This window comes from Capsicum annuum, chromosome 10 (assembly GCF_002878395.1).
Source record: "Capsicum annuum cultivar UCD-10X-F1 chromosome 10, UCD10Xv1.1, whole genome shotgun sequence".
Lineage (NCBI taxonomy): Eukaryota > Viridiplantae > Streptophyta > Magnoliopsida > Solanales > Solanaceae > Capsicum > Capsicum annuum.
Window position 1 is genome coordinate 7,788,687 of NC_061120.1, and position 72,089 is coordinate 7,860,775.

Below are 72,089 nucleotides of genomic sequence, written 5' to 3' on the forward strand. Positions count from 1 at the left end.
ATCACTTTAATTGGAAAAAACCCTTCGACTCGATCCCTTCGAGCGAAAAAGGGGTATGACATCTCTGGCGACTCTGCTGGGGACTAATAAGAATTCGAGCTTTTTATATTGACTTATACTTGCTTTAATTATTGGTGATATTGTGTTTGTTGGCCTTATATACTAGTTGTCGCTTATTTACCTCTTTGATATTGATTGAACTGTATTATATATTGTCTTCTCTAGCGCACCCCCTCTGAGCCTCTGAAATAGGATAGAAGGAATGCAGCGCATGTATCCTACTTTTTTTTTGAAATATCCGGAGTGTCAAGACACCTGGTGAAGGATTATAGTCACACATGTTAGGCGGGTTGTGGATCGGCAATGAAGGCGGTGTTGCCCTGCTACCGACCAAGTTGTCCCCCCCCGGCTCGAGTATCTGCTCAGGTAAACCAGTCTAGACACTTATCCCTATTAGGCTTAAACTTAGAAGAACTGAAAATTCAAAATCTGGTTATCCCTATTAGGTGCCGCTTTATTTGCATCATTTGCATTTGACTTAGCGGGACTTGGCACAGGGGCCGGGTCTATCTAGGACAGGTGACCTACTTTATAAAGACCAACGTGTGCATCCTACGTGCTCTTTGATATTTGGTTGGAATGCTATTTGTTTGTTGGCCGGCTTTAGGAAACTTTAAAATGTAAGAGATTATATTATCCTCAAATTTAGTGAATCATTTTTCAAAAGAAATTTTTTTTTCTTTTTAAAAAGAAAGGAAAAATTTTAGTAACATAATTTTATGATCTTCATGAACTATGAGGGTCTGATTCTCACATCTTACTGGGATACGTAGGATGTCCTTCTCAAAATACGACCCTATCTTTTGAAAATTATTCATAGACTTATTGGGGAATATTTTGAAAATATGATTACTTTCATAATTATTTTTCTAATTCTCAAGTCTAATTTATATATATATATCTTAATAGCCCTGAATCTTTAGGAATCATGAGGCTAAGTTTTACAAAATAAATAATATATATAAATCTTAATAGCCCTGTACCTTTAGGGGCCTTGAGACTGAATTTTGTACGACATATATTTCAAGAACTACGCACACCTGATTCTCGTCTTAATGAGATACGTAGGCAGTCCTTCATGGATTCGATGGTCTTAAAAGGAAAAATTTTAAACTCTGACACATCAATTTTCGCCAAAATCAAAATAGTGTTAAGGTGGTTAGTTTGTGGCTAAGTCGGCACCTCACCAATACAACACCATGTTCAAAGAACAAGTAAGATGACCCACAAAAAATGATATAGGGTCTGAGATGAGTTGGTATAGATTGTTAGAAATAAGGAATAATAAGAAATGATCTAAAAAGTGAGAAATTTGAAGCAAAATATGAGAAACATACAAATACTGAGAGAGAAAAAGAGAGTTCTCACAGGATTTTTACATGTTTCAATGTTCACTTGCCTCTAAACTCCATAACACCAAAGTTGGACATGTACGAGGATCATGGTGATCCTGATCATGGTGATCCTTTGACTTATATGAAAAAGTTTTGTAATCAATGAAGAGGAGTAGGGGAAAAGAGAAATTGTTGATAGCTTACTTTGGAGAGAGTTTGAGGTGATAAATTCAAAATGATTGAGTTCAAAAGGAAAAAAAAAAAGTTGACGTAGCAATGATTGTGGAGACTTCATTAAGGCCGATGTGCAATTCAACGGCTAAAATATTAAGTTCGGCAATTTAGAAGCCAATCGGCTCCCCACGAGGAAGGATTTTTGATAGTCTTTTTTGTTTTCTTTCTACTACCCGGATTATTTCAGGGTTGGAATTTGAGATATATCTTATCTTTTTTTATTATAATTTCCATTCAAATCCTTCTATCTTTTGGTCAACAAATGTGTGTCCTTTTTATTTTTATTTTATTTTTTATTATATATTATTTTGTTGTCTTTTTTTTTTCTTTAGAGAGCTCTTTCTATGGTGATTCTATAGATGTGATATGCATGTTGAATTCACAGACTGATCTTTAAATCCAATCTAATCCTGAAACATTTGACAAGAAGATAGAGTTGAAAAAAAAACATATAAGAAAATAAGTAAAGTGTTCAGGTATTTGGGGAGATAGTTACAACCTCTTTTGAATGTATTGAGGCAATCACTTTGTGAATCAGGAAATAACTTGATCATCGATTAGAAAATTCAATTCGAGAATTTTGAATGGGGTCAATCGGAGGATATATAGTATCCACTATAAGGAAAAGCAAAAGGAAGTTAGCTCCAAAAGGGCATGAGTCACTCATCGAGAAAAAAGTACAATATAAGTGGACATGTATATTTCACAAACTTAAAAGAAGTGACACAAGTGCATGAGCTTAGTCATGATCAATGTTGAAAAAGATGCGTATGATCTTCATGTTCTACTCTCATATTACATGTTATGTACTTGTGTTTTTAAGGATTGATATGACGAAAACATTTTATTCTAGTACCCAAATATTGTGTCATCCTTTGTCCTTTTGAGCTTTAGTGTTATTTCCTTTCGTACCCCTCTTTTGGAATAAAAATAGAGTTTGAAAAAATCAAAAAAAAAAGTATCAAAAAAATGGAGTAAAAAAAAAGAGTTGAAAAAAAAGAGAAAAAAGCAATCAAAAATCCAAATTCAAGCAAAAATAATGTCCTGAACTATGTTTGACCTGATTCTTGTTATGACAAGATACGTAGGCAGCCCTACTCTGGGGTTCGGTCCAACCAAAAGAAAATTCAAGTTACCCAGAATGAAATAAAACTGGGGCAAAAGTTTTTTTCCTTAAAAGAGTCGGTTTCAAAAGTTGTATATTTTACCCAATGTTGAGTAAATTTTGAGCCCCATGCCGACCTTTATTTTTATCTCATTCCAAAAGCCAAGTTACAACCAAAGAATGACCTTCAGGTCAATCTTTGAGAATGTCAAGGCTAAACATGTTATGGGTGCATGATATTTCATATTTTGAGTGTTATTTTCTAAAAAAAAAAAAAATAAGAGTCTTATTGGTGAAAACCTTTTTGGAAATCATAAGGAGACCGTGAGTTGTGAGATCAATAAAAATGAGAGTCTTATTGGTAAAAGTCTTCATGGGCACCATAAGACGACAATAAGTTGAAAAAGAAAAGAAAATGGGAGCGGCTTGTTGGAGACCATCAAGGTGTCACTAGCCTAAGGAGGATTATAATCCAGAGGGAACAAGTTCAAGAATGGCTACCTTTAAAATTCAATGAGTGGGCAAAAAGTGATAATGATTAGTTTGGATAGATCAGGTTGTTTAATTCAAAATGCATATCATAATCACTAGAATCAGCTGCCACACCCAGATAAAATTTTCTTTTTGACATTTTTTTTAAAAGAAGAGATATCTATTGTCCTTTTCTATTCTTTTTGTTATTTTTAGTTTTTATTTTTTTAATCTATTTTTATTTTTATTTTTATTTTTAATTTTTCTGTCTTTGTGGTCAAAAGAAAATCATTATCGTCATCTTTCAAGTATTTTTGAGTCAAAATTTTGTCAAGATAAGTGAGGAAGGACTTCAAAACTTGCTACCAACTCCTTTAGTTGTGCAAATCAAGACAAAAGACCAACACACAAAGATAACATGTTTAAAAAATAAAGTAAAGTACTCAAGAATTCTTGTCATCCGATAGTTTTTGGACTCATAAAAGTACAAAAGGTGTATTTGAAGCTGAATCCCGAGGTATCATGCAAGAGAAATATGATTTTGAGTCAAAATATTTTAGTAGTCAGAATTTGGGGTCAATACTACAATAAGTCAATAATACCTATCAATGATTTGCAATGGAGCTGGGCATGACAAGTGCAAGAGATCGTCTCAATAGCCAAATGCCACAAATCAACCACCGTATTTTTAAATTAGAAAGTTTTCTTTATATGAAACAAAAACATGTGTTACCTTCATATCAAAGGTTTCAAAGCTTAACTATTAAAAGTTGCAATTTCTCACTTCTACAAATGCAAGAGGCAGTACTGTTACGCAGTATTGGTAATCAATAATGGTAAAAACTCATCATTTTAACCCCTGGGAGACGCACTTCCTAGTCCGGATAATTCAAGATTTATTTGTTAGGTGATGCACTTCCTAACTTGAACCATCACTCCTAGAATAAGCATATTCTAGTTGAGTCATTTCACTCAACCCCTAGGAGATGCGCTTCCTAACTTGAACCATCACTCCTAGAAGACGCACTTTCTAGTCGAGTCATTTCATTCAACTCTTAGGAGATGCACTTCCTAGTCTGAATAAATCAGTTTTCATTTGTTAGGTGAAGCACTTCCTAACTTGAACCTTCACTCCTAGAAGATGCACTCTCTAGTCGAGTCATTTCATTTAACCTTTAGGAGATGCACTTCTTAGTCCGGATAATTCAAGATTCATTTGTTAGGTGATGCACTTTCTAACTTGAACCATCACTCATAGAAGACTCACGTTTTAGCTGAGTCATTTCATTCAACCCCTAGGAGACGCACTTCCTAGTCTAAATAAGTCAGTTTTCATTTGTTAGGTGAAGCACTTCCTAACTTTAACCATCACTCCTAGAAGACACACTTTCTAGTCGAGTCATTTCATTTAACCCCAAGAAGACGCACTTCCTAGTTTGAATAAGTCAGTTTTCATTTATTAGGTGAAGCACTTCCTAACTTGAACATTCTTTTAGAAAACGTACTTTCTAGTCGAGTCCTTCAATTTAACTCTTAGGAGACACACTTCCTAATTTTGGTCATCAGTTTTACTCTGATGAGACGCATTTCTTTAGCAGGGCTTTGATTCACACTCTGTACTATACTTTTCAAACGATGTGATCTGATGACACTCGCAAAATTTACTAGTGCAAATTGGGGAAAAATTTCGTTCGTGTTTACTGAAATTTATTTTATACTCAGGACCCTCCTGAAAAATGGAAATTTATTTTGTGCACAGGACCCTCCTGAAGAATAGGACAGGACCCTCCTGAAGAATGGGAATTTATTTTATGCTCAGGACCCTCCTGAAAAATAGGAATTTATTTTATGCTCAGGACCCTCCTAAAAAATGGAAATTTATTTTATGCTCAGGACCCTCCTGAAGAATGAAAATTTATTTTGTGCTCAGGACCCTCCTGAAGAATGAAAATTTATTTTATGCTCACAACCCTCCTGAGGAATGGGACAGGACCCTCCTGAAGAATGGGAATTTATTTTGTGCTCAGGACCCTCCTGAAGAATGGGACAGGACCCTCCTGAAGAATGGAAATTTATTTATGCTCAGAACCCTCTTGAAGAATTTAACAGGACCCTCCTGAAGAATGGGACAGGACCCTCCTGAAGAATGGAAATTTATTTATGCTCAGAACCCTCTTGAAGAATTTAACAGGACCCTCCTGAAGAATGGAAATTTATTTTATGCTCAGGACCCTCCTGAAGAATGGGACAGGACCCTCCTGAAGAATGGGAATCTATTTTATACTCAGGACCCTCCTGAAGAATGAGAATTTATTTTATGCCCAGTACCCTCCTGAAGAATGGGATAGGACCCTCCTGAAGAATGGGAATTTATTTTATACTCAAGACCTTCCTGAAAAATGAGACATGACCCTCCTGAAGATTGGGAGAGGACCCTCCTGAAGAATGGAAATTTATTTTATGCTCAGGACCCTCCTGCAGAATGGGACAGGTCCCTCTTGAAGAATGAAAATTTATTTTATGTCCAGGACCCTCCTGAAGAATGAGATGTTATTTTTCTGTTTCACCTTTTATGTTGAGTTCAGGAACATATTTGAAAAATCAGAAATAGAAAGTCCAGAAGCCCGCCTAAAGAACAGGGTGAAGAAATTGTAAGTCCAAAAGCCCGCCTGAAGAACAGAGTAAAGAAAAGAGAAAGTCCAGGAGCCCGCTTGAAGAACAGGGTAAAGAAATTGTAAGTCTAGGAGCCCGCCTGAAGAACAGGGCAAATAAATAGTAAGTCCAGGAACCCGCCTGAACAACAGGGTGAAGAAAAAGGAAGTCCAGGAGCCCGCCTGAAAAATAGGATGAAGAAATTGTAAGTCCAGGAGACAGCCTGAAGAACAGGGTGAAGAAAAAGGAAGTCTAGGAATCAGCCTGAAGAACAGGGTGAAGAAATTGTAAGTCCAGGAGCCCGCCTGAAGAACAGGATGAAGAGGAAAAAAGCATATCATGATCCCGCCTAAAGAATACGGTGAATATTCAAATTCAAGTCACGAAGGTTAGAATCAAGATTCTAGAGATTACAATTTTCATTTGTATTTTTCATTTTTGTTAGCCATTGGAATGTAAAAGGCAGAAGTTGTTAACCGAAAACTCGATCGAATCTCCCTCAACTTTAACTTTTTCTCTCACCATGTTACCTTTAAACTACACATGACCTGATTCCCTTAAAACCCGGGATATGTAGACGATCTAAAATCAGGACCCGGTCACATCTTTTATTTTATTATATTTCATTTTATCTTCACTTTTTGAATAATCGGAGGATCAAAAATCATCTGTTTGTCTACTTCTTTTTATAAAAACTCTTCGAGATTTCAAATAAAGAGGGGCAAAATGTAGACACATGATTTTGACCCTCCTCGAGGTTAATATATATATATATATATACATACATACATACATACATACATACATAGATATATATACATACATACATAGATATATATATATATATATATATATATATATATATATATATTTGTATTAAAAATTTACATTTGGTTCGATATTACTTTAACTTTTATTTTATTTTTACTAAATTTTTAGTTAAAAAATTTATAACCAAAATGAAGTTAATTTTAGGATATTGTTTCTATTTTTATTTCAATTAAAAAAATAAAAAAATTAAAAATATTTTCTTTTCAAATAAATTAGTAGTTTTAATACTATTTTATTACATTAATTTTGATTATTTATAATTTTTATTGTATTTTCTTAAAATACAAAAATTAATCAATTATATTTATATTTATTATTACTATTATTATTCTATTATCTTATTTATTCATTCATTTTTTTTTCTATTTATTATTTATCTTTATTTATTATTATTAATAGATTAAAAAAAGAGAATTTTATTTTTAAAAAAATAAATTCAAATTCCTTCTTATCCTATCAGTAATTGTTCCCCCATCAACTCCACCCCCCTCCCCCAAGAATCCTTGTATATAAGGCCTCCTTAACTCCAGGAACTGTACAGAGATCATTCTGTACGTATACTATCATTATTCAGACACTGAGACAGAATAAAAAACCAGAGACTGTAATTGAGAGAAAGCAGAGAAAAACATCAGATATTGAAAAACAAACCAGAGAAAAAAAATCAAAAGTTGAAGTCAGGTTTATGTTTGAGTTTCTGGTAATGATTGTTTCTTGCTTCTTACTCCATTTGAATCATCACAGGTTTTTCTTTGAATCTAAATCATTTTTATGTTATAAATTTTATTGTTAAAAGGCATGAATGAAAACTATTTGAATAATCTCAATACACTATTTAGTATGTATATTTGATTACATGAATCTTTTATTGCTATATGTTATACTATTACTTTGTCGAATGTTTGTTCAGTAGATATGTTGAATATTAGAATACTGTGTGTTAATTTTATCAAGTTTTTTTAAAAAAAAAAATGGAACAGAAACGAAAAACGAAAAAAAAATGATATGCACGCCTATACATATTATACATAGTGACGAGGCACAACAATAAACTGCAAACTCCTAATTTGGATGAATTCCTAATTCAAAGGTAGCTCTGCCCCTAGCAGAAGAAAAACAAAAAGATCAAAAAATACATATAAATAATAAGGAAAGCATTAAATTTATCCTAACATCTAGAGAAAAGAAACCGTACATACTAACAAATAAAAAATAGATAGTCAAAACACAAGAAACAACAAATAATAACATCAGTCAAGTCTATATAATATCACATAACTAAAATGAAAAAAAATAATAATTAAATTTGTCCAACTTTGTGCAGAACTTTCGTAGGGAATTTCTCATGTGATGTTTCCACGATGACTCTCTGGTTGATTTAATTCATTAATATCATCTGATTTAGCTCTTTGCTGGAAGATAATTTGTAAACGGCAATTCCGTACATTAATACTTTTGTTACGTAAGGTATTCGGAGAAGGATCGAATCACAAGGTTTTATTATGCACATTTATATCTTAAATTTTTTGTAAGAAGTTGTTTTCACAATTTAAACCTGTAACTTTATGATCACATGACACTAATTCTTAAATTTTTTGCAAGAGGTTCTTATTCTCATCTTATATGGCCTAACATTGTTGACTTCTTGAGAAAAAGAAGGAAGATGACTTTAATCTCTGTTTCGAAAAAAAATATAAGTGGCTCAAAAGGATGGGGTTTCATAAGAATCTTCTATTTTATCTTAATTTTATTTATAATCGAAATGTTTTTTGATAGAAAAAAATTCTTCCATATTGATTCTTTTTTTGAATGAAAAACTTTTGAACTTTTATAAATAAATGAAAAATTATTCTTTCTCATAGATCAACATAATACAATATTCATAATATAGTCGTTAAAAATCTTACAAAGAGATATATTTTCCTCAACCGCCTATATACTTTTTTTAATATTAGTTCTTTTATATGTAAATTATTTGACTAAACTATATTTATAATTATCAGCTTTCACATAAGGCGGTGTTATTTTGATCACATTTAGAGTAACATTAATTAGGACATATGAAGCATCCTACCAAGTGCACAAATGCAAGCAATTTATTGGTGTATTGAATTTGACTAGTAAATTGGCCATATATCTTTTTCTTTTCATACGTTGTTGTTGACCCAAAAAAAGTAGGAGTCCTTTTTGAAATCTATAAAATGAGTTTTATTAGTCATAAATTATTGTCCATTAAGATATACAGTAAGATCCAATATCAATGAAAGAGGAAAAGAATGGAAAGGGAAGATGTGGAGAAAAATAGAAGTAAATATATGAAGAATCTCCATAATCAATTTTATTCTTTGCTTCCTCCGACTCATGTCTCTCAGGTCTGCTCTTTCTTCTTTTTCTCCTCCGGGGCTTTCGACTTGAGCTACATATACATGGGCGGGTAGAGGTAATTGCGTGCAGTAACGGATTCAGAATTTAGGGATTGTGACTGTCCGGGAGGTCTGAACACATATATTGATGCTTAAAGTTTTAAAGTTTTGTTTGAAAATTAAAGCATCCATCCATCTTCTTGATTTATCAGGTGTTTTTCTATATCTTGTATCAATTTCAATATATTTTTTATATAATTATATATAATTTGTGTTTAATTTAAGGGGTGCCTTGGCACCCTGAAATTGAGCTTAGGTCCTCCCTTGATTGAGTGTGGATTCCCGGAAACTTAGTGACCTTTTGCACAAAATTCTACATTTATATTGGGAAATCTATTAAATATATAAGAGCTATCTAGAATTCGGAACCAAAATAAGTCAAAATTTTGAATTAGTCTCTCTCGCTTTTTCCTCGTAACTTCACCACATCTAACTCTTTCTTTGACCATATACCGTAAGACCTCTCTTTAATTTGACCTCGTTATAACATTATTTCACTATAATGGACTGTTTTTTTTCTAAATTGACTTTTCATGTTATATTTTACTTCTTTATAATAACATTCTACCTATAATAATAATAACGTTTATTACAGCGGTACACTCTCTGTTAAATTATTCTCTATAACAGCATACTTAAATATTATATAATCATATTTTGTAAAAAATATATTATTTATAAAATAAAATATCAAAATATTTATGTTGTCATGTACACAATAAATTTCAAGTACAAATATAAAATTTTAAGGGAAAATGCATTTAAATGGTGCACATCAGTATTTATTTCATAACTTCACAAGAAAAAGGTTACTAACATTACTTTTTTTTATATTCAACCTCGCATACTTTTGTTTATAACATTTAAATAAGATTTGAATATCAAATGTCAATATATATATATAACAACACCTTTGTATAACAATCATGAAATTTTCTAACAAATGTTACCACTATAAAGAGGTTTGACTGTATAATTCTTTTCAAATACTTTTTAAATATTTTGAATTATTAAATATTATGACTCATGGCATTTTTATTTATTTTCTAAACATCGAACATTCTATATTCGCATTTACACTTGACATCAGTTATAGTTTGACCTCACCCTCTGAATCAACTCAAACAACCAGAAACAGAGTGTGTATCATAATAAGTTGCAAACCCAAAAGCATAAAATGGGTCAAGGCTTTTCGATGGTAAGCGGGGATTAGGACCCTAAAATTTAATTTGTGGATCTGCCTCTGATTTGAGCTGAACCTTAGAAGCATTATTTCTGTGTGTGAGAGAGAGTCACTAAAACAAGTTAAGATTGCAAAATCGTAAAGATTGAATTCATTGAAATTCTAAATCCGACTCTATTTTTTCATAGAAATAATAACTCGCTTTCTGTTAATATAATTTGTATTCGGGAAAATAACTATTTTGGTCCTTATGTTATTATTTAATTTCTTTATAGTATTTGCAATATTTGATGTAGCACATTGAACCTCTAATTAAATAAAATTGGTCATTTTTTATCAAATTACTAATTAAAGCTTAAAATGTAGACGGTGTATTAGTTTAAGAGGGGTAATCTAGATATTACACTTGCTAATTGCCCTTTATGAGGGCACCACTTTCTTTTAACTTTTGTTTGTAATTAATCTGAATCAAAATCACTCAATTTTATTTAATTGAAGATTAAATGTGTTATCCCAATATTACAAGGACTAAAAAAATGCAATAATTCAAGGATCAAAATTATTAGAGCAAACAACATAAATCCCGACAGTTTGGAGTTTAATTACAGAAAATTTTGATATTTTGTATAATTATTGAAAATCTCCATTGTGGGTCTGTCAAGATACATAATTAACTCATAATATATCCAATGAAGATATGTTTTTCCTTTATAAAGATACATAAATAGCTCCTGATATATTTTTTTTGATTTTGTGTCTGTCGAGGTAACGAAGATACTTTTTTCCTTTGTAAAAATACATAATTAGCTTCCGATATATTTTCTTCAATTTTGGATCTGTCGACATACATATTACAATAAAGATATATATTCTTTTCTTTGTAAAAATACATAATTAGCTCCGGATATATTCTTTTCGGTTTTGGGTTGGTCGAGATAAATAATTAGCTCCCAACACATTCAACAAAGATACATAATTAGTTTAGATTTTTATAATTACTTTGTATTTGGTGTTGCAGGAAACAATGGAATTGACAGAACAGATTGATGCAACAGTGAAGTACATAAAAGGTTTAGAAATGAAACTGGAGAAGAGCAAGATGTACTTGGAACAATTAAGGCCCAAATCACTCAATTCAACTAATGGGCCTAGCCCAAGTACCGAGTCACCCCCTCAAATCCAAGTCCATGAAATGGGCCCAAACATGGTCGTGGTTTTAATAACTAGCCTAGATAATATAGCCACTTTTAATAACATCATTCGATTGTTCCATGAGGAAGGTGTTGAAGTTGTGTTCACCCAATTTCAACTCAATGGAAACTCTATGTTTCAGCTTTTTCATGAAACTAAGGTCAGTATACATGAGTTAATAGGGTACGTTTGATACAAATATCAAAAATATTTCAGTCATTTTAAGGTATTTTATTGATAGAAATTTTTTCTATCAGTTACGTGTGTCACCAAATGTAACTATTCAAATGGCTAATATTTCAATCAATCGTAGAAAATGTTATTTTCGAATAAAAAAACATGTTCTGCAATTCAACTGAACACCAAAAAAGTACTTTTGGAGAAAATACTTCTAAAAGTTTTCGAAAAATATCTTTACAAAATTGACTCTTGTCATTCCAAATACACTCCGAATGACATTTTTTTTTGTGTGTGTAGAATAAGAGGATTTCAACAATGGAATTTAGCGCTACAACTCTGAAGAATAAGCTTACGGAGTTGATTTATGGATTATCTTATGGCAATGATGTGGAATCCAATTTATAATTATAAGACTAAATAGTTGAATTTGAGCTATCGTGATTTTATGATGTAGAATTGCTATATAGTTTACATGTTTTAAGGTTTAAGAAATTCCTAGCACTTTGACTTTCTTAAAACCTATGTTGTTTTATCATTCAAGATGGAAATAAATGAGAAGGGTTTCAGTAGTCCAGTTCGATCAGTTATTTTATATATTAAATTTTTTTGGTTAAACTATATTTTTTATAATTGGAATTAGATCAACTGTTTGATATTGTTCCAATTGTTTTGATTTTTAGTAAAAGTAAAAGTTTAAACATGATAACATGCGTACTTTTACATACGACTTTGGCAAATTTTTTTTTAGACATTTTCACTATTTAAAATGGTGATGAATAAAAAAAAATTATGAAAGATGACTAGAATAGAGATTCATTCCACTATTTTACATCAAAAATCAATTAAGTAAAGATAAGAATACAAATTACATAAGTGGAGATATATTAATCAAATGAGACCTAAGAATAGAGTATATTAGAGGATTAAGGAAGTAATCTAAATAATTAGAGAGATGCAAATGATAAGGTAGAAATATATATGAATGAAAAATTATTTCATATAAATTTCATTCTTGCTGGAGCAATGGCAGGAAAAATTTACTTTATCATTTTATACTTAAAAAGGGATAATTTTATCTGATATGGGGTCGTTTAGTACAAGAGATAAGAAATAGCTAATCTCGGAATAAAATGTATGGTATAATTCATTTTGAAATTAGTTATTTTGAGATTATAGTATTACTTAGTTCACCTTGAATGTGAGATAACTAACCTTGAAATAACTACACCTAAAATAATCAAATCCAGAATAACTTGTTTCTAACCAAACAATCCCATAATGTGTGTGTGTGTAAGGGGGGGGTTGGGGGGAAAGGAGTTGCGGTTTGCATTGACCTATAGCCAAATATTTGGTGTTCCGACACCCATTAAATCCCGTACAAATCAGGTATGATTATGTAAAAAAAAATATAGAAATTAATATAAGATTTAGAAAAGCGGTAAACAAAAAATATAACTAGGTGCTTTAGTTTTCAAACAGAACCTTAATGTCAATATATTTTTCGAACCTGCCAAGTGCCCATAATCCTTAAATTCAGGATCCGTCACTGCCTGGACCTGCGTTTTGGATTAATTGAAGAAGAGATACATCGAGGAGAACAAAGTTGTTATACCTAGGTGGGGGTGGGAGAGTGTTGGGGCTGTCAGTGACTGCCGAGAGGCAGTCGCGAATCTAAAGTATGGATTCACGAAAACCAAAAGCTTTTGTTTAATTTTGTATAGATATTAAAATATAATATGTAAAATATCTAATTATGAACTAATTAAGCTAAGTTATTAATATTGATGAATCTTAATAGCTAAGTTGATTGAATACCTGAACTTCATTTTATTGATATAGATTCAATTCTCCACTCTGTAATTCTCTCATTATTTCCTCCTTCCCTACCCCTATTTAAAAAAAAAGAAAAATTATTATTATTTAATATTAATTTGAAGTAATTATAGTATCCAAAAACTTTAAAATGTGGACAATCAAGTCATTGGAATACTTTATTTTTCTTATCCATTGACAAAATATTACTCCTTCCGTTTCGGAATAAGTGAATTGTTGAGGTATTTATTGGTGTTCAAAATAAGTAAATCATTAAATTTTTTTTCAAAGTTACCCTTATGATTTGATAATCAATTAATTTTTGAAAAAGTATTAAAGGTCAATTTTTGCTTTTTGGAGGGTAAAAGTGAAAAGTTATGTTAAATTTATGTCTTTATTGATTTTTCCTTGATCTGTATATCAAAATCTAATAATTCATTTATTATGAAATGGAGGGAGTATATAATGGTAGGCAATTATTGAACTAGAGAAAAGGATAAATGTGTCTGATATGACACAAAGCGTGTACTTGGTATGATATGCAAAAAAGGCTACTGCTTCATGAAATGTGGACATAATTAGTGAAAATACTTGGAAGTTCTTTACCTTTTCGTTTTTATTCGATATTGATATTGAGATTCAATTAAATTTAATTTCTCATAAAAAAAAGATTTACATTAATGTATATGTCCATCATTTTGGAATTAAAATGCAAGATATCTACTAAAAAAAAAAAAAGTAATACTTATCATATTTCTGATTGGTTTAAAAGTTTAAGTTTTGTGCACTTTCAGTTATCAGTATACAAAATATTCTACATTATCAGTCAGGTTACTCATTATTTTTATATAAAAATTGAACGAAAAAAATTAGGCAACCTACAGATCAAGTTAACCTAATAATGTTGTAAATTAACAGTACACCAAATTTAAATTCTTGATATAACAGGTCGTTCAATCTCTCTACTTCACAAAGGACATTATTACGTGCTTGTAAAAAGACATTTTTATCTACGCAATTCTTATTAATTAATCTATAGGTCCTTCATTATGTTCTTTCTATACTTTACAAGGACATTAATAATATGTGAAAGCAAAATGATTCTTTATTCCTATACTTTAAATTAGAAAGGATAATTTTATCTACCACAATTATTATTGCGAATATATTGGTCCTTCATTCTTTCTACTTTACAAGAATATTGATATGTGAAAGCAAAATAATTCTTTATTCATATACTTGAAATTAGAAAGGATAATTTTGTCTGATATGATAAAAAAGAAAACAAAAAAGCTGTTGCTTCATGAAGTGTAAACATAATTAATTTTTAAGAATAATTTGGAAGCTGCATACCTTGTTCCATTGGTCATGAAAGTTTAATTAAAAGACACGTACCTAAAGTTTCTCTTTGATTGCTTGTCAAAATTATGAAGAATTTCAACAAATGTCACATGTCCAAAACATGGGCGTTTCAATGATATTTATGGTCTAAAGTAAAGGTGTTAAAGTGAGTTGGGTCGGATTAATTCGAAATCAATCCGTTAAAATTAGCTAGTTTGTGGGCTGGGTTTGGGTTGGAGTTAAGTGGGTCGGGTCGGGTCGATTTTGGGTTCAACAGTAAAATTTTTAACAACAACCCTGACTCAGCCCACTTAACCCAACCCGATTTAACCCACCTAAACCCAGTTAAAAAACTGGTCAAACTCGATAAAAAAAAAGTTTTTTCCAATATACACTATATATATCCACTTATATACATTTTAAATACGTTAAACAATATATATACACTATATGTATAGTATATCCTACATTAGAATTTAAAAAATATATACACATATACACAATTACACATATATACGTAACATTCAATATATACGACTATATGTACTACTTTAAATAAAACATATACTACAATATACATATATACTACAATATATAAATATATATATATATATATATATATATATATATGGGGTTATATACTAATTTATAAAATATATACACATGTATACGTTAAATATATACGTCTATAGAAGACACATATACATATATACGCACCATTAAATATATATGTACTACGTGAAATAAAATATACTAAAATATATATATATATATAGTTATATACTAATTTATAAAATATATACACATATACACGTTAAATATATACGTCTATAGAAGATATATACACATATATACGTATCATTCAATGTATATGTACTACTTTAAATAAAACATATGCTACAATATATATATATATATATATGCTTATATACTAATTTATAAAACATATACACATGTATACGTTAAATATATACGACTATAGAAGATATATACACATATATATACATCATTCAATATAAACATATACTACAATATATACACACACTATATATATAGTTATACACTAATTTATAAAACATATACACATGTATACATTAAACATATACGTCTATAGAAGATATATACACATATACGTGTACCATTCAATATATATGTACTACTTTAAATAAAATATACTACAATATATATATACTACAATATAGGCACACACTATATATATAGTTATACACTAATTTATAAAACATATACACATGTATACGTTAAATATATACGTCTATAAAAGATATATACACATATATACGTACCATTCAATATATACGTACTACTTTAAATAAAATATATTAAATATATGTACTACAATCTACTATATATACTAAAATATATACACATACTATATATATAGTTATATACTAATTTATAAATTATATACACATGTATACGTTAAGTATATACGTCTATAGAAAATATACACACATATTTTATAAATTAGAAAATATAAACACATATTTTAAATAAAACATATATTGCAATATATATATACTACAATATATACACACACTAAATATATAGTTTTATACTAATTTCTAAAACATATACACATGTATACGTTAAATATATATTACTTTAAAAAATATACACACATATATACGTATCATTCAATATATACATACACATATAAAATATATGTACTTCTTTAAATAAAACATATGCTACTTAATATAATAAATTAATAATACTTTATAGTATATTAGTTCGTTTTTTGATCTTTTTTAAAAAAAAATTAACCGGGGCGGTTAACCGACGGGCCTGGACCGAGCTTGGTCCGGGCCGGGTTAACCAGACCCAAAACCAAAAAAAAATCTGTCCGGTACCCGGTATCCTACTGCCCGTGGGCTGATCGGATCGGGTTGACTAGGTGGGCCATGCAGGGCCGGGTCAGCCCGGCCTGTTTGACACCCGTAGTCTAAATCAAAATTTCAACAAAAGATTTTTAAGTTTTTTGTTAAGAAAAACTATTATATTTTTACATTTGAAAAATTTATTTTTATGGAGGCAATTATTGTCAGAATTGTTATCATTATTCTAGAAGTAATATGAGCAACCAACATGAGTTGTGGTGCAGTGGATGAGGCTGCTCTACCTTTAATCAGAGGTTGAGGGTTCGACCCTGGATATGGAGAAAACTCTGTTGGGAGCACTGACACCTTGATGAGCCCTGTAATGTGCGATTCGAATTAGTCGGGGCTTCAATGCGGGCGTCGAACTCCGGATGAAAAACCAACAGCAAAAAAAGTAATATAAGCATTTGAAAAAGAATCTAGTCTTTTTACATGATTGAGCATATGTACAATTTTTCTTAACACTTTTTATTTTAAAAATAAATCTACTCTCTGATTCACTTTTTAAAATTTTAAAAATATCTAAAAAAACAATATGCATACTATGAATAAAAGAAATATGTAAAATAACAAACTGAAAAATAACAAAATATAGAATAATCAAACCTGGTTCGACCAGTAGAAAACTTGATATTATTTTCAATACTTGAATACTCTCAATGCAAAAATTGAACTTCGAGAAAAAAAAATAGGTAATTGAATTTTCTCAAATGAAGAATTGAGAAAGAACTAAGTGATATATAAATGTGGCTTGTAAATGGTAAATTAAAGAATAAAAATAAATGTGGCTTGTAAATTGTAATAATGATGAAATTTGTGTAAATAAGAAAATTAAAATGACCTATTTACACGTAGATGATGGAGAGATTTCCAAAGTTATTATTATTTCACTTCCCAATTTATTTCTAAGATCTCATCAGTTCTTATTCTTTAAAATAAAAAATGTAGTTTTTATTTTTAGTTACATGTATCTCCCAGAAATTTTGAGGCCCTCATAATAGTAAGACAGATGTAGGTTGTGTTAACCTGCTCCTTCATTTTACAAGTTGAGAAGACTTTACTGCAAAAGGAGTTAAGCTGAGTACTGATGGTATCCCAGAATTTTTGGTAGAAGAGAGGGTGAAGTCCATCTGGTCCAGGGGCTTTGGTGGTTTTGAAATTGAACACAACCTTCCTTATCTCATTGAGGGTGGGGATACTATCAAGCATTTCATGAGCTTGATCAGGGATAGAATCCCTGGTAGAAGGTTTTTCCTGGCATGGGAGGTGTGAGATAGTGTGTTCAGTACAGTACAGTTCCTTATAAAAAAAGACGATGGCTTGGCTAATGTCATCTTGGTTTGAGATCCAGCTACCATTATCAAGTTTAAGGAAGTTTATGCAGTTTTTCCTTCTTCTATTGAGGGTGACAGTGTGAAAGAATTTGGTATTGGTATCCCCCTCAGCAAGCCATCTTATCCTAGATTTAAGTTTCCAGAAGTCATGTTCATGCTTAAGAATGTCACTGAAGTCTTTTTGGAGGGTTGACTCAAGGTTATGCAAGAAAGAACTAAAGGGGTAGTGAGGACTCCTTTGGATACCCGCAATCCTTGCTAAGATCTTCTTTCTAACAAAATTTTTTCCAAAGACTTCTTTGTTCCAAGGGATGACAATGGATCTGAAAGTGTTGATGGAATCAGTGAGGTTGTTGTTAGTGAGAAAGGCTTAGTTTATGAGTGTGGGAAAGTGAGGGTGGGAGAACCACATAGGTTCCATCCTAAAGGGTTTGTCCCTTGAAGGATGGTGAGGGGTGAGACTGATCAGCAGGGGACAGTGATCAGAGTGGAACCTGGGGAGGTGTGTTACAGTAGCTTCAGGATATAGATGAATCCAGTTATCATTAGCAAAGCATCTATCAAGCCTTTCAAGAATCAGGTTATTCTTATTTCTATATCTTTTATTAGTCCAGGTGTACTTACTACCTTTAAAACCTAAGTCTACAAGATAGCATTGGTTGATGCAATCTAAAAAATTCTGAACCTACTACTGCTAATAGGGTTTCCCCCATATTTTTCAGTAGCTCTGAGGACTTCATTGAAGTCACCTCCCACCAGCCAACTAGTATTGCTGCTACCATTGATGATATTCGTCATAGTAGTCAGCTGATCCCAGAGATTATGTCTATCATTAATATTAGTGCTGGTATAGATGATGCTTAGAAACCAGGAATGAGAAGAAGAATATACCTTAACAGCAGCATGGATGCTTTGGGGAGTAATTGATATGTCATTGATGTTTAAGTAGTCCTCTTTCCACATTAAGACAATACCACCAGATAAACCAATTGCCCCAGATTAGAAGAGAGAGTCAAAACCAAGGTCATGGGTTAAGAAATGGTGGTTAGCCATCCATGTCTCCAGGAGAGCAAGAATAGCTGGTTTGTGAAGGTCAATCATAGCGCCACAGGTCTTTTGAACTCTGCGTTGTTTGCTCCTCTAGCATTCCAAACAATGATATTCATCATCATTTGTGATTAAATTTGCAGGTGACCTGTTGCAACTGCCTTCCCCTTGTCTAACGGTGTTAGTGATGATTGGGAAAGGTTCACATTTATCATCAATTTTAGTGGATTCAGTGTAGTCTTAAAAATCCCCCCTGTTAAGACACTGGGTTGATTGACTTCCATGGTAAACTTGGTGAGGCTCAGTGGTAGGAGGACTATCCACATTTTGCTGACTAACTCTTTGAATCTTAAAGCTAGTGTTCTATCTAGGGTGGTTACCTCTGTAATTGGGACTGTCATGATTGCTAGAAAAGCTTTCATTTCTTTGTTACTTATTCTTCACATATCCAATGTTTTTTCTCTTTCCCAAATCTTCGGAGGCGTTGGTGTTGATGGGTCCACTACCACTGGAGAAGATGTATTCTCCAGGTACAGTAGTTTTGGTCCATTTAAGAGAAGATGGGGATTCAAGGGTGGGAAGAAAGGGAGGTTCTGCGCTACCTGGTTCATGGACCCTGCTAAAGTCTCCGTTGTTAGAGATTCAAGGTGATCCAGGCCTCCTATGGCCATAAGAGTCGACATCCATAGATTGTTCTTGTAGGCTGCCAGGCTTTGGTTGAGCCCCTCCTTCACTAAGAGTGCAAGATTAGGGGGGTGAGTTAACATTACCTCGATAGGCCTCTCTTCTATCTCTCCTATTATAGTTAGTGACATGTTTTGGAGACCCATCTCCAACCATGATTGGGGTGCATGGTTCAGTGGAGGTGGCTCCGTAAACAGAGTCAGTTTGGTTTTGGTTATATTTGTTTGCTGGTTTCCAGGAAGGTTGATTTCATTACTAAATAAGGGAGTTGGTAAAATCCCATATTTAGTAGTAGAAGAGGTCATGTGTTGCAGGGAAGTCGTTTGGGCTCCCTGGTTGATTTAACTATCGGTGGTCATGTTAGCAGGGTGATGAGTACCCTGGAGCTGACAGTTTGAAAGGATGGGAGTTGACATATCTTCCCCCTTCATCTTTTGGGCTTTTTTTGTTATTTTTTTTTGGTATTGGGCCTGTGGGCATTTAATGTCTGAGTTTGGGAGCGGCCCATTCTTGTTTTGAGCATTCCTGTTTCGGCTCTCAGGATGGGCCTCCTGTTGGGCATGTTTATTGAGGCTCGGACATATTTCTGTAGACTTACTACTGGACCCAATTTCCATAGGGCCCTGAGATTGGGGGCCCAAATGAAAAGGGTTTTCATTCCCTTTGCGTTTTCCTTTGTTAGAGGAGTTGCCATCTTGGGAATTTTCCGGCGCCACATGATTTGTGAGACGGGGTTCAGGGAACTCACCTGTAGCAGAGTTATGTTCTTCTACTGGTGTAGTAGGAATATGATGGTTTTGTGTACCACCTCCAGCCTGAGTTTTTTGTGATTTTACCTTTTGCTTGATGGTTTTCTTGCGGAAGGGAACGGTCTGCCACTCCTCACCTTGAGCTACTTTTGTTGCTTCCTGTTCTGAGGTTTTGGTCGGCGTCTCTTGGTGGTTCTCCAGTGTTTTGAAGTCGCAGTGTCTCACGACATGCCCCAATCGACCACATCCCATACATAAAATCCCTTCTCCTTCATAACATATCGGTTGGGAATAGTTATCAATGTATATAGAGGTGCAAACTGGGGCGTCCATTGGGATTTGGACATAGATCTTTGCATATATGCCCCTAAGGGTTGCAGATGTACAAGTATCGATCTTCAGAAGGCACCCAATTTGTTTCCCAATCTTCTTAAGTATCAATTTATCGTAGAACTCTGTTGGAAGAAAGGGGAGCCTTAGCCAGATCGTTGTTGATGTGATCTTCGATAGATGGGGAACGAAACTCGGTTCCTATTTTCTTGTAGAGACATAGGAGCCAGCAACAAACCATGGGCCTTCATGGAGGATTTTCTTTTGGCTTTCCTCGAGTACTAATTTGACTGTAAAAAATCCTTCACCGAGGTCAATGAGAATCACTTTTTCTTCAAGTTTCCAGATCTCAGCTAGTTTCGATCTTAGGTAATTGTGGTTGAATTTCTTCCCTACGCACTTGATAATTACAGAACACTTCCATGAAAAGTAGATTCTGAGTTTCTCTTCTTTAGAAAGGGAGGTAGAGAGTTTCGTGTCACTAGTTGTTCGACACACATCGTCGCTAGTGAGATCTTCGTTATAGCAAGCTGAATCCTCTTGGGATTTTTCCGTAACAACATCTTTGTATGAGGGTTTGCGAGGTGGGTCTTCATCCATTTGGTGAATAGTTAAGTCGGGTGGGTCTGGTGGCGGAGTGGAGGGGGAGGGGTTCGTGAAGGAGGTTGTCGCTGATTGGATCATTTTCTGATAAGCAGACAGAGTTCACTGTCACAAAGAACTTTTTTACTATAAGTAAATATTAGTACAATATAATATTACATAAACATTATGTCTACTGTATTATCATTTGAATGTTTTTATCTTGTTATAAACTAATTTTGCTATAAATTACTACTACCTCCGTTCGTTTTTACTTATCACTAATTTCTTAATTATATCTTTACTTTTACTTTTCATTTTTGATATATCAAGAAATACAACTTATTTTTTTTCTATTTTACCCTTAACATTAGTTGTCTTTTCTTCAAATTAATTTCAAGACACAATGTAAACATCATTTAATAGGAGTACTATGATAAAATAACTATGTTATTAATTGTTTTACTTAATGAATGTGTCAAGGTAAAATGTAATTAAGGATATTTTTTTTATTAACTATGGGTTTAATTGAATTTAAAATTTTAAAAAATGATTAATATCCACGGGCACCAATAACTAGAGGTGTACATGATTGAGTTGGTTCGAGTTTTTTAAATATCAAATCAAATTATTCATGTTGGATTTTTAATTTTATAAATTAAACTAAATCAGTAAATAAGATTTTTCAACTTCGGATGTTTTTAACTTTTTTGATTTTTTTGAATTGTTTCGGAGTTTTCTGGTAAAAGTCTTCATAATAACATATAATTAACTTGTGCTTCAAATATTTCTTTAATCCTAGCAAGATATAACGATCTTAATGTTCCTTAAGAAAATAACACTAAATATTAAGTAAAAAAATAAATTTAGGTTATGTATTTATACAAGACTAAAGAATAGATATCCAACATTATTGTCATTCCTAGTGTTTAATTGAATATTTTTGTTAGCATTAGTATTGATTGAGCTTTATTTGAGTTACTATTATCTATGATCCATAAAACTTATTAGACCATTCAAATTTCTATGTTCAAACTTGAAATAATATGTTGAAAGATTAAAAACTATAAAAAAAAGTTTAAGAAATATTTATAAATTCCATCATAGTAAATATTTTTAAAAATTGGACAAATATAATATTGGGTTAGTTCGGTTCGATTTGACTCTTGTTAGTTAAAATCAAACTATATCAATTATAATCAGATTTTTTTTCCAACATCAAACTAAATCTGTCAAACGGCCCGTTCCGGACCGTTTAACCCGATCCAACTGGTGAGCCCGGTCCGGTTAGCCCATGGAATGTAGGGACGCCGGTCCCAGGCCTGGATTGGCTAAATGGGTTGACTTGTTGGACCGACCCAATTATAAAAACGGACCAGGCCCACCAGGTAACCAGATCGGACAGGCCCAATTGTTTTTTTTTTTTAAATTATTTTAATGGTTAGTCGTTGGATATTTGGTCTAAATGACCGTTGGAGGCCCAACATCTATAATGCCGTTGGCCTTAACGTCCGGTTGGCCATTTACACTATTTTGTTTTTTAAAAAAAAAAATTAATTCCAAAAATTTAGTATAAATACCCCTAACTCAAAATTCATTTTTCATACAATTCTTATTCTCTCAAATCTCAATCTCTCTCAAATCGTCTAATTATCTTCTAAAGCGATTAATTTTATTTTTTAATTTTGCAATTACAAATACAAGCGGAAGTTTCTAAAGTCGCAACTTTCGGATACTTTCAAAATTTAACATTGTTGTTCATCTCTTACCTTTAATTTTTAATTAATGTATTAATTATTAAATATTTATTTTTATTATTTGTATGTATTTGAAATATTTTTTAGTTTATTTTTTAACATGGATAAATTAAAAAACATCGATAAAAGTGTCAAAAGTTTTTGTTCCGAAAGTGATAGTGGTAGTAAAAATGAATTGGTGGCGATTCCGGTAGAGGTAGTTTAAGTAATAGATATACTTGTGTGCCTACAGTACCGGTTAGTCAATCCTTTGAGGAAGAAATAGGTGTAGGTGCTCACGATATGGATTATGCAGAAGCTCAAAATAATTATGATATAGAAGAAGAAAATAAAGTTGATACGGTTAATTTAGATAAAGATGATTATAATATTGGTGAGACACCCGCAGTAGGAAATGCTAATGTTAGATCTGAATCGATTAGTCGTCCTCCTCATGACTCAATAACTCATAGAAGAACTAGTATTACATGGAAATTTTTTACGAAAATAGAAGGAGAAAGTAAGGTGCAATGCAATATTTGTGAGCTTATATATGAGCATAAAATTAGAGGCAATAAAGGGGGTGCGGGTTCGTTGATGAGACATTTAAAAGATAGATACGCTAGAGAGTTATTTATTGCACAAGGGGGTGAGGCTGTTGGTGGGACAATACAAATTAGATTGAACCCAACTAGCGGTCAATAAATTAAGAATTATAATAAAATGAAGGACCGAAAAGAAATTGTGAAAATGATAACCATAGATTGTTTGTCTTTCACTTTTGCTTCTTCTGATGCTTTTATTTATTATATTCAAGTAATGTATAATCTTATGTTTAATAATATTCCTAGAAGTACTTGTCGGGCCGATATTTTTAGACTACATGCACAATATGTTTATTATTTATCTACATTATTAAAAAATATTCAATGTAGAATTGCTCTAACTTCGATCTGATCTTGGTCGTGTCGTTAATAAAAATGATTATTTAACCATTACTTGTCACTGGATAGATAGTAATTTTGTTACGCAAAAACATATTCTAGCTTTTTTGTACGATGAAGATCGTAGACATCTATTACTAAAATCGCAGAATATTATGGTATTAAAAATAAATTTTTATGTATTGCTTTTGATAATGCATCCAATAACAAGACTGTTATTGAGAAGTTAAAAGCTGACCTTTCTTCACCGTTACCTGAAATATTTCATGTTAAGTGTGCTTGTCATAGTTATAACTTAATTTTAAAAGATGGTCTTGAATTTTTTAAGCTTTATATTGAAAAAGTCCGGCTTGTTGTTGGCTTTATTCAAGAAAATAATCGAAGAGGTAGAATGAGAGAATTTAAATTCAAATGTGAACAAAATGGATTTAGACCGATATTAATGCCTGAGAATGTGATATTAGATGAAATTCTACTTATAATTATTTAAAAGCTTGTCTTGCTTATAAAGTTTCTATTACTATGACTTTTAATCAATTTTGTAGTATTTTTCCTGAGTGTATGCTACATGATTCTGCTTGGACTGCAATTGATGATCTTGTTAAGTTTTTGGAAAGATTTTATATTGCTACAGTTGAATTTTCCGGCGCTTAATCCTACTGTTTACAATATTTTACCTTATTTAGCCGACATTTCTTGTTTGCTTAAAGAATATAAGGATAGAGAAGGTTACAAAGAAGTTGTTGGTGCTATGTTTGATAAATTTAAAAAATATTTTTTTTTCGCTTTCTCTAATTTACTTGGTTGGTGCTATACTAAATCTATGCATGAAATATAATACTATGTGTTACTTTAATACTGTTATTTATAATTCCTTAGAGTTAGAGCCTCAACAAAAATCAGATTTGTTTACGACTATGAGTGACGCGAACATTTACTTAGAAGCATTATATAATCATTATATCGATTTAATTGATGTAGCTGTACCGATAAATATCACTCCAACTGTCGCTCCTCAAACTCCCGAGGAGCCATCATCTTCTAAAAGGGTGGTACATAGTGGGTTTTTTAATTTCTTTTATGGTTTTAAATGTTTGGGACATGGTTTTTCCGTCAACAACATACACAATAAATTATTGGGAAGAGCTTAGGTATTATCTTCGATAACCGACAGAGGATCGTAAAGCAAGGATGAATGCATTGGATTGGTGGAAGAATAATGAAAGACAATATCCTGTGCTTTCAAGATAGAGATATATTGAATGTTCCAATGTCAACCGTTGCATCAGAGAGCGCTTTTAGTCAGGGATGACAACAACTTGGAGACAATCGCATTCATTGTCATTGAAAAACAATGCTATGAATGTTCTAGTTTGTCTCAGATTGAATTAGAGCGGAACGAAGAAACCAAGGAATGGAGGTGGAGCCAAAAGACGAACAATATATTGAAGAAATTCTGACTTCAAGGGAGAACTCAGCACAATCAAGTCCAATGCATGATTTTGCCCCTATTGATTTTGATTATCCTATGGCAGTTCCCGTTAATATTAACATGAACGAGTTAAAAAAATGATGCGAAATTTGTTATTTTTCATTCATGTAAATTATAAGTTTTGGATCATTTTTCAATCAATAAAATATAACATTCATTCACTCCTTACTTTGAAAAATTTTCATTTAAATTGAATTTTTTTTTTGAATTAAATAATTTTAATATTTAATAATTTAATATATTACTATTAAACTTTACACAATGTAATAAACACAACAATCATATATACACATATATTCTACATATATACACAAGTGGTATATATATATATATATATATATATATATATATTTATAGTATATATGTTGTATGTATATTGTTTCAATTTTCAAGTTTCAAGTTTCAAGTAGTATTTTAAGTTGTATATATTCAACATATATGTCTATATATTTTCTATAGTGTTGTATGTATATTGTTTCAACTTTCAAGTTTCAAGTAGTATTTTAAGTTGTATATATTCTACATATAAGTCTATATATTTTCTATAGACTAAAATAATATATATTTAATGTGTATAAGTTTTTAAAGTTGTATAATACTATAATATGTAATGTACAATGCGTTACTTTTAATATATTACTATCAAACTTTACACTAAGTAATAACTAAAAAAAAAATTATGTATAGTATGTAGACTAGTATATATATTGTAGTATATATTTAGTGTATATATGTTGTACGTATATTATGTAGACTAGTATATATATTTAGTATATATATGTTGTATATATATTATGTAGACTATAGTATATATATAGTATTGTACGTATATATGTGCATATATTTCTTATGGAATCTAAACTAGTATCTATTTAAATTATACATGCATATATCTTTTTTAAAGTAGTACATATTTAGTGTATATGTGTTGTATGCATATTATTTAAAGTAGTAATATATTGTATTGTACGTATATATGTCCATATATTTCCAATAGAATCTAAACTAGTATCTACTTAAAGTATACACGCATAATTATTTTTTAAAGTAGTATATATTTTGTGTATATAATCGTATGTATATTATTTAATGTTTTTAAAATGTATATAGGTGTGTATATATTAAAAAAAATATGAAAATGTGATTTTTATTTTAATTTTGACCGATCAAAATCGGATAAATCATAAGTGGGCAGGTTCCTATCCGTTTGAGCACATTTTATTGTTTGGGCCCAGACCGGACCGACCCGTTAACATTAAACCGGTACCGAAACCGGCCCCAAAACGGTAAAATTTAATGAACCGATGTCGGATTGAACTGGACCGTCCCACTTAACAGGTTTACATCAAACTAAGTCAAATTAAATTATTAATTAATTATTTTTATTTGACTCAGTTTATGATTTGATACAATTTGCGGTTCTATTTTATTCACCCCTATCAATAACCATCTTTAGATACAACCATCTGACGACTTCATAAATAATTTGTGAATATATATTTAAATTTTGTATTTATTACTAATAAAAAAATTATAAGCTTTTTGATATTGATAAAATAAACAATCTTAATTAAGTATTCATTGTTTATATCTAAATACAGATATCAAAGTATATTAATTATGCAGTAATGGTTGACAAATATTTATGATAGCGATAAAAGGGCCTCATTAGTTTGCACTTGAAAGATCTTAATCTTAATCATTTAGAACTCAATTATTAATATTTTTTGTAAAGTTTTAATCTTAAGCACTAAGTGCTTGTATTTTTATTAGTTTACGATACAATCATTTAATGAGTTTGAATAAATTAAAAAATTAAATTCTATAACAAAATATTAATGTCATTAAAATGTTTATTTAAGGATTTCTACAACAATGATAGTTTATCAAATTCATTCGGTCACTACTATTTACATCGCCAACCATCAGCATTGTCAATCATTGCAGTTTATTGTCACCATGTCATTAACATCATTTACAGATATCATCACCAATCACATCATTACGATAATAACCACCAATTACTATATATAATCACTAACATCAATTATTATTATATATTTTTTTACTATATTAATAAATTTTATACTATTACTAATATTAAAAGTGAAAATAAACAACTAATTATGCATGCATTGATTTTGTGAAATGACAAGTACTCCTTCCGTTCATCAATTATTGTCCACTATTGACTTGAGACGCATGTTAAAAAATGATAAAAGATAGGGATAACTTCACCATATTATCCTTTGAATATAATAAATTTAATATTTTCAAAAATATTAAATAATGAATCGTATTTAATGATAAGAATAAATAATAGAAATGAATAAATTATTTATTGATTTTTAAAATTGAACAAATATTATTGTATGTCTATTTTTAGTATAATAAATAAGTAAAGATGGAAGAAAATATTAAGAAATATTTATTTTTAATAAAAACGATAACTAATTAAGACCAATATTCCTACTTGACCAAAAAAAAAAAAGACCAAAATTCCTAGGAACTTTACATTATTGTTATTTTTCTTGACCAATAGGCAAATATAGTCTTTGATGTGTATCTTCCCAACAAATTAAATACATTTGCAATAAGTCCAATTAGTGGTCACATTATTTGAAATTCTAATTACTCAGCAACCCTTCGTTTCAATTTTTTTTTTTTTTTTCTAAATCTATTTTAAAATGAATGTCTTCTTTTCACACTTCATGTAATTCTTTAATTCAACATTCCGTATGTAACATGACATACTTAAAATCATGAGATTAAATAATATTTTGATATATTCTATAAATTTTTAATTTAAGATTATAAAATTCAAAAATCTTCTTATAATTTACTTTCTTAACCTTCATGTCGAGCCGAATTCAGATAAATAAACATAAATAATATATTCTATGGATGTGTTCGAAATGGAGAAAAATATTTTTCAAAAAATATTATTTCATTTCTCATGTTATTTGGCTAAATTTTTTCAAACATATGTTCTTTTCAAAATAAAAAAAATGTCATCTTTGATAAAAAATAGAGAATACAAGTTGCAATGTTACATTCCACTCTCAAAATCATCTACACTGTGTTCTTACATAACCCCCAAAATTTTTAAAAAAGAACACAAACTTTAGCTGAAAAGGGCCAGAACTCTTTTTTAATATTATTCAAAACTTTATGTCAAATTAAAGTTAGACAAATAAATTAAAAATAAGAGAGAAGAGAGAGAAATTAGAGTTTGAATAATCTAGATTTTCATCAAGACGACTCTATACCCAAAACTTAAATTCGAGAGCTCTGATTAAGAATAAAGGAATACTTACAGCTCCATCACGACCTTTACAAACATATTAAAGAAAACTATCATATAAACTTTGATAATTTCAAACCTTTACTGGCATGTTAAAAGATTCCTAATCATATAAACTTTGATATAATTTCATACTTCAAAGTAAACAGTCAAATCAAGACCCTGCTGTCGTTGTTTGATTTTACACAACTTGTCTAGTGAGTATATTTGACTTAGGAGTGAGATGAAACTATAATTTTACTTCATGGAACGTATTAATATTTATTTTATATTCAGAAGTGGATTCAAGATTTAAATTTTAATGTGTAATTTTTTTTTTTTAGTTGTTTTGGAAAGATTGGTTAAAGAAATTATTTAGTGGTAATTTCTTTTTTTGTTACTATCTGGTATTTTGATACTATCTATTATTTCTTATTCTTCTATTATATCCTTTTGTAGACTATTTTTTATTTAAGTCAGGTATCTATTGAAAACAACGCGCACCTTTGAGGCAGAGGTACGACTTGCTTGAGAATACATTGAATATGTTATTGTTATTATTGATTTAATTTTGATATGAATTTCAGATTTAAACTTTATGAGTTTAATTATTAAGGTTCTTAACATTGAACGTGTAACACCCCTTTTTCGTTTGAAGGGATTGAGTCGAAGGGTTTTTCCAATTAAAGTGACAGTTTTGAATAGAGATTAGTTTATTAACAGAGTCACTACTTGAAATTGAGTTATGGTGTTCCAAGTCACCTTTTTGAATCCCTAATCAAAAGGAAATTACTCTTATTATGGTCTGCGAAAATAAAAGATTGGGTAAGGAATTCTGTTGACCGAGGGGAAGGTGTGAGGCACCCCACGAGTCCCGTGGTTCAAACACGGTCGCTTTATTGACTTATACTTAACTAAAACTGTTTCGATAAATTGTGTGAAGGCCTAAATTCACTCATTTTATCATACCGAAAACTTGTGCATTATCTTATATTAAATCGATGAAAATTAATTTTAGAAAAACATTTGTCAAGGTGCATTATTGCATTCTTGAAATTTTAATTGTCTCGGACAGATGCGTACGCCGTATTCTTAATTGAGACAAATATTTTAAACGTGTCTAAAATTTATTTTAACATTAAAACATTGGTTTGTCACTTGCAAACTTATAACAATTTTAAAAAATAATTAATCTTAACAATAATCTTTAAGCAGATTTTATTTAAAGCAGTAAATTAATATAGTAAATAATTAATAAAATTTATTAATGACAATTAATAATAATAAAATAATATATTAATCATTCATTCTTCCAAATTTTAATAATATCTTTCAAACTTATTATTAAAACATTTTCAAAACGTGATATTTGTTTCTATTACTTTTTCCTCCAAAAATATAATAAAATTAATTACTTTTATATATATATATATATATATATATATAATATATATATACTGAAATACTTATAGATCTAGAGATACAAAAACACACTATATTATATGTATATATGATAAGCTAGTGTCAGCAATAAAGTAACAGTATTTTGACGGAAAATTGAACGAGAGGGATGTCATTGACGGAATTTGGAGGAAGGAAGAAAGGGACAGCGTCGGCTTGGCTTTGCCGGTGGTAGTAGTTCCGGCCATATATCGTGAAAAAGAATAGAGGTGGCGGAGGCGCTAAGCTTTGCCAACGGGTTGGTGACTAGCGGCGACGACAGCGGATTGCTGGCCTTGAAGGGGTTTCGGCGATGGACTGGGAAGAAAGGGTCAATGGTGTGGGGGAGGGGAGAGATGACTGGCCGACGCTGGGTGATTCCGGTTGGTGGTCAGAAAAGGGATGGATTTTGGTCGTTTTTTGGCGAAGAGGGTCGTCGGAAGGGACTGATTTTGGGGTAGTTTGGCGGTTTCTGGCGATGAGGATTGTTTGACTAGTTTTGACATTTTTCCGGCGAGTTTTCGATATAGACTCGCTGGAAAACTCAAGAAATAAAATATTCTCCGCTTAAACTTCTACTTTCTGATCCCTCTTATCTCACTGATTTGCTAATTTTTCCGTCAATTATTTTTACTTTATTTATGCGCGTATAATTATGCGTGTACAAATAATATACAGTTTACAGTAATTTAATTGTTTAACATATAACCACAAGAATTCACATAATTAATTAACTATACATAATTTCTGAAATCACTTGGAACATTTATATTCATGCTTGTTTACAACAAAATTTATGAAATAAATAGTACATGATTGAATAGAACCTGCAAGAAATTGTCACCGAAACTCGAATTAAGTTCAAATTCAACTTTTTCGGATGAAATCTTCAAACTCAACCTTTTCTCCTTTCTCTCTTTTGTTTTTCTGATATTTTTTCTCTCTACCCTTTTTTACTGATTTGTTTTTGTCTCCAGATGAATGTCAATGTCTGTTAAAGGTAGAGAGGAGTCCTTAAATATAGGACTTTGGGGGGGGGGGGGGGGGGAGGGGGTGGAAACAATTACAAACAAAATAAGGAATCAGATAAAACAAATTTCAAATTTCAAATTATTTATGTATTTTTATTATATTTTTATTTTTTAAAGAGAAGATAATAATTATACCAAAATAAAAATAAATAAATAAAATAATAATAATAATAATAGTTAATTAATTTTTATATTTAAGAATATATAATAAAAATTTATAAATAGTCAAAATAAATATAACAAAATAGTATTAAAATTACTAATTTATTTTAAGATCAATAATATATATATATTTTTGGATTTTTGTATTATTAGGATAAAAATAAAAAATAAAAATAAAAATATCTCAAAATTAACTTTATTTATTATTATTATTATTATATATTTTTTATTAACTAAAACTTAATTAAAATAAAAATAAGAAATTGCATAATATTATACCAAATATAAATATCTAATATCGATAAATAAATTAAAATTTAGGGAGGATAAAAAATAACGTGTCTACAGAACGAATTATATTATTAAAGTATAAATTCATCACATCTATTAGTTGTTGCAATTTTAATTCAAATGAACAAGATAACATTAAACAACATTTGACTATTTGTATTATTTGTGATCAGTGTTGATCTATTGTGTATATATTACATTTAACTACTCTTTTAAATATTTTATGTGACCCATTCTTGTTATATTGATGTTAATTAAGCCAAATAATAGTATATAATCACGTGAAAATATTTTTGCAATTTTATTGATGGAAGAAAACCTTTTTATAAGAAAAGTCTCAAAAAAATTCTAATTTATTTATATAACGGGTACGAAATCTATCAAACATCTTCTGATGTGTTTCATTTTTTGTCTCAGAAGTCGGGAGTGCAAATAAAAGTCCATATTGTTACTTAAGAAGATTGAGAAGTTATATATAAAATGTATGATCTTTTAATAGTGTAAGACCCGAAAAAATCATATAATCTGGCCTAAAGTAGACAATATTACACCATAATAAGCCCCAACAACTAGCATCATCCCAGATTCAATGAGATCAGTATGAAGATATGGTGGAGTGATGAGGTGTGTCATCCCAGATTCAATGGGATTAATATGAAGATGTGGTGGAGTGATGAGGTGCGGAGCTCGATTTGCTGAATGGACCTTGCAAACTAGTAGATGCAAACACAAAAAGAAGATAGTTGTTGGCTTCGGTTACCGTAAATGCTAGAATGATATGGATGTCACACAATAAATCTCGGTAATTAATAAATCGTGATGATGGACCACGTAAAACTAGTTCGAAAGGAAAATTGTTGGAAGTGCAGACAAAAGAAAAGATTGAGAACTACGGATTTGGCTCAAACTAAATAATACCATACCATATTAAGAATATCTTTGTGTTGATTGAGCCGCATACTTTTGAAATAATACTTCTTAGAAAAATAAAAAAATATATCTATTTTAAGTGATAAGAAATTAAAAGTATACATGGGTCCCACTCCTACAAGACTCCAAAAAAGAGAAGTGAATATTTTGACTATACTCGTATACAAATAGAATTATATTTATTCAACGGGTGTTAATTATTATTATATTATTGTGGCAATATTTGTGCTAAGCACCGACCTAATAATTTATTATTAGTACTCGCTCTTCATGTGTCATCATTTGATACGACATTAAATTTTATTTTTTTAAATTTTAAGATCTAAAATACACTTTAATAATTTATGTGGTTATAAATTATTTTATTAATTGTAAAAGAGAATTTTAAAATTACTTTTGTATTGTAAAAGAGATACAAATGTCATTTTTCTTTTCAACAGGTCACTTTATTTTTTCTTTTTAATGTTTGGATTGTTAGGACGTATGGTAAATTAAAGTCAATGTTAACTGAACTTGTAATCAAGTAATAATTTTTTTTGTTAAGTGCTATAAATTATAAGGAAAATTAGGTTTAATAGAAATGCACTCATAATTTATTAATAACGTTTGGAAAATTATTTAAATGTTCTAACCCACAAATCTATTAAATAAGGTGGCCAACATTCTTAGTTAAAACGACATCTTTCCTAATCACCGAAAAATGGAAGAATAGTAGGTTTCATATATTTTAAACAAATTTTAAGTTACAATCAATTCAATCGGATAATTTTCATAAAACTAAAATGGTGCATGTAAGTCTAACAATTAATTTCACAATTTCATTTTATAATACGACTTCTTCGTCGAATCCCTTTAGGAAGGGAGTGAAGATTCCAATCCGACCTTAGAAAATAGTATAAACGAGAGGAGTGAAGTGAGTTTGAAATCGACTTCTTTATTAAAAGAAATATCCTAACCCTTTTATTGGTTATTAGAACACTATTGCTTTTTCCCTTGGTTTATGAATGAAAAGGATGAAAGCGAGTCAGTATGCTAATTCCTCATTCGTAAATCGCCCCTTTCCGTAGGTTCTTTTCTCAAAAAATAAAGAATTGGAGGAGGTGGCCCTTAGGCCACTTGACTTGTTGGAGAGGAAAAGTATGGATTAATTAAAAAAGCTACTTCTTCGAGCTGAGTGGGGTCGCACCCCTTCCTTTTTCTAATAAGAGAGAGCGCAAGACGCTAGGCGTTAAATGTCTTAGTGAGAAAATGAAGGTGTCAAAATGTGTTTTTAACTTTTTACCATGTCTTTAGAGTAAAACATGCAAATCTCATGCAGAAGGACAAAATGGTTAGGACATAAATATAATTATAAAAAGTTACTTTAAGATTTCTTTATAGCCAATAATTTTTTTTATTATCAATTAAATGACTAAAATACCCTTAATAAGTCTAAGCAGGCATGTTGATAGGATGAATACGTATATAACTAATATTGTCCTAAGAGTAAAATGAACTTAGAATTTCAGTTTACGTCCCTATCTATCTTTAGAAATATTTTCTTACTATCCACATGATATAAATATAATTCAACAATATCAGCTCTTTGATAGAAGACCAATTTGCGATGGTCATCCTATTATATGTGCTTGAGTCAATTTTCAATTATTATTTGAGAGTCGACATAATAAATTATAAGTTATAAATTCTGAATATATTTCTAAGCATAAATATTATTATATATTTAATTATGAACACCATATGATGTGAAAATTATGTCACTAACTATATCTTTTTATTGCATCATGCATGAATGTCACTGTTGACCATAAGGGAACCAGCTTGTTTGGTGGAATCTATAAAAAGTGTGTTGCTATTAGTATAATAACATATTATTGGAACTAAAACTTGTAGATTCTTCATATAAGGAAATAGGCAAAAGAGTTACCAGAAAACATATTAGAGAAAAGTTTCTAAATATAGTTTCAAAAGTGGGAAAATGGAAAGTTGCTTGAAGTCTAAATCAGCTCCAAAATTGGAAAGGAAATATGTGGAGAAAAATAGAAGGAAACATATGAAGAATCTCTATAATCAACTTCATTCCATGATCCCTGCTCATGCCTCTACCTCTAAGGTTTGTTCTTTAATGATTTTAGTATTGAAGTTATTATGGTTTCAAATTTTGAATTCATATATTTAAAAGTGTTACAGATTCGAAGATGAAAATCTAAAGATCGAACTTCTGAAACTTTAATCTATCTCTGTTGAAGGAGACCATTCCTCCACCATCATCCAACTCTTATGACAATTGAGATCATGCATGAATGGGGGGTAGGGGTGGGGTGGGGATGTAACTTTTCAATTAGGGTTTCATCTGAATTCTATAATTCGGTACACATATATCAATAAATATGAATGGACACTTTAACTTGATTAAACTGACAGTTGAACATCTCAACTTTTATTGTAATCATCTAAACACTTCAACGTGATACATATGTCTCATGAACACTTTAATCAAAAGAACTAGAATTCACAAGCATAAACTTCAAACTTCTGAATCTGCCTCTGCATTCATATATAATTTCTTCTAATATACTATTTACAATTGAGTGTTGCAGGCAAAAATGACGGTGCCTGATCAAATAGATGCAGCAGTGAATTACATAGAAAGCTTGAAAATGAATTTGGAGAAGAGCAAGCAACACTTGAAAGAATTAAAATTGGGCCCAAAGAGGGCCCAATCACTCAATGCAACCAATGAGCCCGGCCCAAGCACCAAGTCACCAACTCAAATAGAATTCCATGAAATGGGCCTAGACGTGGTTGTGGTTTTAATAACTGGCCTTGATAACATAGCCACTTTTAATAACATCATTCGATTATGTCATCGTGAGGAAGGTGTTGAAGTTGTGTCTACCAGCTTTAAACTCAATGGAGACTCAACTCTGCAGATTTATCGTGAAACTATGGTAAGTAACAAATATACACATAGGCATAATATCTAATTAAACTGGTAAGTAAGCATTTTAATTTTGAGTATGCACATCTAAACACCCCAGCTCATCTCCATTAGGTTAGTTGAACACGGCCAACTTATAAAGTAATAATCTAGATACCTCTAAAATTTATGTATCACATCAGCATCGAGTCCACTAGATACAATAAAGACAAGTTGAAGTGTTTAGTTGTCAGTTTAAACCAAACTAAGGTGTCTAGATGTGCACTCTCAAAGTTTAACTGCTTATTGCTAGTTGAGGCCAAACTTAAGTATTTGTTTTTATATTATGCCTATGTAAAATAGTATCTTATAAGGTTGCGTGTAGTAATGATGGAAATGTATTTTTGAAAACATTCTAAAATTAAGTTGGCATTTGGACATGATGTATCGATTGATATTTGACAATAAAGTAATATTTAATTAAAAAAAATGAAAAAAAAAATGACAAGAGGGGGTTGCCTTTTGGTAAGCACCCTCTACTTCTAATTCTAAGGTTGTGAGTTCGAATCATCAAGAGTGAGAAAGATTTGAAACTCCTACGAAGGGGAAAGACTGACAAAAAAATGAAAGTTGAATTGTGTTTGAATATGAAATACTTTTAGGGGTCGTTTGGTAGAATGTATAAGAATAATGCAGAATATAATGTATTAGTAATACTTGTATTAGTAATACCTGCATTAGTAATGCTGGTATTAGTTATGTCAACATAAATTTTTATACTTTGCTTGGTTTGGTGTATTAGAAATAAATAAAAAAATATATTTTTATAAAATAATATTTATTTATAAAAATAGCCTCCAAACTAAAAACATAAAAATCCAAACCCTTCTTCCTCAAACAAATTCAAAACATAAAAATCAAACCCTTCTTCTCCAAATTTATAACCTCCAAAATAAAAAAAATTCAATTTCATATCCATGCCGCAATTACAAAACTATAGACTTGGCGTACTTCAAAGAAGAAATGAGTCTACAATTATTCATGAAACAAGTCATCTCGGTTTTGTTATAGAATGAAAGTGTAAATTACGTATAAACCGAAATCTCTGTTATTTTTGATTTGTTTTTAGACGAAGAAAAGCTCTTGATTTTTTCTTGACTTGGAATATGGATTTTGAATTTTTTTTCTTTGTTGAAAGCTGCGAAATAGGAGCAAAGAACCACGGAAAAAAGGGGATATGGATTTTGAATTTTTTTTTCATTGTTGAAAATTGCGAAATAGGAGCAAAGAACCATGGAAAAAAGATTTGGAGGAAATGTTTAAGTAGAGCTTTGAGGATTAAATTTGTCATTCACTAATTAATACATGTGATGAAATACTTGGTATTACTAATACATAGGAAATGGTGAGTATTAATAATACACATCTTAATACACAATAGTGTGTATAACTAATGCAAGTATTAGCTATGCATGGTCTAAAAAATGATCCCAAACATGGTATTATTAATACATAAAGAATAATGCATGTGTTATTTTTTTAATACACTCTACCAAACGACCCCTTAGAGTTTGTGACTAGTGTGTCACAATGTGCCAAATCAAGAGGTGCAACATAAAACCTAATTCCAAGCCTACTACCCGTCTCCCCCCCCCCCCATACCCCCTCTAAATTCTCCTCCACTTCCGATCCCTACAAGTCCCACTACCCCCCCCCCCCCCCCTCCTTTCTTTATTCTTTCTTTTACTTCATTTTTAAATATTGAGATTTTGACCTTGAAAATATTGAATAGTATGGGTGGGGTGAAAGTTGAATTAGAAATTTCTATCTGCTCTGGTACCATATTGAACTATGTGATCAGTAATTGTGAGATTCAAATAAAAAATATCTGTCAACTCTGATAACATTTTATTCACCTGAAATATACAATTCAAACAATATGATCTCTAATAACCCCAAACTATGCAAAATATTGATTATTTCATCTAAAATGAGGTTAGGTAAACCATATCCTTAATTTTTAGGACATATCAATACCAAAGTCAACGTAAAGTTGGTATAAAAGACAATCCAGTTGAACTAGCCAAAATCTGAAATAGCGTAGAGTTTTTGAATAATCCATAAGTTCACGGCTCTATTTTATACAATTTCAAACTTGATTTTGCTTCAACTAGCTAGGTCAAATCACTAATTTTTAATTGAAAAACTAGGTCATAATCTCTCAACAAAACCTCTTGAATCCAATTATTCTAGGGCTAGCACCAACCAATTCAAAGTCAAGTATATGGATTCAAGCGTTTTAAGGAATCATTACTTAATTTCTTCAATGATTTGATTTGAAAATAATCTAGCAAGAGATCTCCGTAAAGCTCTACTTTATAATAAATTGTAAAAACTAGATCTGAAATTCAAAACTATTTGATCTATATTCGTAGGTTTGTTCGCATTTGCAGTTAAATTCACACTTAGATTTTTTTTAAGTCTATCCATCTGTGCTCAATGAGCATGGACCTGAATAAATTTATGAGAAAATCATTACAAAAGTAAGAGTCTCAATTTCTCAATCCTCAGAATCCTACGGAAGGTGGAGCATCCTCCAACCTATCCATGATAATAGATAAACATTTACGCTCTCAAAATGATTTGAGGGAGTATTCAGCCTATACAATATACTCCCCTTTTAGTCTATACAAAAGTAGTAGGGAACTCCAAAAATGGTAAATGCTTTGAAGTAGTGTATCTAAAGCAAAAGTGTTCTTTCTAGGCTTGATGCGAAAAAAGGGAAAGCCGAGTCTATCCATATCATATTCGCCCTTAGAATTTCTAGGAAGTTGTTGAAAGTCATTAAATATTGTATAGCCATTGTATTGTACCAAAGTTAGCTAAACTGCTATCTGCAACCTTATTCGCCTGTCTGTAACAGTGTCGAATGGTTGAATCTTCAAATGAATTCATCATACTTATGATCTCCAAGATCTATGAAAAGACATTTCAGGGGCCCGAAGCAGGGAATCCTTATAACTCAAGAAATATAAGTCGGTGAAAATATTTTTCACTAAATTAGAGAAATGACTTTCCTCACAATTGAGAAGGAATAGACTTTCTTTGTATTTATCTCAACTTTTTATTTCATATCACTATTTTAATTAATTCTTAGATATTATTACTATTCTTTAAAACTCAAAAAAGATTAGTTAGTGAAAATATTTTTCACTAAATTAGAGAAATGACTTTTCTCGCAATTAAGCAGAAATAGACTTTCTTTTTATTTAACTCAACTCTTTACTTCATATCACAATTTTAGTTAAAACTTAAGAACTATTAGTCGGCAAAAAAAAAATTTCACCAGAAATGAGAAACGACTTTTCTCACAATTAAGCAGAAACAGATTTTTTTTTTTTAATATTTATCTCAACTCTTTACTTCATGCTAGTATTTTCGTCTGCACTTTTAAATTTATTGTTGATATTTAAAACTGAAGAAATATTAGTCAATGAAAACATTTTTCAATTAAAGAGAGATACAACTTTCTTCCCAATTGAGCGGAAATAGACTTTCTTTATATTTATTTCAGCTCTTACTTCATATATCAGCTCTTGACTCACACTTCGATATTACTACTAATCTTTAAAACTCAAGAATATTAATTGGCGTATATATTTTTCACTAAAAGAGATAAACGATTTCCCTCACAATTGAGATGAATAGATTTCATTTATATTTATGTAGAACTCTTTACTCCTTTTCATTATCTTAGTTCAATAATTTGTATCAACAACTTTCATCATACCAGACAACACCCTTAATTAGTTATCTCAATTAGTTGTATATTAAACTCAAACTAGATTTATTAAACTCACATTTACTGTAATCTATTTAGGTGCATATCAACAGAAATTCGACAATGAGATTTACGGCTACAACTCTGTGTGATAAGATGAAGGAGTTAATTTATGGACCATCTTGTAACAATGACAGGGAATCCAATCTACATTGCATAGTTGAATCTAAGTTGTTAGGATTCAATGCATTGGAGTTGAATGAAAGTTCGACAATGAAATTTAGGGATACAATTGTGTGTGATAAGACGAAGGAGTTGGTTTATGAAAAATTCAATCTACATTTGCGGGATGACATAGTTGAATTTGAACGATTAGAATCTGATGTATTGGAGTTGAACAAAAGTGCGACAATGAAATTTAAGGCTACAACTATGTGTGATAACTCAAAGGAGTTGATTCATGGACCATCTTACAACAATGATATGAATTCCAATCTACATTTGTGGGATGATATAGTTGAATCTGAAATGTTAGGATTTGACGCATTGGAGCAGCACAGAAGTTCGACAATGGAATTTAGGGCTACAACTATATGTGATAACTCGAAGGAGTTGGTTCATGGACCACCTTGCAACAATGATATGGATTCCAATCTACATTTGTGGGATGACATAGTTGAATCTAAAATGTTAGGATTTGGCACATTGGAGGTGCACAGAATTTCGACAATGGAATTTAGGGCTATAACTATATGTGATAACTCAAAGGAGCTGGTTCATGGGCCACCTTGCAACAATGATACGGATTCCAATATACATTTATGGGATGGCATAGTTGAATCTGAAATGTTAGGATTTGATGCATTGGAGTTGAACAAAAGTTCGACAATGGAATTTGGGGCTACGACTATGAGTGATAACTCGAAGGAGTTGATTCATGGACCATCTTGCAACAATGATATGGATTCCGATCTACATTTATGGAATGTCATATTTGAATCTGAACTATTAGGGTTTGATGCATTGGAGTTGATGCCAACACCAAGTCAAATTCCAAACATGCCTAGCAATTACGTGCAAAATGTTTATGAAACTGCTAGTTTTTAAGTTGAAAGTGGTTTTGCATTGGACATGAAAAATAATTGCTTTATAGTTCAAGCAATGAGTATTTGTTGTAGCATCTCAGTTCCAAACCTTCTATTTTTGAATTTGAATAAAAAGTTTTATCTTAGCTTTGTTTCAAGTGTTTATAATTAGTTAAGATTTTAAATTATGAATATGCTTGATTTGAAGAAAAATATATATTTTTCACGAAATATATACTCCCTTCGTTTAAAAAAGAATGACCTACTTTCCTTTTTAATCTATTTTAAAAAGAATGACCCCCCCTTTTTTTTTTTTGACAATACTTTAATTTCAACTTTCCTCATGGCATGTTTAGGATCACAAAATTAAAGGACATTTTTGAGACAACTTTAATTTAAGGCCACAAGATTCAAAAGTCTTCTTTATTTTCTTAAACTTTGTGTCAAGTCAAAGTAGGTCATTCTTTTTGAAACGGAAGAAGTATATGATGTGTGATAATTGAATAAAAAACATATCGTCTATTTTAGACAAATGCTATGAAAGTGAAGGTAGGGGTGGAGGTGAAGGGCAATGTAAGTTGGAAGTAAGGGTTAGGATTCTGGAAATGAGAGGGTGAGGGTAGTGGCGGATGTAGAGTAGAAGGTGTGGGTTCTTGGGAATTCATACCCGCTACCGTAAGGCTTAAAATTACATAGAAAAATCGTCAAAAGTTATAATATTATTAGGTGGGAACCCATAACTAAACCAAGGGATAACTTAGTGGTAGGAAAGGAGCCTTGAAAACCCACAAGTTTGAAATTCTGGATCCGCCTCTGGTGAAGGGCGTAGAGTATTGCCGGTGCCAATGGCCGAGCGGAAAGGGTGGGTGAGTATTGCTGGTGCCAATGGCCGAGCGGAAAGGGTGGGTGAAGTGTTGAAGGAGGAAGACGATCAACATAAAATGTTTTTTTGTTATGATTATTTTTTTAGAAATTACGCTTTATATTTGCGGAGAGAAAACATTTACGTCATTTAGCTCAACGTAAAATATTATATAATATTATAATTGATTTAGTTCATATTTGTGTGAAATATCTTTTTTATTATATTATATATTTTTATACAGGTTGACATTATATAATGTTCTCCCCTTAATATAATATTATATATTAAACTAAATGACACAGTGAGCTTCTATTTTTTTTTTTTGTTTCTTTAATGATTTGAATTCATAGCTTTAGAATTAGAATAGGGGGGTGTTTACTATCCAAACAACTTTCTTGAGTGATATTTAAAATTTTTCCTAATTTATTTTCTTCTTCATAACTTTATTTATTTTGCTAGTAATAATAAACTAGTTGAGACTACTAATTCTTCCACATGTAAAGAATGATAGAAATATTCAGGAAGGATGAAATAGCTGCAAGTTGAAAAAACTTCTTGTGTTCATAACTCAAACATCTTTATCATATTTTTTAATTTACGTGACACACTATTTTATGATATGTTTCAAAAATATGTCACTTAATTTTCTTAATTTTCAGGAATATTTGATATAATTCGTAATTATACAGATATTCATGACTCGTTTTAGATTCCAAATTTTAATTATTTCTTTCTTTTCTATTAGATTTTTTTATCAATTAAATAGTACCACATAAATTAAAATGAGGAGAATAATAGTTTGTTTAGAACTTTTCTGGGGAGCTTCCCATGATATGTTTCGTTGTCCAAAACTCAAAAGTAATCTGTCTTTTCAAAGTCAATGGAAACCATTTTGAAATTGGCAGTGTTTTATATTGGATAGGAAATTCCAAAACTATTTCAGTATTACATATTTCTTCCATTCATTTTACTTGTATTCATCAAGCCTTAGAAACAGTTTGCAGAAATGCAAGGTAAGACTGTGTATAATATACTCTTATGGTGGATCCCTTCTCCGAACCCTGAGCATAGCGGGAGTTTTAGTTGCACCGGACTGCCTTTTTTTTTTTTTAATTCTACTTGTATTCATCATGTGGCCACACTTTCATGGGAAATTTCTGATTGTGGATAGACTAATTCGATGGGGGATAAATTTGAAGCCAAGGTGTTCTTTATGCGAAGCTATGGACGAAAGCGGGGATCATTTGTTTGTCTCGTGCAGCTATACTCGCAACTTATGAACTCGACTGCTTAAGTGGATTAAAAAACCAATATATGCAATGTTAGAGCCATACCAAATGTTGCTTCGAGGACTTCTGCTATAATTTGTTGAGCTTTAACTTTAGATTAGGCTATGTCAATAATTGAGGGTACTGAATTAGATAGCTGGTTGCGATTAACTATGCTATATGTGGTGTTGTTATGACTTTACTGGTGATTAATAAATATGTTAGTCACCAAAATTTTATTTATTTATTTTTACTTATCGATCACTTTTGACATATTAATAAAAGATAATTATTTTTTTTAATATTTTATTCTTAATGAACATTAATTACTTATTTTCTAATTCATTTATCAGTCAAATATGATTTGATTTGCCCACTTTGTGCAGACCTTTTCTAGGGAAGTAAAATTTCACTTCTAATTTAATTTCTTGGTTCATGCAAATGAATGTTTGCTGTTAGTACGTACCAATCCTTAGATTTTTGTGTTAGAATAGGAGCTCGATCTCTTTTCAACTGTCCTTAATTAATAATGTTTGATAATCGAACAAAAAATATCATCCCAAGAGCTATAGTTTAGCCAAATGCTAGGGCTAGGGTTAGGGTTGCGACAGTAACGATGCGAGAAGCGTTGTACCGAATTTAGATTGGTATATGCTCGAGGTTCACGGGAATTCAAAAGCTTTTGATCAAATTAATTTTGTATATGTATTAAAATATTCATAGATATACGTTCGGAGTTTTAGGGTTCATCTTATTTTTGTTAAATAAAAATTTACTCAAAAAATAACAATAAAATACGTAATACTTTTGTTAGATGCAGATTTACTCAAATAATAATAATAATAATAATAATAATAATAATAATAATAATAATAATATATTTAATGTAATTTTATATGTATATTTTAAAGAGAATAGAGTCTACGTAGATCTTATATCCACCTCATAAATTTTTTTAATAAAATTATTTTGTATAAATTTTACCTTAATCGTAATAATAGATTGATCATAAAAATTTATTCATATTGAATGTTTTTACGCTACATCAAAATGACAATTTTTCTTCGAGTTATTTTCTACTAGGTAGTGCCCCCCCCCCCCCCCCCCCCCGCCTTTTTTTCTTGGAACTAAATCTAATTGGAATCCCTTGTCGTATTCTTCCGTCCAAAATTAGTTAGTATATACTATTTCTTTATTCCCCGAGAACCAAATTATGCAAAAATTCACTTAATATTTTATAATCTATTTTATGAGAAAAGTTATAATATTTATAATTTCTTTGTTTCAGTTAGTTTGTTTTGTTTTATTGGACAGGAAGTTTAAAAAGGTAAGAAATACTTTAGAATTGATATATAAAATATATCAAAATATTTTTTAATTTTTTAATCTTTAATATATAACATAAAAAGTTGAAATTTAAAAGTTATCAAAATAAATTATTTTTAAAATAGATTAAAAAGAAAAGCAAATCGAGCAAATTAAAATTGAAAGAGTATAATTTTGAATATATAAAATTTTAGTTACGTTATTTTAAAAAGAGAAAATGAAAATTAATATAAAACGGAAGAAACATAAAGCACAACGTCAATTTCGGTTGAGATAATTAGGGTTTCATATTTACTCGATCCAGTCTATTATTGACTCGTGCACTTTTAATAAATTGATTTGATTGTTTGACTAACAAAAAGACACAAAGTTTTGGATAACAAAACACAACAGGAGAAATACCCCAGAAAAGTTCTGCACGAAGTGGACAAATTGAATCATTATTTTTAGTTATTTTTATCACGATGTGAAGTTGTATGTATTCTTTCACTTTTATTCGCAGGTTTTGAGTTTTAGTTTTTAATATGAAGTTATCTTTGATAAAGATCAATTTACTCCTATAATGAGATTTTTCAGCGTGAATTTAAATTAGTCAAATTTCAATATAAATACTTAACACTGTATGAGAAATAAAAGAAAGATCAAATTTCTCGATTTTAATTTACCCGTTGTTCACTTTAACTTGCTAAATTTGAGCTTGACATCTATATTAAGAAGTAGTGATTGACATCTCTATTTTACAGCATTATTTTTATCAATTGATGTTTTGTATTATGTCTCAAAAAAATAATTTACACAATAAATAATTAATATTAAGAGTAATATAAAAAAATATTTTTTTAATACATCAACAATAATAAATAAATATAAAAATTTATTTTTAAAAAATAGTATAGAAGTAAAAGTGAGTATGTGATATTGAATGAAGTTTTGGACGAGGAAATTCCCTATCCAATATAAAACATTGCCAATTTAAAAATGTTTCCATTGACTTTGAAAAGAAAGATCACTTTTGAGTTTTGGACAACGAAACATCATGGGAAGCTCCCTAGAAAAGTTCTAAACAAATATTATTCTCGCTGTTTAAATTTATACTAGTTTAGTATACGAATTTTGCATGTATATATGATGTTAATATATTTGAGTCATAAAATAAATATTAATAAAAAGCTTTAAGTTGCTAAAATAGTTCAACTTTTTGAAGTTTAATTACACATCCTTTTTAAAGAAATTATAGACTTCTTGTTGTTTAAAATTTCAAAATAAATTGAGAATTTATTATTTTAACTTTTAAGTTCCTATTCAATATTTAGGTCCAAATGTAAAAATTAATATTAACAATTAAATACCTTATAAAATTTAAATTTCAAGATTTTAATATCTCACCTGAATCATTTAAGAAAAATATTGCAACTTATCAATTTTTTTTGACGAAAAGAACAACTACTATTAATTCTTTTAAAAGTCAAGCTAGAGGAGAAACTGAGGTTAAAATAAATCAAAATGATGATTTCGACCTAATTTGTTTGCTTTTAATTTGAAAGATTTATACATTAATCCATTAAGTACGACTATTTTTTCAACTCAAACATCTCGTAATGAAAGACAATAAAATTTACATAATAATACTTAGAAATAAAATGAAACTTGCTATTTTAATTTTTAAGTTCCCATCCAATATTAGGCCCAAATATAAAAACTAATATTAACACTAATACTTTCTAAAATTCAAATTTCAAGGTTTTAATATTGTACCTAAATCTCTTATGAAAAATACTGTAAACTTATCAACTTTTTTTGACGAAAAGGACTACTATATTAATTCTAAAAGTCAAGCTAAGAAACAAATTGATACGAGTACGATCGTGATTGTGGATCAATACGTAAATACTCGAGCTCGGGAGACTGCCCTTGCCATGGCTCATTAAGGACATTTTAGTCATTTTGTAATAAGTTGTAACCTAGCTTATAAATAGAACATGATAGGTCATTTTGTCCACAACTTTGATGATATATTTTTTGAGTGCTCTAAAGAGTATCTTGCAAGGTGGATTCCTTGAGACAAGTGTGGACATCACTTGTGTTGATAACAATCTTAGAAATCGAGTTTGCTTGGGAATTTCAATTCCCTTGAGGTCCTATAAGAACTTGGTATTATTAGTATGAAAACTTTGGGTCTTAATGTTTAATATACATTTTGGTTCATAAGTGTTTATGCATTGTATGTCAAGTTATCTATCTTACTTTCTTGTACCCGTCTTGTTCTTGTGTTGTTGAATTCGTGGAGTTATTGTTATTCTCTTGTTGTTATTCTTCGTCTTGTGTGTTAATCTAGTTTGGGATTGTTGTTTGGTGTGTTAAACACCATTGTTCATCTTGTTTTGTTGGTTTCTTGTTGAATTCGAGAGGTCATCAAAGAGGTCCTCGGTTCTTTGAACTTGTGGACTGTTTTGGTGTATGTTTTTATGTCTTCTTTGTCTTCTCTTGTATAATTTGGTATCATAGCATGGCTATATCGTGTTCCTACAAAATCAATTTTGGGCTTTCTTGTTAGAAAATTCAAAAAAAAAAAATTGTTGAAAAGCTGAAAAAAGCAAATCTGTTCATTTTGTTCTAGTTCTTGGCCGAAAAATTTATTTTCTTGTCTAGATCTAGAAGTCATTTTGTTTGTTTTATTATTTCTAGTGTAACTTTCTTCAACACTAACACTCTTGAGTCTAGATCTAGATTTGAGCTTGAATTGTTGATCTTGTTGTTGTAGATTGGGAAGTGGCTGTGTAGTTGCTGTTGGTTGTTCTTGGAGATTGTTGTTGTTGTTCTTGGTGGATGTTGTTATTGTTCTTAGTGTTCATCACCACCTTCATATATTGTTGAAGAAAAAAGTGAACTTTAAATCCATAAAGGTGAAAAAAAGATTGTAAAGTTGTTTGTGAAAAGACTTGCACACATCACTTTTCTAGACTTGACAACCATTTTGCCTTCAATCAAGGGGACATTGTCTTGTGGGAATAGTAGAGTCAAATCTCACTTTTTTGAATTTGAAAAGTGACAAAGACTACAAAATTTAACCTTTCCTTCAAAAAACAATTATCATCCATTCCAAGTTATGTGAAGATTAAAAATTTCAGATTTGTGACTAAAATTGTGTGGGACCATGATCAATTACGTGGCTACCATATCATCACGTTTTACGGTTCACGCAACATAATTAATCTCAAATTTTAGATTTCTTAGTTTCTAATCTTTGTTTCTTAGTTGCATTTTGTTGATTCTATTGCTAATGAACAAACTAGTAATTGTCTACTAGGTTGTAAATTTTTTTTTTTTGGGGTTCGTTTATTCGTGTCTATGTTTCTTTGTGTGCTATTATCTTTTTGAAATTCTTTGTAGTTTCTTGATTCAAGTTCGTACATATTTTTTTTGTGTCGTTTCAAACAAGAATCTAATCCAACCTTGAGCCACAATTGGAACCGAGTGACCTCATTGGAGTATAAGTGAGTTATCAACACTTGTGAGACCAATAGAGTGAAAACTTCAAAGTGTGAGCTTGAGAGTCGACGGATTGTTTTGAGGCGATTTGTGGACTGATTTCCCTAACCTTTAACTTGTTATTATTTGTGTTTTGTTTAGTCTTTCTTATTAGGTACGGTGACTTCGGGTGAAGGTAGTCTAATGGCCTCGAGAGAGGTAACCATGGATGCTTTGTTGGTGGCCATAATGAGCGTGAAACATGATCTTAGTAGTCGAATAGAGAGGATGAAGGAAAGAGTGGACGGGATGAAGGGTTCTTTCTTCAAGGAGAATGGATACATTGGAAGTTCGTTTAGATTCCAACCATTCAAGTCCCAAACACTACCATGCCTCGACTAGTGGACATGCTACCACCCCGGATACACCTCATCAATTGCTTAATCCACCTATACCAACCCATGAACCCATCCATCAAGTCCCTACTTATCCAAACAACCGAAGTCAAGTCCATCAAGAAGCTCCCCAAATCCGAGACCCACTTAATATGCTGAAAGCACCACTAAACCAAAACCAACCAATCCAAATTGATGATATGGAAGGTGAGGGTCCTTATGGTGGTGAGGAGTTAGATGAAGCAACTCTCTTTGCAGAATTTGTGCGCAATAGAATAGGAGCTTATGGAGGAGGACATAGCAGCCGAGAGGGAAGTGTTGAACCGGCTCCTCATAGTAGGGGTAACGTGGGACACCGACCTCATGTTCAAGAAGGCTTAGTGGACCAAGGAGGAAATGTGGGTAGAGACACGGGCCTAAATTTCATCAAGATCACTCTTCCTACTTTCAAGGGGACTAGTGATCCATCCCTCTATCTTGATTGGGAGTTACAATGTAATCGGATTTTCCAACCCAATGAGTTAACTTCCCAAAAGAAAGTCGCACATGCCATTGCCCAATTTGAAGGTTATGCATCTACTTGGTGGGAGACAAAGCGGTTGCAACGAGCAAGGAATGACAATCTTGACCTTCCGAATTGAAAGAAATTGAAAGCTCTTATGAGGGAGAGATATGTCACGGAAAGGTACAAATAAGAGCAACTAACAAAGCTCTACAACTTGTGGCAAGGAGATAGAAGTGTGGAGAAATATTACGATGAGTTTCAAAACTTGATCCTACGTCTTGATGTTGTTGAACCTCCTAATCATTGCCTAGCTCGGTTCAAGGATGGCTTGTGCTACGAAGTTGTTTCTCAATTAGTTGTCCACAAGTTTGACCGAATTGAGGACCTTGTAGAGGCGACCATTGAAGTTGAAAGGAACATTTATGACAAGAAGAACTTTGGGTGGAACAAGGTCTACAAACCCTTGGAGAAGAAGCCATTTGGTAAAATACTCCAAAGGACTCCACGGCTTGAAGGTGTTAGTTCTTCCACTCCTAATTCTAAAGGTATCATTTGTTTTAAATGTCAAGGTTGGGGTCACAAAGCTAGTGAGTGACCTAACCGAGAAACATTATGTTGGTAGGGGGTGATCCTTACTTTGTTGGGGACAAAGTGACAAAAAATGATGCTAGTGAGGAAACCTCTCAAGAGGATAATGAAGATGATGGTGAACTCGGGAGGGTGGCAGAAGAAGAGAAAGTTAATATCCCTTGCAAATTGATGAGGAGAGCACCTCATGATGATGCTTGGCCTGAGGAAGGTGAGGTTTTGGTTCCACTTTGACCTCTTAATGATGAAAAACTCGAGAGCACACTATGGTATTTGCTCCAAGGGATTACATTTTTTCCCCCTTTCTTTTGTTATTTTGTTGTTGTCTTGCTTCTTATTACACATAGGTGGTTTAATACCCCATAAAATCACGTGTCAAATTCAGCTCGTAAAGCTCCATGAAAGATCCCAAGACATAGAAAAATTTTGCTAAGTGTTCAAGATTCAACACTTAGTCTTATTTTAGACCTCCAAACTTCGAGAATTTATTTGGCGACATTCCCCACATCCGTTTTTCAATTTTCAAGTTGCGTTATGATCGGAAAAGATCTTAGTATATTCCAGGTGAGTTTCATAATTTTTGGAGTAGCGTAAGGGCACGTTTGGGTGCCCAAAACAGAAGCCCCGGGCGATTAGCCCGCGCCGCCTGCTAACTCCAGTGCTTGCCCAGTTTTTTTTCAGCATTTTAGTGTCAACTTCAAACAATCATAACTCCCTGTATATAATGAACTATGAGAGCTGCTATATATCAAATGAAATCTAGATATGCCATCAGATTTCTTTCATGATCATGAGAACTTCTTCGCGCACCCAAATCTAGATATGCCATCAGATCCCTTCTCAGAATTCTATGATAACATAGACTTCGAGTTAAAAACTTGAACTCAAAAGCTTAGCAATAGTAGAGTTGGGATAGTATTATTCAGATTTATCAGATCATGTATCCATGGGGATAGTTATACCAATCAGTAGGCTTGAACAGTGCAAGCAAGAATGTAAGTCTATTAACTTAAAATTAGGTATGAAAGTGTGGATGCAATGTTAGTAGTATATGAGGAAACCACAGTAGATGATGTGTTTAGTTAGACAGGCAAGTGTCGAACAGAATGTAAGTATGTGATAGTAGATCAAGTAACCAAGTTAGGCTCTCAAATTCCAGTGATAGTGCCAGTATGAATAGAAAGTAGTAAGGGCAGATGATTCCCGACCCATTCTCATCTCAGTGCAGAGTTTTACACCTTAGCTATCACGAAACCCACTTAGGAGTTACATGTCAACTCTATGGTCACGAACCATGCTCATTCATTTTTCCCCATAAATCATGTATGATTTCTGTTCCCAGCATAAGGAGTCCAGTTTACTCCGCAGTACGAATTATGTTTCATGAACACAACTTACTTTTACGCACTTTCCACGGGATTATGTACGCCTTCATTTCCCAACATAAGGGGTTCAGTTCCAGCTCCCTCAGTGTTATGAATCATGTCCCACGAATGCAGAAACTCTAAACTCAGGTCATGCAGCTCATGACTCATGTACACATATCATGCTTTATAGTATACTCAATTTCTATGACTCATCCTTTGCCCCTATAGATCAGATAAATTCAGATTATGTCATGTATACTCTCAGTTCATACCTTCTTGGTAAAAAAAACATGTTGTTGATATTCTATTTCTCAAAGTTTCAGTCATGTTTCAAGATCAGCTAGTATCCATTCATACTTCAAGTCCTCCTGATTTAATCCTTCAAAAACATCTCCTTGTGAAATAGTGTAGTGATAAGCAGTTGCTTAGATGAAGGAGAGTAAATGTTTTATGATAAGAAAATATTGTTGCATGCTTGTTTTACATGAGGGTGTAGTTATGCAGATAGGCCTGAACGTCATGTTAGTATGTAAGAAATTAGCTAACAAGGGGTTATACTTAGAAGTTGTGAAAGTGCAAAGTATGATTGTACGTTCAGATCCTTGACTTATGTCAGGACCCCTCACATAACTATCAATAATTCAGTTACTAGTTACTCAGCTATCAGTGCTTTCGTATTTTTTCTATAGAATGCTTAGTCCTCGTGATCCATGTTATGCTCCTAATGATCACATAAATTCATAATGTGTCATGCATACTCTCAGTTTAGATTCCTCAGTGAATCCATGAGGTCGATGTTCCATCCCCCAGTCCTCAAATACAACATTAGCTCAGTAATCAATATTCAGTAAAGGACTCAAATGGTCCTACAAGACTATGACTATCAGTAATCAGTTACTCAGCCATCAAGATTCAGTACTTCAGTAACTTCAATTATCAGTATTCAATTATTCGAACCCAACACAGTATGGGTTCCAGTTATAGCATTAGTTAGGATGTCAGCTTCAGATCAGTGCTCAGCTCAGAAACTCAGTTTGGTTTCAAACTTGCTTGACCACAGCGTACAGTTATCAGCTACTCAGTTATAGGTATTTCTATACCTTAGTCTATGGAATGTTTCCAACTCATGTAATGCGCTTGGTCCTGCACTTTCAAATAATATAACTTTCAAGAAATCTATGTTCAGTTACCTCATGTTACTTTGTCAGTCCCTTCTTATACCTATGATACTCTATGGCCTCAGCCTAGATATTCAGATTAAGTACAATTCAGTCTTCCATACCCAGTATTCAACTATCAGTTCTTCAGTTAATCAAATAAGTTAGGGAATTTATGCACTCGTATTCAGCTCAGTTCATGCATGATGTCTCAGTTTCAGATCTCAGATATTTAGTCATGACTCAATTCATAAGTGCCTTGTGAATCACCTCAGTTTTACTCAGTATCTCAGTCAAGTCAGCATTCTTCAAGGGACATAGTGTCCCAAGGGGAAGATACACTATAGCCCCTGAGCTTTCATGATTTAAATATGTCATTTTCTTTGATGAATCTATCTTGGAGGAAAGGTTACTTATGAGCCGACCTTGTAACTCTAAAAATCAGCAGTAAGCCATGTACTCAATGGCTCATTTTAATCCATGATACAATAATCCATCCTTGTTATGCATTACAGACTCAGTTCAGTTCATGTGTCATGTTCTAGGCTCAGTTACGTCCTCATGTTCCCGCTCTTGAATATTAAGTAATTGATCTCAGACTCATCTGTATTTTCTGTTCAAGCTAACAGTCTTTCTTGAACTTACTCGTTCTCATGTTCAGATTTTAGTACCAAACTTGGTATTTAGTTCCATGCCCAATTTTTAGTTCAAACTTGATATCTTTTACCATTGCATGTTCAGTCGCATGTTTACGAGCCAGTTTAATCATATATTCACATATCAGATACGCGTGATCGGATTATCAGTGCTTTCAATCATGCATTCACGTATCATGTTGGACATATAATCATGCATCAGATATGCATGGATTCAGCTTGTCAGTTATGCATCAAATATGTATTCTCATTTTGAGAAACTCAGTTTATCAGAGCACGCATTCCTTCATTCATAAACCAATAGAATATGCTCAGTTTTCAGTCATGTCAGTCATGAACTCATGTATCAGTAGTGAATGTCTTGTACGTACTCCAGTTTATTATTTTTCCCCTCTCAGTCAGTCTCATTCGAGGACGAATGTTCCCAAGGGGGAGATATTGTAATACCCCACAAAATTACGTGTCAAATTCAGCTCGTAAAGCTCCATGAAAGATCCCAATACTTAGAAAAATTTTGCTAAGTGTTCAAGATTCAACACTTAGTCTTATTTTATACCTCTAAACTTCGGGGATTTATTTGATGACCTTTCCGACATTCGTTTTTTAATTTTCAAGTTGCGATACAATTGGGAAAGCTCATAGTATATCTCGGGTGAGTTTCAGAATTTATGGAGTAGCGTAAGGGCACGTTTGGGTTCCCAAAATAGAAGCCCCGGGCCGCCTGCTAACTTCAGTGCTTGCCTAGTTTTTTTTCAGCATTTTAGGGTCAATTTTAAACGATCATAACTCCCTGTATATAATGAACTGTGAGAGCAACTATATATCAAATTAAATCTGTGAGAGTATTATTTCCAATGCAATTGGTTTCATCCAATTTGGGCTTCTGAGTAAAACGTTATTATCAATTTACTTCATCCTGTTAGACAGTCAACAGAGGGACAACTGCGTCTTTTTCTCTTTTATTAAGGGCATTTTGGTCATCTCCCACCCTATATATACCCATAAACACGAAATTAACCCTATTTTCAATCAAAATACACTCTTTTCTTCCATTTTCTCTCACGAACAAGAAAATGGTTTTCAATTGGAGATTTAATTTCTAGAATCTTTCCATCAATCTTTCAAGAATCACGAACTAAGGTATGCGTATGTTGATTTATGAATTCCTTTCATCCATAAAGCTCAAAAAATCATCTTCTAATTATGTATTATGATATTTAGGATGTTGATTGTTGATGATCATGTTGTTGAAATTTGATGATGCCCAAGATGGGATCTTAGTATGTTTGTATAAAACTATGGTGGTATATGATGTATAAACATGTGAAATTGGTGGTTGAATACTTATAATCTTGATGAATCCACCTATGCTAAAGATTTGCATGTAAGGTGTTTGTGAAAATACCTAAGAGACTAGAAATTATGCTTTTATGATATAATAGGTCCTAAATGACTAGTCAATATTCTATGCTTATGTTCAATATGATTTCCATGCAAATTGTTACGCATTGTTGTTGTAATATGGAATGCTTATGAAATTGAATTTATGCAAGTATTTACATGTTATATGCATTCCCTTTTCATGATCAAGAATATGATAGCCATGTGTAGTATGAAATCCCCTACTTATGATACTGTGAATTGTGGACTCTATTCTTATGATCAAGTCAGTCATGTGTGTTAGTTTAATTCCATCGAGTCCTGGGGTACTTCTGCCCAAAATATATAGCTGTGTGCCTAGAGCCATGTCATGTTGTCACAATATCCTAGGTCAAGCCATGCTCAGTAGAATTCAGTCAGTCATGTGTCTCAGAAAATTTCAGTAATCTCATGAACTCAGTCAGTTACTAGACATCAGTAGTAATTCCATTAGTCAATGGGAATTCAGTAAACTCAGTACCAGTCCAGTTCTACTCAGTACTCAGTAACTTCAGTTCTCTCAGTCAGTCCTCAGATCTCAGTAGTATTCCATCAGTCAACGGAACTCATTAAATTTATCTTAGCTTAACTAAGATACTATCAGTCCAGTTAATCAGTTCAGTTAATTAGTTCAGTCAGTCATACTCAGTGTCTATTCAGATGGGAGTAGAAGTTAGCACCGAGTAAATCCAAGGATGGGAACACACACTGTCAGATGAGGGTGTGATTCTTAGTAGTCATCCTTGCGTTCCAGAACTATATAGCCAGCATAGGTTGAGACATCAACACTGCCAGCTTGAGGGTTGATGAGGCGGACATCCGTCGTTCTCTTTTGGGGACACTGCCAGATTTGAGGATCACTCATAACTTGTCTTTACCTGTGGTACGGTATTGACACCCTTCCAATCAGGGCAAGGATTGGACCCCAGTTTAGCTACATTAGTATACATGGGGCATGTTGGTTAAACTACTACCTCCCACAGTTTCATTCATTCAGTCTCAGTAAAAGAACTCAGATAGTTCTTCAGAATATCAAGACTGTCAGATACAGTCAACTCAGATATAGTACGAAACTCAAATAGTTCCATCAGATTTAGGGCTGTCAGCTACAGTCACCCATGTTATCAATATCCAGTATCAAGGCTATCAGATATAGTCACTCATGTTATCAGCTATATCAGCTATCAGAAATCATTTGCCAGTTATATTAGATTTCAGTAAACTTATGCTATTAGTACTCAGTTTTAGGACTGTCAGATAGAGTCAATTAGACCAGTACTTCATAATCAGGACTGCCAAAAACAATCATTCCTTTATCGGTAATAAAGTATCAGTCTCCTAGTATTCAGTAATACAGTATCAGTTCCTCACTTATTAGTGATTCACAGATTAATATCAGTAAACACAGTCATTTACTATCTCAGAACCGGTAAACTCATATTGTCAGTATTCAGACTCAGTAGTCAGTATCATAATGAGTTTAGTAACAGTGACTTATGTATGTATATGTTCTCACATCCATATCAGTCAGCATTGTTCATGCATACAAACCCTTTGTATTTAGCCTACCTCACTCGTATACTCAGTACTCTCAGTTGTACTGACGCATTTGCGCTATGGTGCTTTCTTTTATGTTACACCATAGGTTCAGATACATAATTTCCAGACCAGCAGTAGCAGTAGCATCTCAGCTGTCAGAGTTCCAACAGTGAGTCCTCGTCTCTCGAAGGCATGATCATTACTTATGTTATGGTTTTTTTTAGTTCAGTTTTGCTAGTCGGAGTTAGTTGGGACATGTTCCATCAACTCCCTATTCAGACAGTCATGTTAGAGGTTTTTTAGACTAGTATGTTTAGATTTCAGATAGTATTATAGTTGTTTTGGGTATTCTATACCCCATTCTCATGTTATGATTATTCCGTTTTGAACCTTATGGCCTTACAATATTACGTATTCCGCATTTATGTTCTATATTATGCAGTGTACAGGTATATATATCAGTCATAGGTTAGCTTGTGGTCCCTCAGGGTCATGGGCACCATATAGCATTTCGGTTCAACAAATCAGGGCGTTACAGGTGGATAGACAAGTTATTTCTTTTGGTGCTTAGAAGGGTATCCTATTCCTTAAGGTCCCATAACATGTGTAGAATATACACTCGTGGTTTGATATTTTATTTATTGTGCTAACATTAACCCTCATGTCATGAGAAATATGTGTTCTTTTGTCTCTTCTATTATTTTGTTAGGTTCAAATTCGAGGTCGAATTCTTTTTAAGAAGGGGAGGATGATACGAGTACGATCATGATTGCGTACCACTACGTAAATACTCGAGCTCAGGAGGGTGTCCCTTGCCATGGCTCATTAAGGGCATTTTAGTCATTTTGTAATAAGTTGTAACCTAGCTTATAAATAGAACATGATAGGTCATTTTGTCCACAACTTTGATGATATATTTTTTGAGCGATCTAAAGAGTATCTTGCAAGGTGGATTCATTTAGACAAGTGTGGATATCACTTTTGTTGATAACAATCTTAGAAACGGAGGTTGCTTGGGAATTTTAATTCCCTTGAGGTCCCGTAAGAACTTGGTATTATTTGTATGAATACTTTGGGTCTTAATGTTTAATATAAATTTTGGTTCATAAATGTTTATGCATTGTATGTCAAGTTATCTATCTTACTTTCTTGTACCCATCTTGTTCTTGTGTTGTTGAATCCGTGGAGTTGTTGTTATTCTCTTATTGTTATTCTCCGTCTTGTGTGTTAATCTAGTTTGAGCTTGCTATTTGGTGTGTTAGACATCATTGGTCATCTTGTTTTTTTGGATTCTTGTTGAATCCGAGAGTGGTCATCAAAGAGGTCCTCGGTTCTTTGAACTTGTGGACTGTTTTGGTGTATGTTTTTGTGTCTTCTTTGTCTTTTTTTGTATCATAAACTGAGTTTAAAATAAATTTAAATTTTGTATGATTTTAATTTGAATGGAGACATTAATTCAGTAAGTACGTGTACATCTATTTTTTAACTCAAAAATCTCGTGATGAATTTAAAAGAATCTAGTGATTCAGATCTATGAGAAATATAATAAAATAAAATATAAATAACAATAAAAATGTTAAGAAATATAAAGCAAAGAAGAAGAAGAATAGAGAGAATAGACAGTAATTCTTATTTCTCTTGAGGGATGATATTACAATGAAGGAAACCCCCTTTATATATAGGGAAAAACTAACCTTGGGGTTTGTAACTTTTTCATAAATAGGCATACACAATATATGGTAAAGTAGGTATTCACTATATATGGTAAAGTAGACATTCACTGTATATGTTACATTTATAACACTCCCCCTTGACTGTCTAATTGATAGATAATGTGCCTCGTTAAAATCTTACTAGAAAAAATCCAGTGGAAAAAAAATCTACTGAAGAAAAAAGAGTATGCATCTCTAATAATATGCATGTAGGAATCTCTAATAATACGCATGTAGGCTACCTCATTAAAAAACTTATAAGAAAAATTTAGTGGGACAAAACCTCGTAAGGAAAAAAGAGTACAATCCGTATTTGCTCCCCCTGACGAGAACATCAATGAAATTTTGCATCCCGATCTTATGCACCATCTTCTTGAAAGGTGCAGTTGGAATAGACTTGGTGAATAAATCAATCATATTGTCACTTGAACGAATCTGTTGCACGTTAATATCACCATTCCTTTGGAGCATATGTGTATAGAAAAGCTTTGATGAAGTGTACATCGTTCTATCTCCTTTTATCAATCCTTTCTCAAGTTATGCTATGCATGGTGCATTATCTTCATATAAAATTGGGGGTACTTTGTCACATTTTAAATCACATTTTTCTCGAATGAGATGTATCATGGACCTTAACCATACACATTCTCAGCTTGCTTCATGAATATATATTATCTCAACATAGTTCAATGAAGTGGCTACGATAGACTACTTTGTATATCTCCAAGATATGACAGTATCCCCACATATGAACACATAGACTGTTTAAGATCGAGATTTATGCGGATTACTTAAATACCCAGCATCAACATAATCAATAAGATTGAGACTGCAATCTTTAGAATAATATAAGATCATGTGTTTGATCCCATTTTGATATCTCCTAGTAGGTGTAAAACTATACCTTGCTAACAAATTAATCGAAAAGGCTATATCAAGCCTTGTAGTATTTGCAAGATATATTTTGTCAAGTAAAAATATTCAACATTTCATGTGTGACATCTTCAAGTATGTGGAGTGTAAATCAAATAAGTTTTCACTTACTAAGATGCACCCTTTCATGTCACTTGATAAATGTTTCTACGTCAGCATGCTTAAATAAACGTAGAATTCAGATCCTCGTAATCTTTTAAAACATTGCGCCAATATTGTATCAATGATATTGATGATATATCATTTGTCTCAATTCACAGTATAACATAATATTTTGAGATCTCATCACTTCATTATTTTCAGGTACCTGAACCTCTCATAAGGTTTCATGAAGTGTTATGTTTTAGTCTCTTCAAGAGCACATTGCCTTCTTATTATGATTGTTTGCTCCTTATCCTTTTCAAGGTTTATTTCTTTTGGAACCGATTGGTCTACCACGCTTCATGCATGGATAGACTTTGTCTTTCAGGGACACAAAATAGGAGCACTTGCAGCTTAATATGAGATGCTTTTGGTATTTTGACTTGAATTATCTTTTGAATGAGGATCTGATAATAATTCATAACATATTTCTTAGCTACTTATAATCTCCCCCTTATGTTAGGAAAACCAATATACATCCTCCATCTTCTTTGAGGAATCTATCTTTGTACACCATGGTATATTTATAAATTGTATACCTCACATCAAAATTATTAGATAAAATAGTTGGTTCCTAACCTTAGAACCAATTGAGAGGGAATAAATAATCATAATTTATTGGTCTAATCCATGAAAGACTTATTTTATGCAACATATCATATTTCAAACTAACATATGATGCTTTGTTCTCATCAACAATGGTTTAGCTATTTATTGAAGGCATTCAATGCCAAACTATTTTTATCAAGATGAATTGTCTTGATTGCACAATCTAAAATTTATGCTCTTAACTCAATTTTATTGAGCAAGCAACTTTATGAATGTCAAACTACAGGTTGACAACAAATGTACCTGTGATTATCTTATTGATGCATCTTTTCAACATATCACATGAAAGGTGAACGGGTTCATATTCACCTTTTATATTTTTCAGATTTTGAGGGATGAAATCCCATCATTAGTTGGTCCAACCAACTTATCATGAGAACAAGCAACATAAACAATTCCCGAAGAATTCTTTATTTCTTCAACGTATGTCTAATACTCAATATGCACATCATGGAAAATTGTTTATGTCAATAGATACAATGATTTGTATTAGTAACTCTAAGTTATCATAACATGTGCAAAAATTCTTTAGTAAACATCAGGTTTACTATTGCATGAATTTCGTATTAATAAAAAATAAACTCTTAGTTTATTATGACATGTGATTTCATCATGCTTGGGTAACTTTTCATATTCATGTTTCTTATCATAGTAACTTGGAGATGTTCCAATTATTACATCTCTTTTGAAGGTGGATTGTGATATCTTCACAATTAAGAATACATTCGAGTGTCTATACAATCACATTCACCCCCGGGTATAGATCTATATTTATAATAATCAGAATTCTCATTCTCAGGAATGGAATATAATCATGCCTTAAGCGTATCAAATTATGATAGCTACTACAAAAGCAAATCGAGGCATACATATGATTTATTGCTACCACATTCAATTCAAGGAATGGAGCATATTTAACGAACATGTTTCACCAAATACTCATTATTTTACCTTAGCCATCATAATATCATCATTATGGTGCATTGATATTCAAACTCAAAATCTTATCCATATAAAGACGTCTTAGGCATAAATCGACGGGACTTGAACCCAACATATTATCATCCCTTTTGATAATATTGTTCTTCATGAACAAATTAAGAGCATAAGTGATTCCAAGCCAATTATATTTTCCTCAAATCCAACACTAATTATATCATTAGTAGCAAAAGACAAATAACATAAGGAATTACTAACCTTAAAATTACCTTTAGATTTATAATCTCACCTTGTTTTGGTAGAGTTCTCGTGCTAATAACGTATTATGAAATATAAAGCAAAGAAGAAGAAGAATAGAGAGAATAGATAGTAATTCTTATTTCTCTTGAGGGATGATATTACGATTAAGGAAAATCCCTTTCTTTATAGGGGAAAACTAACCTTGAGGTTTGTAACTTTTTCATAAATAGGCATACACAATATATGGTAAAGTAGGTAAAGTAGACATTCACTATAAATGGACATTTATAACACAAAACAAATATTGTATCTTAACTATGAACACAATACAAAAAAATAGATGACAATCACTCAAAAAGAGCCAATCATTTTTCATTGTTAAATAATTTAAGCTAATAATTAATTTGGAGTTGAATTTGTGAGAAATTGATTATCAATTCAAATACACAATTGACAACATAACGATAAAGTGAGTTGCACAAAAATAGAACCGAAAAAATAAAACATTAAGAGAAGAAAATAATTATTCCTACGTACCTCTTATTCACGGAATTTAATCACCACACAAAACAACTTCTTTATAGAAGACGTGTTCATAAACCCAAAAAGAATTTAATTTTTAATTTCTATATGATTTTGTATTAGGATACTATCAATTGTGAAATAGAAAAAAAAAACGGACTCCTATGATATAATAAAAAGGACTTTTACTTCAATTTGTATTCTGCAAATTACAAATATTTTGCCAAAAATATAAATGGAAAATTTTTAATTTCCACCAAAAAAAAGGAAGTTTTCCACTTTTGCAAACCTGCATGTTTGTATTGCCAAAAAAATAATATCTTTCGATTTCTATTATATATATAATTCTTAAATTGCCAAAAATAATAAAAAATTTATACTCATACGTTTTTATTTTGCCAAAAATAAGACAATGTTTATTAGGACTCTTATTATATGTTTAGTTTACAAAAATCCTATTATATATCTATTTTGAAAAAATTAATGAGATTTTTTATTTTTTAAATATAATAAAAAATAGTAAATGACAATTTTGTCTAAAGAATTGTCTTTTAGTGAAGGGCAAGAAGTTTAAATCATTTTTCTAAGGATACTTTTAATATATTATAGATTATAGATTATAGATAGTACTATTTAATTGAATAGAAAAAAATAATAAAAATTTACAATTTAAAGTTGTCGAGATAATACTATAATTTATTCATTGATTTTGTTATAAAATAATAAAGAACAAAGAAGAAGAAGAGTAGCGAGAGTAATTTTTATTTCTCTTGAAGAATTAGAGATCATAAGATTGCAAATACGATGAACAAAACCCCCCCTATTTATAAGGAAAATTTACTCCTAGTCTGAGTAAAAGACGGATGATTCAAATCCTAATAGATATCAAAGTAGATCTTGATAGACATTCACTATAATGTAAATATATTTATAACACTCCCCCTAGAATGTCTAATTGGTAGGTAATGTGCCTCGTTAAAACCTTACTAGAAAAAGCCCAGTAGGAAAAAAATCTAGTGAAGGAAAAAGAGTATACATCTCTAATAATACGCATTTCGTCTGCCTTATTAAAAACCTTACAAGGGAAACCCAGTGGGACAAAACCTCGTAAGGGAAAAAGAGTATAGCGCGATAACGTGTTATGAAATAATAAGGAATAAAGAATAAAGAAGAAGACTAGAGAGAATAGAGAGAATGATTCTTATTTCTCTTCTTGGGGGATGAGAGATTATATGATTGTAAATACAATGAACAAAACTACTCTATTTATAGGAAAAATTTACTCCTAGTCTGAGTAAAAGACATATGCTTCAAATCCTAATAGATATCAAAGTAGATCTTGATAGATCTTGATAGACATTCACTATAATGTAAATACATTTATAACACTCCCCCTTGAATGTCTAATTGGTAGATAATGTGTCTCGTTAAAATCTTACTAGAAAAAACCCAATAGAAAAAAAACCTAGTGAAGAAAAAAAAGTACACATCTCTAATAATACGCATTTCGTCTGCTTTATTAAAAACCTTACAAGGAAAATCCAGTGAAAAAAAACCTTGTAAGGAAAAAAGAGTACAACGTGTATTAACTCCCCCTAATGATAAGATCCTTAACCTTTGCATCTCGATCTTGTGTTGCATCTTCTTGGAAGTTGCAATTGGAGAAGATTTGGTGAATAAATCAGTCACATTGTCAGTTGAACGAATCTGTTGCACGTTAATATCATCATTCTTTTGTAGCTCATGTATGTAGAAAAACTTTGCTAAAATGTGCTTCGTTCTATCTTCATTTATGAATCATCCCTTAAGATGTGCTATGTATTCTGAATTATCTCTGTATAATTCATAAATGAATGAGATGTATCATGGACCTCAATCATACACATTCTCGGCTTGCTTCATGAATAGCTATTATCTCAGCATGATTCAATGAAGTGGCTACGATAGATTGCTTTGTATATCTCCAAAATATGACAGTACCACCATATATGAACACATAGTCTATTTGAGACCGAGCTTTATGCAGGTCAGATAAGTACCCAATATCAACATGACCAATAAGATTGGGACTGCAATTTTTAGAATAAAATAAGCTCATGTGTTTTATCCCATTTTGATGTCTCATAGTAGGAGCAGAAATATACCTTGCTAACAAATTGACTGAAAAGGCTATTGGCCTTGTAATATTTGCGAGGTACATGAGCGCATCAATTGAACTAAGATATGGTACTTCATAACCAATCCAATTCGATATATTTCAAATTTCAACGAATAATCTATTGCTTTAAAAACTCTCCAAGTGTTCCAATGATGTTCAAGCAATAAGCTTACACAAAATAAGGATTATAAATAAGTTTCCCAGAAACTTTTATATGCTTCAAGCAGTTTGAATCCTTAAAATTTTTCACATAAGTTTTGTCAAGTGACAATATTCAATATTTCATGAGTGACATCTTCAAGTGTCTGGACTACAAATCAAATAAGTTTTACGCTTACCAAAATGCATCCTTTCATGTCACTTAATAAATGTTTCTACGTCAGCATGCTTAAATAAATGTAGAATTTAGATCCTCGTAATCTTTCACAATATCGCGCCAATATTATGTCAATATTGATGATATATCATTTTGTATCGGTTCAAAATGCGACATAACATTTGAGATCTCATCACTTCATTATTTTCAGGTACATGAACCTCTCATAAGATTTCATGAAGTGGTATGTCGTAGGCTCTTCAAGAGCTCATTGCCTTCTTATTATGATTAGTTGCTCCTTATTTTTCAAGAACTATTTCATTTGGAATCGATCAGTCTACCACGCTTCACACATGCATAGACTTTGTCCTTTAGGAACACAAAATAAGAGCACTTGCGCTTAATATGAGATGCTTTCAGCATTTGACTTGAATTATCTTTTGGATGAGGATATGGTGATAATTCCTAATATATTTCATAGCGCTTATAATCTCTCCCTTATGTTAGGAAAACTAACATACATCTTCTACTACTTTGAGGAATCCATCATTATGCATTATGGTATATTCATTAATCGTATACCGCACATCAAAATTATTAGATGGAATAATTGGTTCCCGACCTTGAACCAATTGAGAGGGAAGAAATAATCATAATTTATTGCTCTAATGCATACAAATGCTATTGCAATATATCATATTTCAGACCAATACATTAAGTTTTGTTCTCATTAACAATGGTTTAGATATTTATCGAAGACATTCAATGCTGAACCATCATCATCAAGATGAATTATCTTGATTACACAATCTGAAAATTATGCTCAATTTATATTGAACAAGTAACTTTATGAATGTCAAACGTAGGTTGACCATGAATGTACATGTAATCATCTTATTGATGCATCTTTTCAACATATCACATGATAGGTGAACGGACCCTTATTCACCTTTTATAATTTTCAGATTTGAAGGGATCCAATCCCAATATTAGTTGGTCCAACCAACTTGTCATGAGAACAAACGACATAAATAATTCTTGTAGAATCTTCTAGTTCTTCAATACATGCACATCTTCGAGATGTCACAATCGTTCATATCAATTTATGAACTTTTATTCTAGTAAACTCCAAGTTTACCATGACATGTACTTTTTCTTTAGTAAATTTCAGGTTTACTATCACATGAATAAATTTCAGATTTACTACTTCAGAAGTAGATTTCAAAATTATTCAACCTCTTTCAGAGGTGAGTTGTGATCAAGTGCATGTTTGCATTAATAAGTTTCTCATTCCCCAGGAATGTAATATAATCGTGCCTTAAGTCTATCAAATTATGATAGATTATAACCTCTTTCAAGATTTTGCTACTTCAGAAGCAAATCGATGCATACATATAATGTAGAGAATTTTTCTCTAACATATCTTATAATCACATAAGCATGTGAAAATATCATCATTTTTGATAATCATTATCATATTGTCCCTCCACGCGTATATTCGTGCATTCAATCACTTGTCTTCTTTCAGGCATATTATGCACTGCTACCACGTTGTCATATTTCAGACTTATCATATATTGCTACCACATTCACTTCATGGAATGGAGCATATTCAATGGGTCGAATTTCATGACTTTTCATCAAATATCCATTATTTTGCCTTAGCCATCATAATATATCAATATAGTCCATTGAGATTCAAACTCAACGTCTTATCCATATAAAGGCATCTTAGGCATAATTCGATGGGACCTGAACCCAACATATTATCATCTCTTTTGATAATATTGTTCTTGAGAAATAAATTCAAAATATAAATGGTTCCAAATCAATTATTTTTCCTCAAATCCAACAAGAATTATATTATTAGTAGCAAAAGATAGATAGCATAAGGAATTACTAACCTTGAAATTACCTTTAGATTTATAATCTCACCTTATTTGGCAGAATCTCGTGTTGAGAATCTAAATTAGTTAGAGACTCAAAAACTTGTGTAGCAGGTACGAACAGATCTCAATTGGTAAGAGACTTCGTGCTGATAATGTGTTATAAAATAATAAAGAACAAAGAAGAAGAAGAGTAGAGAGAGTAATTCTTATTTCTCTTGAAGAATGAGAGATCATAAGATCGTAAATACAATGAACAAAACCCCTCTATTTATAGGGGAAATTTACTTCAAGTCTGACTAAAAAACGGATGCTTCAAATCCTAATAGATATCAAAGTAGATCTTGATAGATCTTGATAGACATTCACTATAATGTAAATACATTTATAACAGATTTACCTATTTCATCTGATTGTTATATGATATTTGTCTGCTGCAGTGCATGACTTGTGTCAGCCTCAATATTATCAGACTCAACACATTTAGTATTCAAAACACTAAGTATCTTACCTTATTTAGGAAATGTATTTCTCTTTATTATTTTTGACTTTATTTAGGAGTCATCAGGTGTTTAGATTTTTTTTTTTTTGCTTTCATTTGTTGCTTGTATATATACATAGGATATTGTACAGAGTTATTATTCAATAAAAAAAGGAGAAGAAATTTTTTCAAACATTCTTTCGCCTTTCGTTTTCGTTATTCTTTTAATTCATTTCAGTTCTTACAAAAATGAATCATAAATATTATTATAATCATAAATTATTTTAAATTATTCCTGAAAATTTAAAAAATAAATAAGTAATATAATTTTTAAACTATACTACAGTATCAAAAAGCATGTCACGTAAATTAAGAAACATGCATGATAAGGATGTTGGAGTTATGAATTCAAAGTCTTAATGATGTTGACACTTTTTTTTTTTGTTCAATTTTGCCCTAGTAATAACCTAACATAATATTGGCCCTAGTAATAAACCTAACATAATTATAGTTTTTTCGTTTATGAACACAAGAAGAATTTACAATTGCAGCTATTTCATCCTTCCTCGATATTTCTGTCAATCTTTCATGTGCAAAGGTTATTAGTCTCAACTAGTAGTAGCAAATGATATAAAAGACATAAAAGTATGTAGTAATATATTTTTACATAAATATGGACTAAATCAGGTATAACATAGTACAGTTGCACCTATCTATAACGTCATCTCGTTACAATGGTATTTTATTATAGCGGCCTGATTTTCTCTCAAATCGATTTTTCATGTTATATTTTACCTCTGTATAACGACATGCAACCTATAACAACAATGACGTTTACTCATCACATAACAATAACTTTTTCAGCATATATTCTTGTGACTACGAAGTCATCATAGGTTCAAGCTTTGAAAATAATATCCGACAAAAATGCAGGATAAGATTGCATATAATACATCTTTGTGATGAGGTCCTTCTTTGGACCTTGCACATAGCAGAAGCTCTTCTTCATGAAATATGAACATAATTAATTTGGAAGAACATTTGGAAGTTGCATGCCTTGTTCCATTATTGGTCATGAAAATTTTAATTAAAAGACACATATCAAAGTTTCTCTCTTTTGATTGCTTGCCAGAAATTATGAAATTTTTCAACAAATATCACATGTATGAAATTACAATAGTTAATATATTTCAGATTATAAATGATACTATATGATCATTTGAGAAGGAGAACTTTGAAGTAATCGAAAAAGGTATTGTCATGTGATGAGGAGATTACGCATTCATGCCGTGAAAATAATCTCTTGCAGAAATATAATATAAGGCTGTCTACAATAAATTCTTATAGTTTGACTCTTTCCGAACTCCACACAGCACAAGTTTTAGTATACTAATATAAAGTAGTAGGCATCGAAGGATATTATTAATTATTATCAATAGGTTTAATTGACTATAAATTTGAAAGGATAATTAATAATTAATGTCCACGGGCACTAGCTACCATCTTTAGATACCACAATCTAACAACCTAATAAATAATTTGTGAATATGTATTCAAATTTTATATTTATGTATTTTTGTCAAAAGTTTAAATTTTATTCAACCAAAATAGCAGTAGTACACAAACTAGGCTTTTGAATTCAAGACCTAGATCCTAAAGAAAAAGGAACAATAAACTACTAGGGAAGGACCTACATTATATTTTGGGTACTTCGACACCCATTAAATTCAACGTGTAATAGGTATGATTATATAAAAAATATATGAATATAGGTATAAAATACATTAAAGCACCCACTTGAACAAAAAATTGGTTCGCTGTATTGGCATTTAGGTTGATCTTAAAGTGCTTTATTGGAAAGGGTAAATTGGGTTCAAACCTCATTGAGGTGATTTTTATTTTTTTCCATCTTTTTATTTTTTAAGCACCCACGATCCTTAAATTCTAAGTCCGCCACCGTAAACTACTATAGTCTAACAATGATTCCTATCCAATTAGTCGATGTCGATCTAAAAATGTCACTCTAATTAACATATTTTAGATCGACATCAACTATGTGAAATAGTGGTGGATTCAGAATTTAGGAATCATAGTGGGTGTTTGAAAGTTTCGAACATATATATATTGACGTTCAAAGTTTTAAGGTTCTGTCTGAAAACTAAAACACATAGCTTAGTGGATGCTTTTCTAAATCTTATACGACATTTTATATATTTTTTATATAATTATACCTAATTTACATCGAATTTAATGAGTAACAAAGCACCAAAAATTTGACTATAGGTCCGCCCTTCATCTCATCACAACTATTAGCCCCGACCACTATCACTAGTAGCTACTAACCATAACACCGCCATTAACAATATCATCCTCAACTGACATTCATAACTACCACCGCTAGCTATTTTTACCACCAACCGCTATATAATTATGTATTTTTTTTTATAAATTTAATATTTCATTTAGTTTTATTTATTAATTCTTAAATAATTTTTTTCGTACATATTTAAATATTAAAAAAATAAATAACCTTAATTACTTAATATTCAAATATTAATACCAAATAGATTGATACGTATCTTCCCAACAATCAAATACATTTGCACTAAATAAGTCCATTTAGTGGTCCAATTATTTGAAATCCTAATTACTCAGCCGAAAAATTGGACGGTGCGCTATATTTATAATCCCCTAATTTATTTTTATATTTTTAGTTTTTTCTAAAATAACTTTTTCTTTTTTTATTTTGCAGCTCTATAATTTTGACTTTTCATATGTGACATGATTATTTAGGATAAGAATAAATAATATTTTAGCTCATGTTGTAATAAATTAGTGCAACTTACTATCTTATTTAGTTTACTCCATTTACCAGGTCAAAATAATTACTAGGTGAGGTTTGTTCACCTTATAAAGTGACCCGGAAGTTAGTAATTTTAGGAGTAAGTTAGGTGGAATAAAACGTTAAATTTAAGAGTTATATTTGTAGTAGGAATCTATATATACAGAGTAAAGTTGCTCTATTTTCTCTTGTAATTTCAGTCGCCATGTTTTCTATTCAAGAAAAAGCTTTCGGCTGTTTTATTTTCCTTCACCGTTCTTGTTCTATAACTTCTCCTGCTCAATACTTTTGTTATATGGTATCAAAGCAAGGTTGAAGGGAGAAATTCTTTTTTCTTTTCTATCTTCTTGTCTATCAGTTTACTCTGTTGGAGAAGTTTGAAAAGTGTGAAGAGAAAACTTTTGTTGTTTGTAGCAAGGAAGGCCTCAAATGTGGGAAATACTCAGTATGGAATAGAAAAACTTGTAGGCACTAACTACAAATATTGGAGAATGTGTATGGAAGCATACCTGCAAGGTCAGGATCTGTAGGATTTAATTGTAGGAACTGATTCAATAATCCCAGCCAATACTCGTGAGAATATAATGCCGAATCACGAAGGAAATGGAAGATCAAGTGCGGAAAAACACTCTTTGCTTTGAGGACTTCTATCAGCAAGGAGTTTATTGATCATGTTCGTGATGTTGTGTCTCCAAAAGAAGTTTGGGACACGCTCGAAAGGCTGTTTACCAAGAAAAATACAGCAAGGCTGCAACTATTGGAGAATGAGTTGGCAATGTTACAACAGGGGGGTATGTCTATCTCAGATTACTTTTTGCAAGTTAAAAGTATCTGTGCTGAAATTTGAGAGATTGATCCGGAAGAGAAGATTAGTAAGTCGCGCCTACGACACTATCTTATTCGTGGATTGAAAAAGGAGAACGATCCTTTTGTCACTTCCATTCAAGGATGGCCGCAACAACCATCTGTTGAGGAATTGGAGAATATGCTTTCTAATCAAGAAGCTTTAGCTAAACAAATGGCTAAGAATCTTGAAATTGATGATGTTCTGTTTTCTAAAGAGAAGTCGAACAAGAAGAATACATCAACTTGGAACAAAAATAAAGAAGAATAAACAACCACGGAAAAAAGTGGAAATTCATATAATAACAAGAAGTGCTACAGATGTGTCAAATTGGGCACATCAAGAAAAACTGTCGAGTAAAACTTTTTAAAGCCAATGTTGCGTGCACCAATGATGGAGATAAGCAAATGAAATGGGAACAATGTTTTAGCATTGAAGCTGTTGAACAAAAGTCAGCACAAGATTTTGTCAATTATGCTAACAATAATAAGAGGAAAGAGTGGATCGTTGATTCAGGGTGCTCTCATCATATCACTGGAGATGATTCTCTATTCTCGGAGATGCGAGAACATTATGGAGATCAAGTCATTATCACAATAGATAACTCAACATATCCAGTAGCAAAAGAAGGAGTTGTGACGATTGAGGTTGTTGATGATAAATTCAAAAGTATCAAGTTGCAGGACATTTATCATGTTCTAGGTTTGAAGAAAAATCTAGTCTCTGTTCCTCAAATTACTGATTCTGGAAAATATGTATTGTTTGGTCCTACTGATGTGAAGGTGCTTGAAAATGTAAAAAAATTATCTGCTGATATTATTTTTACTGGTGAGAGGAAAGGTTCTTTGTTTGTTATGTCAACAGGTGAAGCTTATGTAAAGAAAACAAGCCAAACTAATAGTGTCGCAATTTGGCACGCTCGGTTGGGTCATGTGGGCTACCAAATATTGCAACAGATTTCTTCTAGAAAGTTGGTAGATGGCATGCCAACTTTGAAAAATGTACGCGAAGATGTAATTTGTCAAGGCTGCCAATATGAAAAATCTCATCGCCTTTATTTCAAAAGGTCATCAAATCGGAGAAACGTGCTGTTTGAATTGGTTCATACAGACTTGATGGGACCAACAATAACACCAAGTTATAGCGTACATCGGTATGTTATGGTGTTGGTGGATGATCACTCTAGGTTCACTTGGGTGAAATTTTTGAAAGAGAAGCGTGAAGTATTATCCAAGTTTGTAGAGTTCAAAAATATTGTTGCAAATGAGTTCGGGAAGAAGATAAAATATCTTCGTAGTGATAATGGTAGAGAATATATGTCAGATGACTTCTTCCAGTACTGTCAGACAACAGAATTCTTCGTCAAATGACTTGTCGAGATACTCCTCAGCAGAATGGAGTTGCGGAAAGAAAGCTTGCTTATCTTACTTCAATTTGTCTTTCATGGTTGCATGACAAGAATCTTCCTCGAGAGCTTTGGGCAGAAGCTATTCAATGTGGATGCCATGTGACAAATAGGCTGCCTCCTTGGCCAGGTACACAGAAATTGCCTTTTAAACTTTTATATAGTCAGAAGCCAAATGTGAACTATTTTTGGATTTTTTGTTGTACTTGTTATGTTCATGTTCTCAGAACTAATAGAACCAAACTTGATCCGAAATTAAGAAAATGTGTATTTGTTGGTTATGATTCTTATAGAAAGGGATGGAGATACATGGATCCAAAAACAAACAGGTTTATCATTTCTGAAGACGTGGTATTTAATGAAACATCATCTTTGTTTTCTTCTCAAAAGCTTGTTGTTCTGGGTGAAGATCAAGATAATATGGATTTATTATTTCCTAAAGTAAATGTGTTATCACCTTGTAGTGAATTAAGAGGGAGAAAGTGTATCTCCAAATCAGAATATTTCAGAAGTTGCATCTCCAAGTTAGAACATTTCAAGGGAAGGAAATAGTGAACAACAAACAGCAAGAAGGTCAACAAGGGAGAAAAAGCCGAACTACCTCAAAGATTATGAGGTCAAACTTAAAAGTTATTCCGTGACCGCCTGTTTCTTTACAGGAGCACTAACTACGGAAAAATCATTAAGTTATGAAGAAGCAAAGGGCTGTCCACATTGGGAAAGAGCGATGCAAGAAGAGATTGACGCTTTAGACAGGAATGAAACTTGGGAATTGGTACCCAAACCAGAAAAATGCAATCCAGTCACTTGGAAAGAGGTATTTCGCTTGAAGAAAAAATCTGATGGTATCATTGATAGGTTTAACGCTCGTCTAGTTGCTCGTGGGTTTTCTCAAAACTATGGATTGGATTATGAGGAGACGTTTAGTCTGGTAGCAAAGATAGTGACAGTAAGGTCACTTATTTTCCTAGCTGCTTTCAAAAGTTCGAAACTGTGGCATCTTGATGTAAAGAATGCATTTCTTTACGGAGAGTTAGATCAAGTAGTATTTATGGAGCAACCTCATGGCTTTGTCTCTAAGCATTTTCCAATTCATGTTTGTCGTTTGAAGAAAGCTCTATATGGCCTCAAGCAAGCACCACGAGCTTGGTATGGTAAAGTTGCTCAATACCTTATCTTTTGTGGTTTTAGAGTATCTGATTTAGATTCTAGTTTATTTATAAAATTAGAATCAAATGCATATCTTCTGATATTATTATACGTTGATGATATGATAATAACTGGAGATAATGAATTACAATTTTCTAATCTAAGAAAAGACTTGTCTGTTCATTTTGAGATGAAAAATTTGGGGCAAATTGGATGTTTTCTTGGTCTGAAAGTGGAAAAATCAGATCGAGGCTACTTTCTTTCTCATAAAGGTTATACGGAGAGTCTCTTAGAACGTTTCATCATGGGGAATTCGAAAGAAAAGGCTACTCCAATGGAGCCAAATCTCAAGTTGAAGAAGGATGAAAGCCAGGCTTTGAAGGATGCAATAAAGTTCCGACAACTAGTTGGAAGTTTGATTTATCTGACTATTACAAGGCCAGAAATATCTTACTCTGTAGGTATCGTTTCTCAATTTATGCAAAATCCAACAACTTCTCACTTAAATGCTGCCAAGAGGATTTTGCACTATGTGAAAGGATCTCTTAGTCATGGACTTTGGTACATGAGGTGTGATACTTTTTTATTGAGTGGATTTACTGATGCAAATTGGCCGTCGCTCGACTTCAGGTTACTGTTTTAGTACCGGGTCAACAGTGGTGTCTTGGTGCAGCAAGAAGCAAGATGTTGTTTCTTTATCTACCACTGAAGTTGAATATACTGTAGCAACCATGGTTGTACAAGAGTGCATTTGGTTGAAAAGGCTAATCAATGATATGTACCAGAAAGTAGACTATGTTGTGCAAATCAAGTGTGACAACGA

General features: G+C 31.7%; 2 protein-coding genes across 2 annotated transcripts; both read left to right on the top strand.

Annotated features, from left to right (window-relative positions):
- Nucleotides 1-8,901: 8,901 nt before the first annotated feature.
- Nucleotides 8,902-12,238, top strand: LOC107845886. The gene is made up of 3 exons (XM_016690382.2): nt 8,902-9,059; nt 11,312-11,644; nt 11,962-12,238. The coding sequence occupies exons 1-3, from the start codon at nt 8,964-8,966 to the stop codon at nt 12,067-12,069; spliced, it is 537 nt and encodes a 178-aa protein (XP_016545868.1). The 5' UTR covers nt 8,902-8,963; the 3' UTR covers nt 12,070-12,238.
- A 22,404-nt stretch (nt 12,239-34,642) lies between these two features.
- On the top strand, nt 34,643-36,113 carry LOC124888116 (transcription factor bHLH162-like). The gene is made up of 2 exons (XM_047398470.1): nt 34,643-34,863; nt 35,351-36,113. The coding sequence occupies exons 1-2, from the start codon at nt 34,729-34,731 to the stop codon at nt 35,735-35,737; spliced, it is 522 nt and encodes a 173-aa protein (XP_047254426.1). The 5' UTR covers nt 34,643-34,728; the 3' UTR covers nt 35,738-36,113.
- Nucleotides 36,114-72,089: the final 35,976 nt, after the last annotated feature.

Bases quoted from the DNA above. Each gene is read 5' to 3' on its own strand.
- LOC107845886 (XM_016690382.2), top strand. From the start codon at position 8,964: ATGGAAAGGGAAGATGTGGAGAAAAATAGAAGTAAATATATGAAGAAT. The intron at 9,060-11,311 runs GTCTGCTCTTTC...TTGGTGTTGCAG, and splicing joins CTCCGACTCATGTCTCTCAG to GAAACAATGGAATTGACAGA. The intron at 11,645-11,961 runs GTCAGTATACAT...TTGTGTGTGTAG, and splicing joins AGCTTTTTCATGAAACTAAG to AATAAGAGGATTTCAACAAT.
- LOC124888116 (XM_047398470.1), top strand. From the start codon at position 34,729: ATGGAAAGTTGCTTGAAGTCTAAATCAGCTCCAAAATTGGAAAGGAAA. The intron at 34,864-35,350 runs GTTTGTTCTTTA...TGAGTGTTGCAG, and splicing joins CTCATGCCTCTACCTCTAAG to GCAAAAATGACGGTGCCTGA.